Source organism: Suncus etruscus, chromosome 9 (genome assembly GCF_024139225.1).
Source record: "Suncus etruscus isolate mSunEtr1 chromosome 9, mSunEtr1.pri.cur, whole genome shotgun sequence".
In the NCBI taxonomy this organism is placed as follows: domain Eukaryota; kingdom Metazoa; phylum Chordata; class Mammalia; order Eulipotyphla; family Soricidae; genus Suncus; species Suncus etruscus.
In genome coordinates this window covers 74,517,740-74,589,828 of record NC_064856.1, presented here as the reverse complement: position 1 = coordinate 74,589,828, position 72,089 = coordinate 74,517,740, and the positions used below count along the sequence as shown (strand labels likewise).

Genomic DNA, 72,089 nt, shown 5'->3' with positions numbered 1-72,089 from the left:
ATAAATTTGATAACTTCTTGGCAGCAAACAATAGAAATCATAGAAATTTATTTCCAATGGGAAAGAACTTATTTTATTGACTCTGACATTATATGTAAGCTTCATAAGACAATAACCCATATATTTGAAAAGTGAAATATGTGATAATACTTGTTTCTAAAGGATGTTAAGAGAATATTTGGGATTGACATTTACTTTGGCATCTTTTCATACTGTATGTCAATAGTATTTGTTAAGGAATATATACATCAAATTTAATATATTTTCCCTTTGCTTTATTTACATTCCCTATTTACTGCTCATATATTCATCTACTTAAATAATGGAATAAAATCGGCTCTAACGGTTTGCTTGTATTTCATTTCCTCTGGATTTGGGTAATATGTACACAAATTGGAACACAATTAATCCTCAGATCATGTAATAGTATTTACACAAAATAATTATTTCATTATTAATTTTTACACTACTTTTATTTTGCTCTTGATGTTGTTGTTGTCGCTTGTTTGCTTACTTTAAGGCAACACCTGGTAATGTTCAAAGTAATTTCTTGTCTGTTTCAGGAATCATTCTTTTTTTTTTTTTTGGTTTTTGGTTTTTGGGCCACACCCGTTTGATGCTCAGGGGTTACTCCTGGCTAAGCGCTCAGAAATGGCCCCTGGCTTGGGGGGATTATATGGGACGCTGGGGGATCGAACTGCGGTCCTTCCTTGGCTAGCGCTTGCAAGGCAGACACCTTACCTCTAGCACCACCTCACTGGCCCCAGGAATCATTCTTGACAATTCTCAAGGGACCATATGATGCCACAGATCAAACATAGTTTTCCATGTACAGGCAAAGCTTTACTCAGTATTTTTCTAGTCCTACATATTTTATTAACAGTTTTAATACTTTAATAGTTTAAAATAAATTATTTTATTGTAGGATGCATTTTGAGTTTTTGTTCTTTAGGATTATACCCAGAGTTATTCATAATTCATTTATGACTCTACATTTAGATATCATTTCTTGTAGGACTCATGGGTTCTTTTGTGATGTGGGTTATTGAGTTCTGGTCAGTCATGTTCAAGGCAAGCTCCCTATTTACTAGATTATCAATTTGGCATTATATGATGCTGTTTTAATACATCACTTTACAATTCTGTTTTTTTTTGTTTATATAATATCTTTTATTAAACACCATGGTTACAAACTTGGATATCAGTTTTAAAAAAGAACACACCCTTCACCATTGCCACATTCCCACCAACTATGTCCCCAATCTTTCTCCTCCTCCACCCTCTGCCTGTAGTTGAAATAGGTATTTTATTTTTCTAACTCACTACCATTGTCATGGTAATTGTGAGTGTAGTTATTTTTCCAACTGAACTCGCCATTCTTTGTGGCAAGCTTCATATTATGGACTGGACCTTTCAGCCTTCATCTCTATTGTCTCTGAATGTAATTACCACACTCTTTACTTTTCTTAAATACCACATATGAGTGTGGTAATTCTATGTCTATCTCTCTTCCTATGATTTATTTTTTTCAGCATAATAATTTCAATGGTCATCCAAGTATAGGGAAATTTTATGACCATTTTTCCTGATGGCTGCATAGTATTCCAATGCCAATATGTACCACAGTTTCTTTAGCCACTCATCCGTTATTGGGCATCTTGGTTGTTTCCAGATTCTGGCTTTTGTAAATAGCACTTCAATGATTATATCTGTACAGAAAGCAAATTTTTATTGTGGTTTTGTGTTATTAAGGTATATCCCTAGGAGTGGTATTGCTGGATCATATGGAAGTTCCTTTTCAATTTTTTGAGGAATTTCCATATTGTTTTCCAGAAAGGCTGGATTAAACAGCATTCCACCAGCAGTGATTGAGAGTTCCTTTCTCCCCACATCCACTCCCCACATCTCCCCACATCCTTTCTCTGTCACATCCCCACATCAGTGCTGGCGGTGATTGTTCTTGCACTTTGTGATGTATGCAAGTTTCTGTGGAGTGAGATGGTACCTCATTGTTGTTTTGATTTGCATTTCCCTGATGATTAGTGATGTGGAGCATTTTTATCTGCCTTTTGACCAATTGTATTTCTTCATTGAGGAAGTGTCTGTTCATTTCTTCTCATTTTGTTTGTTTGTTTGTTTGCTTGTTTTGGGATCACTCCCAATGGCGATCAAGGGTTATTACTGGTTCTGTGCACAGAAATCGCCCCTGATTTGGGAGACCAGAAGGGATGCCGTGGATCGAACATGCATCAGTCCTGGGTCAGCCACGTGCAAGGCAAATGCCCTACCACTGCACTACCACTCCGGTCCCTCTTCTCCTATTTTTTTGATGAGGTTAGATTTTTTTTTCTTGTTAAGTTCTGTCAGTACCTTGTATATCAAATATTAGCCCCTTTTCTGATGGGTACTGGATGAATAGTATCTCCCTTTTTGTGAGTGGCCTTTATAAACTATTCACTATATCCTTTGAGGTGCAGAAACTTCTCAGCTTAATATAATTTCATCTGTTTATCTCTGTTTCCACTTGATTGGACAGTGATGTTTTCTCCTTGAAGATGCCTTTAGTTTTAATATCTTGAAGTATTTTTCCTACATGTTCTTCTATATACATTATTGTTTTGAGTCTGATATCAAGGTCTTTAATCCATTTGGTTTGGACCTTCGTGCATGTGTTATATGGAAGTCTGAATTCACTTTTTTGTATGTGGCTGCTCAGTTGTCCTAACATCACCTGAAAAGACTTTTCCTACTCTATCTTGTGTTTCTTGCCCCTTAATCTAAGATTAATTGCGACCATGTACATCTATCTCCTAGTCAATGATCCCAGCACAACATGCAGAAAACATCACACTACACGTGTAACAATGAGGCAACAATGCAGGCCAAAACCATGCATAAGAATGAAGATGGGATCTGATGACCCAAAAAGTGCCAATCACTTATCTAGCCTCTCATGAATAGAACTTAATGAACCACAAATAAAAAAAAGGATATGAAAATAGAAGTGAGAAAACTCCAAGCTGAAATAACAGGACTGAAAACTTGGTAGGAGAAATGAGAACAGAGTCCCAGCAGGTGAGGATCTAATCAATGAGCTGGAAGATGAGATATATAAAAACTCCATACAACAGAGGAGATTGGAAAGAGCCTTAAATCAAACAGACAATGAAAAAAATTCTCAAAGAATATGAATATATGAAAATAGAATTCTTTGACAAACTAAATAGAAACAACATCAGAATCATTGGAGTCCCATAGACCTAGGAAGAAAATCCCCATGAAGAATCAATAGTTATCATTGCAGAGAAACTCCTGGAGCTAAATTGTTCATGCAACAAAATCTTACATACCTGAAGAATACCAGCTAAAAGAGTTCCATAGAAAAACACCCTAAGATACATATTAGTCACAATGATGAACCCACAGATACGGATAGACTACTTAACCCAGCAGTATCAAAAATGAAATTACTTTCAATGGAACATCCTTAAGATATACAGCATATATGTCACAAGAGATCCTCAAGACCTCAAGGCAGTGGTGGGATATTGTGACAAAAACTCAATGAAATGAATGTTCAGCCTAGAATACTGCATTCAGCCAAACTCAAGTTCAGTTTTAAAAGAAGCATACATAGTTTTATGAATGAACAACAGCTCAGAAACTTTATAGACTCAAACCAGTCTTAAAAGGCAAACTGAATATCTACTTGAAGACAAGACAGACCAACAGGCACACCAAAATCAATTTATAATTCTAAGAAAAATATTTAAATGTTTTATCAAAAATGACTCATAAAGTATTATATTTCTCATAAAACATTGGATAGCATATTGATAAAATATTGATAACATCATTTGAAAATTATTCTTTGGAAAAATTGAGAGCATGCATGTTCAAAATTTTATTATATTTCAAAGCCAGAAAATATGGGCTCGAATGCAGATCCCAATTTAGGCATCTCTGAGTGGGCAAAGTGATTTCTGAATTCATTCTTAGTTATGTTGTCTCTAATGAGTTTGAAATAATATGCTCATGGGTAAAAATTTATATGGCAAAAATATCATTTTGATTCTTGTTTTGTCATTAAATTCCCTTCACATTTTGTCCTTCATGTTGGGACCTGAATTCTGAACATGGAGGTATGCCATTTTGTAAAAACCACATGGCAGAATTCTTCTTAGGTTTTGAGCAGGGAGAAACAGCATTTTGTAAAAACTACATGGTGTGAGTCACATGCTGGGGCTTTTTCCATAGATCCCGCCTTAATCTACCTGGCCATACCAGGTAGCCTATCAAGAAAAGACAAGGAAAAGTAACCCTAGAGAAGATCCAATCATTTTAAGAATCATTAGAAATATGGAACCTCCCTATATCCCTTCCCTATATAATCTTCCTCATGACCTTGAGTGGGGCTCATCTCCTTCAGGGTATGCCCATGGCTGGCCATGCTGGGGAATCTTGTTGGCAGATAGATTAAAGTAATAAACTTTATTCCAGTTAGGTGGTCTCTTCCTTCTACTCTGGAACCTTACACTTTATATTTTACACTGACTATATCTATCAGTAAACTAAGGAAATAAATTAGGGAAAAGTAAATAGATCGAGGAGTGCAGGCATAGGTAGATAACAGATATCTATGGGTCTATAGAAAACTGTAAGCAAATAAATATTCTCTCATTTCGCATGCCATTTTAATAACAAAAATTATTTTCAGTTTGTAGATACTTTCCTCCCTTTCATGTTTTATGCTTCTGCAAAAAAGTTCTTTACCTTTTGCCATAGTTCTAGATATAACGTACAATTAACAATTTCTCTCAATAATTCTTGCCCAAATTTTTACTTTACAGAAGATAGTGTAGGAATTTACTTTATCTGTGCAAAAATATTTTTGAGTTAGTCATTTTCCTAACTCACCTGAGTGTTATGTATTGGGATGTGTTTCATTATCCTTGCTAGATTTGTTTAATTTAATATATCTCCACTTTTCAACCATAGTATCACTACAAGACCTTGATTTCTGTATGTGTTATGAATTTTCAATGTATTGTTTTAATATACAGACTATTAACAATTAAAATAGAACACAGAAAAGTTACATTTTCTTTGCTGAGGTAATAAGACCAAGCAATAAAAGAGTCCCAGGGGGTTTCTTTCTTACTAGTGAAATGCTTTTAAAGCAGTTTAACAGCTTCTATGCATTTTTCTAAGCTAACATTCACTGAACTATTCAGTAGTTAAATATGACTAAAGCTCTGCAGAAACTTTTCTGCCAAAAGAGTTATTTTTAGCACATATATTATCTCCTCATTTCAAGATACCCTTAGAGGAAAGTGAATCAACAAATATTATAGATTAGCATTTCTCAGAATGTCATTGCCAGATCAGTAATATATGCAATGCATAAGAAATGCCATTCATGCCCCTGCCCAAATTTACTGGAAATACTGCAGGGTAAAAGCCAGAAATTATGTTTAATAATTGTATTACTAAGAAAATATGAGATATATATATCCTTCCTGATACCTCTAATTCCCATTTTAGCATTGGTTTATCAGAGTACCCTATTTCATGAAGTGCCAGCAATTATAGAAAAACAGGGAGTCTAGATGGAATTTGAGAATACTCAAATTTTGAGAATACTCGGTGTCTTTAGGAGTCCTTTTGCAGTCAATTTTAATAACAGTGCTAAAAAGTATTCTTACAGTGTACTAAGAGGATCACAGTAATCATCTTGAAGGAATTACAAAGTTTTCTATTTGAGAGTACTGATGATTAGAGTTTGAGTATAATCAGGGAGAGTCAACAGAGGAATGAATATTCAGCTATATTCATTAAGGTTTGAATCGAATGGAAGGGGCAAAGAACTTAATATCTATCTATTTATCTATATAGCACATACTTCTACAAAATCTTGGACCTGGTAAAGAGAACAAACTCTTGTATAAATAAAACATTTTAGAATAAATACGTTTTATTACTATCTTATATAGTGAAAACATAGCTCAATGAACTGAGTACATGCCTTGTATATAGAAAGTCTGGGTTCAATCCCTGGCACCACAAAGTTTCCTGAAAAACTCTGGTTATTATATTCACAATTCATAAATTGTATTCACGAATTCATGAATAATTGTGAATTATATTCACAACTTGTGAATATAATAGATATAGAATATAATAAATAGAATATAATAGATACCAGCCCTAGGTGATATTCTAGATGAGATCGCTGTCCTGCAAAGTATCAAATACTATGTGAAAACTTGAAATGTTATATTTTTGCCATACAAATCTTGCCTGACCTGGAGATAGCTTCATAATAAATTGTTTACCTTCTAAGAGTGGGGAGGGTAAGATATTGACCTAGATCCTAAATACTGCTCATCATATGTGATTGTGATCTTAAAAACTTTGCTGTTCCTTGTCCACAGTGCATTTAATAACAATGTGTGACCTATGACCAAGTGAGTGACAACAAATGAAAAGCAATAACAACAAAATCTGAAGGGATCATGCAGGAGTATGTTCAGAAGGGAAAAAATCCTTTGGTAAATGCAAATGTTACTAAAATTTTTGAGATTTTTAATATCATAACACATAGAAGATGGAAAATATATTTACATTGACAAGCTTGTCATTTTAATTATATCACTGAAGAGTAACTGTTACAAAAATAAGGGATTTTAAGTGCATATACAGATAAGATCAAAGTAAACTCAAATGCAAATGAATGATTTGATTTGAATGATGTTTCGATGTTCCTTTATAGTCAACATCTGCTTGACATATTATTTAAGGAAAACATTCTGTGAATAAATAGTATAGAAAAACTGTTTTGGATAATTATGATTTTTACATGTCTTTCATTCCTATTTGATTTATGATCAAATATAACATTTTGGGAACATCTCTGATTTAATGAAAATTTAAAAAGTAGAGCGTTTTTATTTGGGAAAACCAACTTATTTAACTTTAGCTTATATTTATAATTTTCATAAAATTAATAAATATTATACATATAGTTTGATATGATTTCTCATTTGTATATACCTTTGTAATTTAGCCAACTCAAGAAATATAGCTTTTTTTATTTTTGTTCATTAAACTTTCCAAAGGCTTTTCTTTCTTCCTTTCTTTTTATTTTGTTAGGGAGGGGGGCACACCTAGTGGTGCTCAGGTGTTATTCCTAGTTCTGTGCTCAGAAATTGCTCCTGGCAGGCTCTGGGGACTATAAGGGATGCCAGGGCTTGAACTCGGTCTGCCCCAGAATGGCTAGGTGTAAGGAAAAAGCCCTATCCTATCGCTATGCTATTTCTCTGTTCCCTAAAGGCTTTCTATTAGCTTCCCTTCTATGTCTTTGACATTGGCACTACTAAATGCTATTATTTTGATTTGTATTGCCATAAATAGGTAACAGTTGACACTTTCAAACTTCATATCAATGTAATTTTATACTAAATGCTCTTCTATATCTAGCATTTTATGTAATTATTGTTAGAAATACATTTCTCTTTTGGGGCTGCAGAATTTGAGTCTTAATCAGTAGTACTTAGGGAGTTAGCCCAGCTCTGTGTACAAGGGTTATTCTGGTGGTGCTTAGCAGACCACATGGTACCAAGAATTGAATTGAGTTCAGCCACAGCAAATTGTCATTCAGTTTTTACTATATAATTCTTATACTTAATAGGACAATATTAGGAAAATTAGATCTGTTGTCAAAATGAAACATACTGAAAAGTATTATAGGCATAATTACTAAAATAATTATACTTAGAAATTTTGTATTTATATTTTGAGTACACATTCCTAAATTAGTCCTGGAACAAAGAGTTTTTTGTGAAAATATAGAAGATGCATTTTTCATAAATTACAGCTGTGACTTCTAGGGATTTCAGAATGAGGTCTTTACCAGATATAAAAAGCCTTTCAAAACTTTTCTACTCAGGGGCTGAGAGATAGCATGGAGGTATAGCATTTGCCTTGCATGCAGAAGGATGGTGGTTCAATTCTCCGCATCCGATATGGTCCCCCGAGCCTGCCAGGAGAGATTTCTGAGCATAGAGCCAGAAGTAATTCCTGAGTGCTGCCGGGTGTGACCAAAAAAAAAAACAAAACAAAAACAAAAACAAAAACAAAAAACAAAACAAGCAAACAAAGTTTTCTACTCAAAACCTCAAATTGTAACTCTATGTGGAAATAATATCTTTGTAGGTAGCATCAAGTTAGTCAAATTAATAAGTGTAGGTGCTAAGCACAGTATAATTAGCAATTTTTGTAAATAAAAAGACACCTATATAGAAGCAAAAATTAGTCTCTTAAAGACATAGCTTGGACAATTTGCCAAATTATGCCAACAAATTATATGTACTATTAGAAACTAGAAAGAGAAACAGTGTCCCTCCTAGAACTATTATGGGATTACAACATTATGGGAGTTATGTTCTTAGATATATAGTATCCAAACCTGAGAAAACAAATTTTTCTCACTAGTATGAGTGTTTTTACTTTTTCTCTATGGTATTCCTAAGAACCAAAGCAGCATATATTATTAATGCTATTTTTGCTCTTAATTTTTGAAAATTGATTACTCATATGGATTCTATTTCAGTACATGTAAAATCCTCAACAATGTGTCTCCCTGAAAAAACAGATTTATGCAGACACATTTTTAACTTCTGATAAGTCCAGTTCTTACAGGTCTGCTGACCATATCCTTTATTTAAAAATAATGTCTTTTAAACTCAGAATCCTCTAGCATATTAGCCTCAATTATAGGGGATTGCTTCCTACTTTTACTAAACACTTGCCTTTTTCCCTCTCATTGGTTTGCTTCTTTCTCCTCTCTGCCTGTGCTCATGCTGATTATTTGTTGAATGCCTGTCTCATTATCCTATCCTAATGCCCAATGTCAAAGCCCCTAAAACTTGAAAGTTTCTCTATACCAAACAATTGGATTTAATCTCATTGATCTTTCTGATATGGGCTATAAATGCTATTTTAGCAAATAGCATATTGTATTTTAATTTTTTGAAGAGCAAATATCTTTTCTATCTCCTCATCCCCAGCCTACTTGATTCTGATTCCTACTGAGGTTGACACAACTTAAGGGGTCTATATGGTTGGACTCTAAACATTTTTGCTCTCTCATTTAAATCATAACATTTAACAACTAGCTCTGCTACTAAGGTAAAAAGTTCTGGGTGCATTTTATATGGCTTCCCTCAGGCATATTCACTCACTATGAGGCTTTCTCATTTTCTCTTTTTGAGCTTTACATCCAGAAAGTCACCCTGCTTTCCCTTATCTGTCCTCCCTCTGACATACAGAATATGAATGTCTGTAGCATCTACAATTCCCTCAGTTGTCATATATTTACTCATCCTCCAAATTCTTCCCTAACAATGGCAACCTGATAAAAATACTTCTGCATAAATTTTACTAATATCATACTCAAGCATAATTTTATTCCAATGTCTTCTAGCACAATCCTCACATATGAATTAATAAATGATAATATTGACAGCAAAGTTGATCAATTTGATTAATTTTTACTTCTTTGCTTTAGGGAATTTTCAATTAACTCTCACTTCTAACCTAATAAGGGTTTTCCTGTTCTCTGGATGTTCTTTTGCTCTTCTAATAAGAGTCCTTGTTGATATTTTCAGCTTATTAAAAAATTCCATACAATAAGCCAAGCACTTTAAATGTATCATTTCATTTAATTTGCATAGAGCAATCCTATATAGGGATTTAAAATATTACCTATATGTACTGTTGTAAAATAAGTCCAATAACTGTTACTTCATCCCCCATCTTCTACAGAACTTTGCCTTAAGGAAGACCTGCCCATTTCTGGGAGGGATTTTTGGGAAGGATGAAGAAGATCACCTGAGGGGTGAAGAGGGGATTTGGAGGATTGATTGAGAGGAGATTTGGAGGAGATTTACGGGGAGATGGATGGAGAGAGAGTCAGCGAGAGAGCTGAGAGGATGGAAGTAGAAGAAACATGTTAAGATGACAGGGCAGTGGAATAGGTTGCTTAAATGGTTAGCCTAGGTGGCTAGGGCCATGAATAAAACTGATGTCTCCTGAAGCCTGACTGCCTGTGAGTTTTCTCCCAGCCACTATCCTGAACGTGCAGTCCTGCCAGCTGGAGGGGCTGCAGACACATAGCCTGGGCTGGAGGAGAAAGGCCCCTCCAACTATCCCATCACCATCCAGCCCCATCCAAGGGCTGTTATGCAACAAACGATCTTTAATATTTCCAGACTTCGGTCCTCTTGCCATGAGGACTTATCATGGGTTCATAAATTTTGCAATTTCTTTGCCACATATGAAGCACTTGGACCTTCCCAGGAGTTACTGGATTCTTCTGTTGAAGCTGTAAATGTATGTGATGTTGATCTGAGTGGTCAGGGATAGCAGCAACTTTCTTGACCTTCAAAGGCTAATTGATTTTTTATATATATTTTATTTAAACACCTTGATTACATACATGATTGTTGATTTAATCTTCCTAGCCAGAGGAAGTTCCCAGCAGTGTAACACCCCTTATCTAATAAAGATGTCCAGTGCCTGTTCTCTCATGGAAGCCTCTTCCCACTCTCCTCTCCCCACAACTAGGTCCAATATTGCAAACTCTTTTTTACAAGAACAGAACAAACCTGACACTGGGCCAAGGCCTAAGCATGTTCAAAAGTATCCAAAGTTTCATTATTTTTTCAGTTTCTCATTGCAAAGGTCTTGCTAGTTTGCCTTAATTAAGGAGTCAAAAATCATTCCTACTCTAGGCTTCTAAATATGCTATTGGGCACACAGTCTTTTCAGCTCAAAGATTTAACTCTTCTAGTATGGTAGAAAAATTAATACTTTTACCATAGTCCTACAAATAATTTTTCCTGAGGCTGCATAACTACAATGGTTGTATTTAAGTTCCTGTCCAATTGAGTGAAATTTAATATTAACCTTTAAGAATAACAAAATGTCTTTTTATATGCTTATAATTTCTTAGGTTTATTTTTACATTTATTTTCAGTTGTATCACAATGGCAAGTTAACTATCTATTGCAAAAGGTACCATAGGTATAAAGAAACTTTGGCATGGAATCAAGTACAGTAGTGAATGTAGCTCTTCTTCCAGGAGTTAATATAGGATATCTAGAAAAATATTGAGTAACTGAGTAGAACAGCATATTCTAGCTCTTTTGCTAATAAACTTAAAAGACATTTTTAAGCTTAATTAACAATTTTTAATTTATATTGTATGTGAAAAAATATTATTGCTTTCATAATGAAAATCGCATGTCTATAGAATAATCGTTTTCTTATTGAGCAAAATATATTTGAGTGAATTCATTATTGATGTTAAAACTGAAACATTGCACTTATATGAAAGAGCACCATATATTTTCACTAAAGATCTATATAGTTTTGTTTTAAATTGAAGGTGTGAAATTTCTTCAGACAAACAAATATATAAAAAGTGATACATTATTAAGCTGTAGTTTGCTTAGTAATATAGGTCCTTTATAATAAAATAAGTGACAAATATACTAGAAAAGTTAAAAATTTTTATAAACCTATTATGTAAATAGAAGTCACAATTTTTGACTTTCTTCATCTTACCACTGTCACTCAAAAAATTGAAAATTATATTCATATGTGAGGGTTAGCAGCATGCAAGCCAAGTGCCTCAGTTCCTAGATTTCATTATTTTATATGTTTTGACAAAACATATTCCTGGCCCTGTGTTCAAGGATTATTCCTGATGATATGGGCACTCCTGACATAGAGGACTTCAACTTATCTTTATGTTATCAGCAGAAAAGGAACTCCTCACAGCTTTTCCAAGAGTCTGCTATAATTACTAACAAGTACATCCTATAAACAAACTTCCAGAATCACCAGCCCGAATTATGATTATTCCTCATATTTTCAACCCAATTGTTCTCATGATCACAAAGAAACTTAACCATTAACTAACTTATTTTGCTTCTATAAATAAATCTGCCAATTATAACACCTGTGGTCCTTTATCTTTTAAATCCATTGCCTGGCTAGGATGTTATTTTTGCTTTTATAAACTCATCATTGACTATATTCAGGCACTAGACGTTGTGGATTTTATAATAAAACTCCCATTTTGACCTCTCCAAGTGGTTTCTATTTGTTTCTAGCCAAACTTCCTTCTAACACTGATTGACAGTGTTTGACGAACCCTGGATTAAAACCTGGTCAATTCGTGAAAGGCAAGTACGTTACCCACTTTACCTCACTCACCCAACCATTTCATTCTTTGATTTGTTTGATTGGAGGAGAGGGACAAGACCACACCAAACTTTGGTCATTTACTTCTGGCTCTGCATTCAATGATTATTTCTTGTGGACTCAGAGAACCAAATGGTATGCAGGAGATCAAATTTAGGTCAGCCTTGTGCACATGTGCCAAGCAATCTTCCTACTGCTATTTTTATTGTCCCTCATCCTCACTCTTATATCAACAAGTTGAGTGGGCTACATCATTTTAACTTTCCCAGCATAGTCTCCCTCAGTGCTCAATCTTACTTTTGCAGATAAGATTAATTTGTACTACAAGAAAAGACAAAGAGGGAAATTACTAGGGCAAAAGTAATTTATAAACTATGTAATCCTGAGTTAGGAAGAATCTCTGTTAATTCCTGGGTTGTGGATCTCTTCTATTAACATAGGATGATGGTTTCCACACTGAAGACAGTAAAGCAGAAAGATAACATTAAGAATTCCGTATGCATAGTATTCAAAATAACCCAGTCTTATACTACTATAAAAATGCAAGTAAGGATTAAGACCGTAACTTTTACTGTGAATGACTGCTCTGCTATTTTTAGTTGTTACATTGTGATGCAGTACAGTATATTAAGCAGTATGTCAAACTGAGAATTGGACTAACTGAATTTATAAATTCAATTTGTCATGTTCTATTTGATGTTGAGAAAAAATAAAATAAAAATATCCCTGTGGTGTTATCTTCTCATATATTGTAAAACTGGATAATATTATCATCTTGCTTATAAGTAGTTCTAAAATTTTCATGAGAAAGAGCATATAAATTCATGCTGCATTGAAGAAAGTGCCCAATATTTTGCACTGTAAATTTCTATCTTTGTTGGCTTATACAGTACTAAAATGGAAATGATATAGTATTAATGCAGTGAAATACATTGCAACTAGTTCTTAAATTTTGATGAATAGTAACATATTAAGTGCATGTTACATTCAAATAAGTGCCCACAGATTTAGAATTTTAAATACCCATATATGTCTACTATTTTAAAATTTCATGTGCATTATCAAAGTAACTCAATCAAAATAGTATCTAAATTTTCTTCAAAATAGTATCTAAATTTTCTTCAAAATAGTATTTGAATTTTCACAAAAATATAGCCTTTTCAAGTATTCATGTATTTGTGTATTCATGTATTTCTAAAAATTACTGGATATATATTGGACCCCACATTAAATCATGGATTGTATTTTGAAAGCTACAAAAGTAGATCAGTATATCAATGACGAGACAAAATTGAATTTCATTGATTTTTATTAATCTATTAAAATGCATTTAAGGAACCAAGCAATAACACAGTGGTAAGGCATTTGCCTTGCACCTGGATGACCCTGAAAAAACCTGGGTTTGATCCTTGGCATTCCATATGACACCCCTGAGCCTGCCAGGAGCAATTTTTGAGTAAAGAGCCAGGAGTAACAGCTGAGCACTGGTGGGTGTGGCCCCAAAACATAAAAAATTAAAATAAAGTCTGTAATTTTTTTCTAAAATATAAATGCATTTTAGGTTCTGAGTGTTAATATAGCAAGTAGGTCACTTGCCTTGCAGTCAGTGGACACAGGTTTGATCCTCAGCATCCCACTGGGTCTGCTGAACAGCCAGGAGAAATTTCTGAGTGTAGAAACAGGACAAAAAACAATGCATTTTAATTTTAAAGTACCCATAATAAATAGAATAAGGTTAATTGAGTTGTTTTACATAGTCAGTAATAGAGAATGGAAACATTCTGTTGTATATACCAAGGTGTAATTATTTTAGCATAGTTAATACATGGAACATTGGGGGTCCATGATAGCAAAGTGGATAGGGTGTTTGCCTTGCACATGGCCAACCTGGATTTGATCTCTAGCATCCTAAATGATTTCTGAACTTGAAGCCAAGAGTAACCTGAGTGCTGTTGGGTGTAGCCCCAAAACCAAAACAAACAGGAAAACAGATTACTGGAGCATATGAATATCATTTAAATCGAGCAAGAATATCTTTTGTTCTATATCACTTAATCAAGTATATATTTATATATTAATTGATGTATATCAATATATATTAAGCAACTATCTAATTTCTATTTGCCTTAGTTGTTCTAAAATGAAAGCAGCTATCAAATGCATTATATTAATTTGATAAACAGATCAAAAGAATAATAAATTTTATTTATATACCATATTTGACAGCATATAAGATGACCCTTCAACCCATGAAAAACTTCCTAAAAGTCGGGAGTCATATTATATGCTGGTATACGGCATGCTGAAACTTGTTCCAGCTTCAGGGACGAGTGATCCGCACCCCTCTTACTTTTGAGAAGTAACTTACTTTTAAGACTTTTAGGAAGTTTTTCATGGGTTGAAGGGTCGTCTTATACGCTGGCAAATATGATAAAATGAAGCATAAATTATATCTATTTGCCATGTTGACTCTCTACAATTGTGTTAGCCAAAAGGTAATGATTAATTTTATATTTTAATCGGTACCTTTTTTACTGTTTATCAATAAAGAGTTTCATATTCTTATTGGTTTACCTAATCTTTACAGAAAAGTAGTTGTCCCCTTAATCTCTTTATTGAAGTTCATAGTCTGCTGTCTTGAAGATTTTTCAGGAAGAAGGTATAACTTCCTAAAGTAAACTAGTACAAATTAGAAGCAGCCTCAATATTTTTGTGTTAAAGTAAAAAAACTGTAAAACCATATTATCTGTTGAATAGAAATAATATTTTATATGAAGCAAAATTTAGCACATTGTTACCAATCTGAAATTTATTCTTTGAAAGTTTTGTTTTCATTATTTAAAAAAAAATAAAAAATTTAGTCTGAGTTGTCTTTTTATCTAGTGATTCAAATGACTTATAGAAATACTATTTTATTATATTAAAGCAAAATTTAGTGCATTGTGATCAATCTGAAATTTACTCTTTGAAAGTTTTTGTTTTTATTATTTAAAAAAATAGAAAATTTAGTCTGAGTTGTCTCTCTAGTGATTCAAATGATTTATCCTGGTATGTCACCCCTTTTAATTTTAACTGTCTTCTTTTATTATTCACTTATTCATTCACCCACTCATTCATTCATTTATATTAGCACCTTGGTTTATAATACTGGAATATTGGTTTATAATACTGGAATGTTGCCTATAATATTCCAACACAACATGCTGCACCAGAGACTGATTCTCTACGTTGTCTCAAGATCTGCCTCTGAATCTCTTCCAACTTCCCCCTGACAAAATTAACTCAGTTCTGCATATCAGTTCTTAGGTTAAATTCCCTTAGGCCTCTTGTTATTTCCTTGCTTACATTTTTATACCCCATACATGAGAAGGATCATTCTATATATGCCCTTTCTTTCTGTCTGACTTTGTTCAGTATGGTACCTGCTAGTTTTGTTCATATAGAAATAAATTGTATGATTTTGTCTTTTCTTATACTGATCCAAATTTTTACTCATAATGCTTATAAACCAGATCTATTTTTTATGTAGAGTCTTTGTAAATGTAATAATGCTAAAATTTTTGAGAAGAAATCATTCTGGCTTTAGAGTGAGCACTAAATATTTTTATTTTAATAGTACCTTTATTTAAGCACCATGATTACAAACATGTTTATAGTTGGGTTTCAGTCATAGAAAAGACACATATTAGAAGCATATGGATGCCAATTTAAAACTTATGTAAAAATGGAGGTGAAAACCTAGGGATGGCTCTACAAATCAAATAATTTTAGGGTAAACAAGAATACTATTAGCAGTAGTTCACATAAATATGTGACTTATACTATCTCAGAGTTTTCTGAAAGAAGCAACACAATTGACAACTCAATAATCACTGTTGGCTTACTGAAATGTGAAAAAATATATTAATCTTTTTTGTAAGTACAACTTTGCAGTAATTTTCTCTGGCATACAAGGGTACAGACATGTATTTTTAACATACCTTTTTGATTATAATAATTTAAATCAGCAGTGCTTACCTCAACCCCCACTAAAATGGAGTCTGTACTTCAATGTGAGAAGAAGTGATATAGGTAGTTGAACAGTACTAAAAACTATGAGCTGAAACATACTGATTAGAAGTAGAAAAGGGGCCAGTGAGGTGGTGCTAGAGGTAAGGTGTCTGCCATGCAAGCACTAGCCAAGGAAGGACCGCGGTTTGATCCCCAGTGTCCCATATGGTCCCCCCAAGCCAGGGGCAATTTCTGAGCACTTAGGCAGGAGTAACCCCTGAGCAACAAATGGGTGTAAAAAAAAAAAGACGTGTCTTCTAAACTTTTCCTTTTATAACTAAAGCAGTATTTAAGTTTGACTATAATTGAGTTTCTCCTCACTTATTCACTTAGTCTTCCATTGCTTCCAGGTAATGAAAAATTTTAAAGTGAAGGTATCAAATGAATACATAATTTATAAACTAAATATTAACTCCTCAGTATAAAAGTAACATATAAAATATATGTTTATAATTTCCTCAAAATCTCTTTGTGGTACTTTTTATTTTTTCATTAGTTTTGCATTACACCTAGTGGTAGTCAGTATTTACTACTGTAACTGCACTCAGAATTTACTCCTGGCAGGTTTGGGGGAGCAAATGAGTTGCCGGGGATCAAACACAGGTCAGCCACATGCAAGGCAACTACCCGCCCCCTGCTAGCTCTGTTATTGCTCTGCCCACCCCCAAATTTTTTTGTTTTAAAAGAAGGAAAACTTTAATAAAAAAAAAACACGAAGAAGCAATATAAAAAGAGATAAGATAAAGATTTGTCTTTCAAGGTTTTGTACACATGTATTTCTGCAAGAAAGGATAAAGGAAAAATATTTTACAAGAGATTTGTCTTTTAACATCTGAATATTCTTTCACTCCCTTAGGGTGCATCACAAATGTTTTTTTCATTTTAGGTTTTAGTTCCAACAGTCTCCTTGCTATTGGGACTGATGTATTTAGGTAACTGTAGCCTGGTGAATGGAAGTTGCTAGGCAACCTCACAAGTAATGGCAAGGTTTCTAGGCCTTTTACCTTTGAGCACTTGTTTGGAGTGAATCTAAGGAAAACATAACCCCTAACATTGCTTTGGGAATTAAAAAGAGATAATTTTTAACTAATGCGTAAAGCACTTTAAGAAAGACTTTCATGAATTGAAATAACTCTGTGTGTCAAATTTTTTTCTCTTGTTTTACATAAATTATTTAAAATGCCTTTAAAATATTCTAAACATCAAATATAAAGTTTTAGTAAGATATTTGAATAAAATATGATAAATAAATAGTCATCCTACCATAGAAAAAATATAATTTTAGTTTTTGGGTCACACCTGGCAGTGCTCAGGATTTAGTCCTAGCTCTGTGCTCAGAAATTGCCCCAGGTAGGCTCAAGGGACCATATGGGATGCTGGGATTTGAACCAGGATCGGTAGAGGGTTGGCTTTGTGCAAGGCAAATTTTGCCCTACCGCTGTGCTATTGTATTGCTCTGGCTCCCATGAAAATAATTATTAACTACAACTTCACTTTTACTTATGCAAGTATTTAATTGCACAAGTATGACAGTTAAAGTGTGATCCTAATTTTTTTTTTAAAAGCCATTGTTGTAAGAGTTCCTATCACAGAAACATTGGGTTGTTGTAGTATTGGGAAACTGTGTTTTATGGCTATGTATGCTTGAGTGGTATTGATTACTATCCAGTTACAGGAAAGAGATGTAGGCTAAAAAAAGACAGTTGGATCTAATTTTTGGAAGTAGTAACTAATTGTACTTTGTTAGTAGCCAAATATTAACTGATGAGACAATTTCTGTGGAGTTAAAGTAGGGTAGGCTTTTCTGTACCTATGTATCCCCTACTCTGCACTCACCTGAATGCAAGGTTAGGGCACACTTAATTCAGAATTAAAGAAATTTGCTGTTCTATGTTCTAAGAATTTTATTCTTAGTTTGCTTTATATCAGAACCTAAGGAACATTCGTGAGTATTCTCCATAGTAGTAAAGGATCAGTAAACATGTAATCATTAATTTTAAGGATTTTCACAGCAAAATATGGGTAGAAATGGCAAAATAATTTTGCTAATTTATATTACAAAGACTTCTTGCTATACTCGTTTTAAATATTACATGTTTTATGGTGTCATTTACATTGATAAAATACTTGAGTAGTGAAATATCAGGGTCATTTTCGTATACTGAAAAGTTAACATGGTGAATTATGAAGAAAAATATTTGAGAGAAAATATGAAGTTAGGTATAAAATTAAGAAAATAGTTTATAAATTTAACCTAACGATTCTACTGATTTTTAAGAAAGAAATTTGGGGGCCAGAGAGATAGCATAGAGGTAAAGCACTTGCCTTGCATGCAGAAGGACAGTGGTTAGAATCCCGGCATCCCATATGGTCCCCTGAGCCTGCCAGGAGCAATTTCTGAGCGTCAAGCCAGGAGGAACCCTGAGTGCTGCGGGGTGTGACCCAAAGACCAAAAACCAAAAAATAAATAAATAAAAATAAAAAAGGAAATTTGATCATTAAATCTGTTAAATGACAAAGGTTTATAGAATGATGTGATTATTTAAACAAGTAATACCAGCAAAATTTTCAGCCATGATTTTCATCCTCTTCTGATATAAACCTTCTGTAGGGGGTAATGGTAATTAAATGAATCAAAATTATTTAAGTATAATAAATGGCCATATACCTAATACTATTGTACAGTGTGTTTTGCAGCATAGTAAATATTTTATAATTATTTGCTGATCACCTAAAATATCATGTGTTTTTTACTCATAAAATATAAATTAGATCACTTAAAGTGAGTTTGGGACTAATTCAAATTAGTATAGCAATAATTTTAATTTGAAACTATTAGCAAACATATATGCAAATTTATGAACAAACTAAATAATACACATTAATAAGTATATGAGTTTCTGTGAATATACATTTAAAACAAATTATGGGTGCAGGAGCAATAGCACAGTGGAAAGGGTATTTGCCGGGCACTTGGCCAACCAGGGTTTGATCACTAGCATGTCATATGTTTCTTAAAGCCTGCAAGGAACATTTTCTGAGTGTAGAGTTAAAAGTAACCCCTGAGAACTTCTGTGTGTGGCCTCAACACAAACAAAAAAACAATACATAAATTATGTAAGTTAACATATGTAAGAATGAATTATATATCTTATGATATATTTTAAATTTAATAACAAAGATATAATGCTAAATCACGCAAATATATTCTTATATATTTATTACTGTTATTGGCAACACTCCTTACCAAAGAAAAATAATTCTGGCTGGATATGTATTTTTGTTTAAGCTTTATGAGAGGTATAAAAAGAATGTTATCAAAATATAAGATTTTGATTAAAATCTGTAAGACTGTTTATTTTATTTAAATCTTCCTTATATATTAATTGAAATTCTCAAGATAAACCTTGATTAAATTCAAATGATACTTTTTTGGGGGGCTTGGGTCACATCCAGTGGCATTATTACTCCTGGCTCTGCACTCAGAAATTGTTCCTGGCAGGCTCAGGTACCGGATGAATGCCAGAATAGAACCTGGGTCTGTCTCAGGTAGGCCACATGCTTAGCAAATGCCTTACTGCTGTGCTATCTCTTCCACCCCAGAATATTACATTATTAAATAATTAAAACAAAATTCAACTATTGATGGCATTATCTCCAGTTCTTTTTTTTTTTTTTTCTAATACCTCATGGTGGACTTTATAAAATTGAAAGAATATTTTCTATTATATATTATGACAATTTCTTTTTTTTTCCAGTTAATCCTAAATTGTAGTGCATCTTTTATACTTTTTTTTTTTAACACCACCCATCACCAGTGCAACATTCCCATCACCAATGTCCCAAGTCTCCCTCCTCCCCACCCGACCCCCGCCTGTACTCTAAACAGGTTCTCAATTTCCCTCATACATTCTCATTATTAGGACAGTTCAAAATGTAGTTATTTATCCAACTAAACTCATCACTCTTTGTGATGAGCTTCCTGAGGTGAGCTGGAACTTCCAGCTCTTTTCTCTTTTGTGTCTGAAAGTTATTATTGCAAGAATGTCTTTCATTTTTCTTAAAACCCATAAATGTGTGAGACCATTCTGCGTTTTTCTCTCTCTCTCTGACTTATTTCACTCAGCATAATAGATTCCATGTACATCCATGTATAGGAAAATTTCATGACTTCATCTCTCCTGACAGCTGCATAATATTCCATTGTGTATATGTACCACAGTTTCTTTAGCCATTCGTCTGTTGAAGGGCATCTTGGTTGTTTCCAGAGTCTTGCTATGGTAAATAGTGCTGCAATGAATATAGGTGTAAGGAAGGGGTTTTTGTATTGTATTTTTGTGTTCCTAGGGTATATTCCTAGGAGTGGTATAGCTGGATCGTATGGGAGCTCGATTTCCAGTTTTTGGAGGAATCTCCATATCGCTTTCCATAAAGGTTGAACTAGAGGGCATTCCCACCAGCAGTGGATAAGAGTTCCTTTCTCCCCACATCCCCGCCAACACTGTTTATTCTCATTCTTTGTGATGTGTGCCATTCTCTGTGCTGTGAGGTGGTACCTCATCGTTGTTTTGATTTGCATCTCCCTGATGATTAGTGATGTGGAGCACTTTTTCATGTGTCTTTTGGCCATCTGTATTTCTTCTTTGTCAAAGTGTCTGTTCATTTCTTCTCCCCATTTTTTGATGGGATTAGATGTTTTTTTCTTGTAAAGTTCTGTCAGTGCCTTGTATATTTTGGAGATTAGCCCCTTATCTGATGGGTATTGGGTGAATAGTTTCTCCCACTCAGTGGGTGGCTCTTGTATCTTGGGCACTATTTCCTTTGAGGTGCAGAAGCTTCTCAGCTTAATATATTCCCATCTGTTAATTTCTGCTTTCACTTGCTTGGAGAGTGCAGTTTCTTCCTTGAAGATGCCTTTAGCCTCAATGTCCTGGAGTGTTTTACCTACGTATTGTTCTATATATCTTATGGTTTTGGGGCTGATATCGAGGTCTTTAATCCATTTGGATTTTACCTTCGTACATGATGTTAGCTGGGGGTCTAAGTTCAATTTTTTGCAAGTGGCTACCCAGTTTTGCCAACACCACATGTTGAAGAGGCTTTCTTTGTTCCATTTAGGATTTTTTGCTCCTTTATCAAAAATTAGATGATTGTATGTCTGGGGAACATTCTCTGAGTATTCAAGCTTATTCCACTGATCTGAGGGCCTGTCTTTATTCCAATACCATGCTGTTTTGATAACTATTGCTTTGTAGTAAAGTTTAAAGTTGGGGAAAGTAATTCCTCCCATATTCTTTTTCCCAATGATTGCTTTAGCTATTCGAGGGTGTTTATTGTTCCAAATAAATTTCAAAAGTGCCTGGTCCACTTCTTTGAAGAATGTCATGGGTATCTTTAGGGGGATCGCATTAAAACAGTACAGTGCTTTGGGGAGTATTGCCATTTTAATGATGTTAATCCTGCCAATCCATGAGCAGGGTATATGCTTCCATTTCCGCGTGTCCTCTCTTATTTCTTGGAGCAGAGTTTTATAGTTTTCCTTGTATAGGTCCTTCACATTTTTAGTCAAGTTGATTCCAAGATATTTGAGTTTGTGTGACACTATAGTGAATGGAGTTGTTTTCTTAATGTCCATTTCTTCCTTATTAGTATTGGTGTATAGGAAGGCCATTGATTTTTGTGTGTTAATTTTGTAGCCTGCCACCTTGCTATATGAGTCTATTGTTTCTAGAAGCTTTTTGATAGAGTCTTTGGGGTTTTCTAAGTAGAGTATCATGTCATCTGCAAACAGTGAGAGCTTGACTTCTTCCTTTCCTATCTGGATTCCCTTGATATCCTTTTCTTGCCTAATCGCTATAGCAAGTACTTCAAGTGCTATGTTGAATAGAAGTGGTGAGAGAGGACAGCCTTGTCTTGTGCCAGAATTTAGAGGAAAGGCTTTCAGTTTTTCTCCATTGAGGACAATATTTGCCTCTGGCTTGTGGTAGATGGCCTTAACTATATTGAGAAAGGTTCCCTCCATTCCCATCTTGCTGAGAGTTTTGATCAAGAATGGGTGTTAGACCTTGTCAAATGCTTTCTCTGCGTCGATTGATATGATCATGTGATTTTTATTTTTCTTGCTGTTGATGTTGTGTATTATGTTGATAGATTTACGGATGTTAAACCAGCCTTGCATTCCTGGAATGAAACCTACTTGATCGTAGTGGATGATCTTCTTAATGAGGCATTGAATCCTATTTGCCAGGATTTTGTTGAAGATCTTTGCATCTGCATTCATCAGCGATATTGGTCTGTAATTTTCTTTTTTCGTAGCATCTCTGTCTGGTTTAGGTATCAAGGTAATGTTGGCTTCATAAAAGCTATTTGGAAGTTTTCCTGTTTTTTCAATTTCATGAAAGAGTCTTGCCAGGATTGGTAGTAGTTCCTCTTGAAAGGTTTGAAAGAATTCATTAGTAAATCCATCTGGGCCTGGGCTTTTGTTTTTGGGCAGACATTTGATTACTTTCTTAATTTCCTCAATAGTAATGGGTGTGTTTAGATATGCTACATCCTCTTCATTCAATCGTGGAAGATTATAAGATTCCAAAAATTTATCCATTTCTTCCAGGTTTTCATTTTTAGTGGCATAGAGTTTCTCAAAGTAGTTTCTGATTACCCTTTGAATCTCTACCATATCAGTAGTGATCTCTCCTTTTTCATTCCTAATACGAGTTATCAAGTTTCTCTCTCTTTCTTTCTTTGTTAGTTTTGCCAGTGGTCTATCAATCTTGTTTATTTTTTCAAAGAACCAACTTTTGCTTTCGTTGATCTTTTGGATGGTTTTTCTGGTTTCCACTTCATTGATTTCTGCTCTCAGCTTTGTTATTTCCTTCTGCCTCCCTATTTTTGGATCCTTTTGTTGAGCACTTTCTAATTCTATGAGCTGCGTCATTAAGCTATTCAGGTATGCCCCTTCTTCTTTCCTGATGTGTGCTTGCAAAGCTATAAATTTTCCTCTCAGTACTGCTTTTGCTGTGTCCCATAGGTTCTGATAAATTGTGTCTCCATTGTCATTTGTTTTCAGGAAGGTTTTGATTTCCTCTTTGATTTCATCTCGGACCCACTGATTATTCAGTATGAGGCTATTTAACTTCCAGGTGTTAAAATTTTTCTTCTGTGTCCCTTTGTAGTTTATATATAATTTCAGGGCTTTGTGGTCAGCAAAGGCATCCTGCAAAATTTCTATCCTCTTGATATTATGGAGATATGTTTTGTGTGCTAACATGTAGTCTATCCTAGAGAATGTCCCATGTACATTAGAGAAAAATGTGTATCCAGGCTTCTGGGGGTGGAGTGTCCTGTATATATCTACTAGGCCTCTTACTTCCATTTCTCTCCTCAGGTCTAGTATATTCTTGTTGGGTTTCAGTCTGGTTGACCTGTCTAGTGTTGACAATGCCGTGTTGAGGTCTCCCACAATTATTGTGTTGTTATTGATATTATTTTTCAGATCTGTCAACAGTTGTATTAAATATTTTGCTGGCCCCTCATTCGGTGCATATATGTTTAGGAGGGTGATTTCTTCCTGCTGTACATATCCCTTGATTAATACAAAATGTCCATCTTTGTCCCTTACTACTTTCCTAAGTATAAAGTTTGCATCATCTGATATTAATATGGCCACTCCTGCTTTTTTTTGGGTGTTGTTTGCTTGGATGATTTTCCTCCAGCCTTTTATTTTGAGTCTATGATTGTTCTGACTATTCAGGTGCGTTTCTTGTAGGCAGCAGAAGGTTGGATTGAGTTTTTTGATCCATTTAGCCACTCTGTGTCTCTTAACTGGTGCATTTAGTCCATTGACATTGAGAGAAAGAATTGTCCTGGGAGTTAGTGCCATCTTTATATTAAAGTTTGGTGTGTTTGTTGGTAAGCCTTGTCTTAAAGTATGCCGTTCAGTTTTTCTTTTAAGAATGGTTTTGAGTCTGTGAAGTTTTTGAGCTGTTGTTTGTCTGTGAAACTATGTATTGTTCCTTCAAACCTAAAAGTGAGTTTTGCTGGGTACAGTATTCTAGGCGAAGCATTTATTTCATTGAGTTTTGTCACTATGTCCCACCACTGCCTTCTGGCCTTGAGTGTTTCTGGTGACAGGTCTGCAGTAAATCTCAAGGATGTTCCCTTAAATGTAATTTCTCTTTTCGATCTTGCTGCTTTCAGAATTCTGTCTCTATCTATGGGATTCGTCATTGTGACTAGAATGTGTCTTGGGGTGTTTTTTCTGGGGTCTCTTTTAGTTGGCACTTTTCGGGCATGCAGGATTTGATCACATGTATTCATTATCTCTGGTAGTTTCTCTTTAATGATGTTCTTGACTGTTGATTCTTCCCGGAGATTTTCTTCCTGAGTCTCTGGGACTCCAATGATTCTTAAGTTGTTTCTGTTGAGCTTATCATAGACTTCTATTTTCATCTGTTCCCATTCTTTGAGTAATTTTTCCATTGTTTGATCATTTGCTTTGAGGCTTTTTTCCAATTTCTTCTGCTGTATGTAATTGTTATGTATCTCATCTTCCAGTGTACTGATTCTATCCTCAGCTGCTGTTAACCTGTGGGAAATCTCAAACATGTTTTTCTTCAATTCATCTACTGAGTTTCTCAGACCTGTTATTTGATCTGAAATTTCCGTTTGGAGTTTTCTCATTTCTATCTTCATATTCTCCTGATTCTTTTTAGTTTTCTCTTCTATACTTTGTTTGAGTTCTTTGAACATGTTCCATATTGCAACTCTAAACTCCTTATCTGAGAGACTGACTAGGTGGTTGATCATGTTCAAGTCATCAGAGTTGCCATCTTCATTCTCTATGTCTGGCACTGGCCCATGTTGTTTCCCCATTGTCACACTAGTACTGCGTGTTTTTCTACGTGTTGTGATTGTATTCATTGGCTAAATGCTGTGCACCGTCGCGAAGGGGAGCGCAGCAACCGTGCTCCTCTGGCTTCTCCCTTTCTAGGCGTGTCGACTCACCTCCACGGAAGGCTCACAGGAAGGCAGGCTGGCAGATGGGCTGCACCCAGGATGAAATCAGGCCAAAAATGCAGGACAGCAGAGTAGAGAGGCAGAAGGGTGCTGGCATCTGAGATCCAGCGAAGTTCAGTGGCTCCTCCCTTTCTGGGCGTGTCGACTCACCTCCATGGAAGGCTCAGGGGAAGGCAGACTCCCCGGAAAGTTCACAGGAAGGCAGGCTGGCTGATGAGCCGCACCAAGGGTGAAATCAGGCCGAAAATGCAGGACAGCAGAGTCTTGATGGCATTATCATTGATAAGAATTTCATAGCCAAGGAAAGGACCATGGTTCGATCCCCTGGCGTCCCATATGGTCCCCCCAAGCCAGGGGCAATTTCTGAGTGCGTAGCCAGGAGTAACCAATGAGCATCTAACGGGTGTGGCCCGAAAACCAAAACAAAACAAAACAAAAAGAATTTCATTCTTTAAGACTTACAGTCTCTAGGTGTTTGATGATAAACAATGAATTATTCTGTAGCTTAAAAATTTAAACTTAGTTTTATATAGAATTTTGGTTGTGATATGAAAACATTAGAGTCGTTTCTACACATGTAAATTTCTCATCTTCTTTATTAGAGACCTGTTAGATTATTATAGCAATATGAAAAATTTGGAGTTAGATTGTAGAAATAGGAATGAAAATAAGCATATAGTAAGTGAAAAAATGTTCCAAGGTTGTTGATACATTTGATGGAACAATAAAGGAAAGTTGTGATACATAAATATATATACAATATTATTATGTACTATTATGTTGTATTAACTATTGCCCATTTCTCTTTTCTTATACCCTATCTTTTCTACTTTTATTATATAGTATTCTTATTTATTTGTAAAATTTAACATTTGAAAAGTTTTTTTTCCTCTGTAACTTCTATTACTCATGAAGACCATAATATTTTCTGCTCATCAAACTATCTTTGAATATATATAAAATTTGAGAAAATTTTGATCCAGATTTAATCTAAATCTTTTGTTTGTTTGTTTGTTTGTTTTTTGTTTGTTTTTGGGCCACACTCAGTGATCCTCAGGGTTTACACTTAGCTATGCACTCAGAAGCTCCTGGCTCGGGGAACTATATGAGATGCCAGGGGACTGGATTGAACAGCGGTCCGTCCTAGGCTAGCATGTGCAAGGCAGATGCCTACCTTACCACTTGTGCCACTGCTCTAGCCAAAGATTTAATCTAAATTTTTAATATTTCCTTTCAAATATTAAAAACATAACTATAATTAGATTATTTTAAATATTTTCTTGATTATTTACTTCAGATAAATCTAAATTGTTCAGAATTCATATGCACATATCAAATTATATATTCTTTTCCTACCTGATTATTGTTTGGGGAATGAAGTTTATTTATTCAGAATTATTTAAATAAACTTATTCTAGAATAGTGTCTTGTCTAGAATTTGAAAGAATTTCTGGGACAATTTGTGACAAACAAAAAAAATGGCTAATATCTATTACTAGGAACATTAGTTTCTAGTATTAAGAATTATTTGAATAAGAAATAGTTTGATTTGATTTACGTTTAGAATTTATGTATTAAACACATTTATGACGATCAGAATGTATTTCTCAGATAAGCATGTGCTTATTCTTTATTTTTATTTAATGCATTTTGTTTGTTTTTGGAGCACATAAGTAGTGCTCAAGCATTCTTACACTGCACTGGGCTCAATCCTAGGGTTACCATATCTTATGGGATGTTAGGAAAGGTACAGAAAAATAATGTATTATTTTCATATTCATGTTTCTCTGTAATTGCAATTTAAATCAATAATGAATATTTTAAGGATTATTCTACCTTTACAACTACTTGGTTTAAGAAATAAAAGCTTATTACATAATTTTAAAAATGCTACTCCAATCATGTTATTTCAAAAATTATATATTCAGATATGCACAGAACAATGAAAAGAGCAATAACTGAGGTGAAGCAATTAGAGGTGTACATTTTTATTTTCAGATTTTGCTGACTATTAAACTATTCTCTATGTGCTTTCTGCTGTGTGCCGACTTTCAGTGACTTTATTTAAAATCCAAGAGAGCAGACTGAACGAAGGTAACTTATGCATTTGTCTGTAATAGACATTCGCTTGTATATTTAAGTGTGCTTCAAATATACAAATTAAACATACTAAAAAATGAGTAATAAAAAAGAAACTGCTTAATCACTTTATTATCTATTTGCTTATATAAACATACTTATATGGTTTTCTATATTGAGAGAAAATTTTGGCGTGTTCCTAGAATATAGTTTTTATCTTATACTTTAAGTTTATATTTTAATGTATTGTTTTTGGTGTCACACATAACAGTGCTCAGATTTTACTGGTGGTTCTGCACTCAGAGATCACTCCAGGCTGGGCTTGGGGAACCATATCAGGTGTTGGTGATCAATCTAGATTGACAATTACATGTCTAGCATCTTTCCTGATGTACTATTGCTATAGTCCATACTCATCATATTTTTATTAGCTTATATTAATGATGCTTTCTTCTCATTTCCCTGTGAGGGGTTAATCAAGACACTAAAAGTTTATGATTTTACAAGGTTGCAGTTTTTCTTTTCTTTTCTTTTATTATTATTATTTTATTTATTTATTTATTTATTTATTTTTTGGTTTTTGGGCCACATCTGGTGATGCTCAGGGGTTACTCCTGCTATGAGCTCAGAAATTGTGCCTGGCTTGGGGTACCATATGGGATGCCAGGGGTTTGAAGCATGGTTCATCCTAGGTTAGCACATGCAAGGCAAATACTCTACCACTTGTGCCACCGCTTTGGCCCCTACATGGTTGAAGTTTTCTAAAAAAAGAAAAAAAATTTAGTGAATTGATTTCAATTGATTCATTTTAATATAACATGCATGTTCTAATATGCTTATTTAAGGATTGAATATTTTCTTGTATTAAAATTTTCTCTTAATTCATAAATACACAGTAAAATATTTTAAATGATTCATTTTATTTTTAAATGTGTTACTATTTGACTATTAAAAAGATATAAACTTGAAAAGTTATTTTAAATGCACATTCTCTCAGTAAAATTTTAACCAGATAAAGTAAATCTTACTTCTATTTTATTCTGAATTTTAAAATGTTAGACAATATTTTTTATTTTTGTACTTGGTGCTTAAATGCTTTTTTAAAAATATATTATTAAACACCAAATTTTAAAGTTTAAAGTTTAAAATGTTGAAGTTTTAAATAAATATACTTTTACAAATATATCTGTTGGAAAATGTATAGTCTTTGAGATTGTTATATTTTATAATCTGATATATGAATATATTTTCATAAAATTACATTGAAATATATAATAGCTAAATGTAATTTATATATTAATATAAAATCAAAAGAAAATATGATTAAATCTTGTGAAGTGAATCATTAGATCCTGGAGTAACTCTAATATAATATACTTACCACTCTTCTTGACTACAAATAAATTAAAACATAACTGCTTTAGTGCCGGAAGCGAGTAAAGATGCAGATGCTTTTCTTCAATGCAGCAGACTAAGGTTCTATTCCAAGAACTCATTATTCCAAGAACCCTTGCTCCAGGAAAGATCCCTACGCACAGAACAAGGCATAAACCTTGAGAATTACCTGATTATTATCCTATCCTTAAGAAAAAAGAAAATAAATAAAGTATATTAATTTATATTAATGTTTAAATAAGAAATACAACTATGGCTTAGAAGAAATGCTAAAAGCATCTAAACTACAGAATTAACCCTGACTCACAGAATTCTTAGTTATACTACATATGTATTTGTGAACATTGTCAATTGTGTCTACTCTGCCAAATTTGTTAAATATATATAATTAATTAATCAGTCTGTTTGAACTTGAAAAATAACTCATGTAATTTGGTGCCTCCCAACTAGAGACATGCCTAGCTATATCTAAGAGAGTTACATACATTTTTGGGGGGTGGGGCACACCATATGATGCTCAGGGGTTACTCCTGGTTATGCACTCAGTAATCGCTCCTGTCTCCCAGGACCATATGTGACCCTGGGGGATTGAAACAAGGTCCATCCTAGGTTGACTGAGTGGATGCCAAAGGCCCTACCTCTGTAAAAGATAAGAAGCCATTCTTTTTTACTAAGTTAGTAAAGATTTACATTGAGCCTCTGATTCACTCATGCTTTTATCGGGGAACTTTGTTGTCAGTCATCTTCCTCAATGGACTATTATGTCTATTTTTATTACCTTTCATCAAGGTTAAATGAAAGTTATGTTTAGTGAATATACTGGTAAAACCATGCTTTACTTTCATCAACATACAATATGAGTGCTATGAGATGGCTTCTGACTTTTTCCTTTGTCAGAAAATATGATAAAATTGTTTCTTCTTACATTATTTTCTCTCAAGCATTTGATAGCATGTTTCAGATGCAATTTTGAATCTCTTTCAACATCACATGCTATGGTGAATTTAAGGAAAATTATTGATCTCAAAGAAGGGACCCCATCTGTTAGAGTTTCATAAAAAATTTCAAAGATGAAAATCACAAGTGGATATATCACTCGTGTAAAATAGAATACTAAAATTTTGAATTAAGTTATATATAACTTAAGACTAAAATACCACACCAGACCTTACCTGGTGAAGCAGGTAAAAATAAGTGAAGCAGCTGAAAATAAGTAATGTTGTGGCTTTTTATATTTATAATAAATGTTAAGTAACAGCAATAGCATTCTAGAAATATATGTCAAGTTGCCTAACTTGGAAAAGAAAGCGGCTGAAATCTAAAATTTTCCAAATTATATTATCAAAGCATCAAATAGGATTCATTATAATATCTTAAAAAGTATTAAAATTAAAGGAAAAGTACTACTTATAGTATTCTCTTTTGAATCATTTTTCATAGAAAAAGAGAAATCACCTGAATTTTTAAATAAATTTGAACTTCAGTTTTAGTTTGTTTTCTTGCTTTAGAGGCCATTCCTAGAGGTGCTTAGCATATTCTTGGTTCTATGCTCAAGAATCACTTCTGTCAGTGTTGGAATCCATATGTGACGCTGGGTTCAAATTCAGTTGGTTGCATCAAGGTTGCCTTGCTCTCTGTATTATCTCTCAGCCTTCAAAAATTTACTATTCAACATGATAACACATTATGAAACTAAAATAAAACCTCTCTTAACAGTACAGACTCTGTTAGATTTAATATACAGCATCATATACAGAATTCTCTTTCTTTTGTTCTTCATTTCTGTTTCGTTTCCTTTTTCTTTCACTTACCAAGTTACTCATGATTGAATTTCTGTCATACAATGTTCCAACACCAATGTTTACTTTACTTCCACCATTGTCCCCTGTTCCCTATCCACCTCCAGCTTGATTCGTTTTATTCTTTTTAGACACTTTGTTTTATAATACTATATAACTGATAGGGTTCTCTGCATATCACTTTTACACTTTCCTGTACCTCCTCATCAAGTTGAATAATCACCTCTCTCCACCATTGTCTTAAAGTCCTAATGTTCTAACTACTCCATCTTCCTCTTACTTATGACCAGTTCTTCTATTCTTCGTTGCTATTTACTGTATTCATTTTATGAATTATTTCTTGAAAAGATTATGAAAAAAGATGATGCACTTGTGTAATAAGCACTAACATCAGACATAAATTAATGAGCAGCAAAGTGTATCGTCTTTATATATTTTTGAGGAGAATTTAACCATTATTATGTCCTCTCTTTGGTGTACATTACACAGAATTACAGAAGAAGGGATTTGACTTCAGAGTTGATATATCTACTCTAAACAGCAATTTTTGCAGTAATTATTTGAATACTCAAATTTAAAACCACTGTTGTTTTCTTTATTCATGGCACATCAATCCTGTGTCAGATCATCCGTATTAAACAATTTCATGAAACTCTTATTTCTGTCTCCCTCAGGGTTGTTTTGATTGATAGTATATTCCTTTAACATGCTCCAAAAGCTTCTACATTTCCCTAAACACACACTCATTAGAGTGGTTAATCCCTCTCAATGTCCTTGGATACTTCCCCTGGGCCCCAGAGTGCATGCCATTTAATCTATGTTCTATGTCAGAGTATCTTAAATACACTCAGAGTTAATGAAAAAAAATGAATAGAAACACTTGTTTGCCCATCATTTAATCTGATTATGTACAAAACAATTCTCATGCAGACAGAAGCCATAAATGTACTTTTTTCAACTGAGTGATTACAGAAAGTTCTAGAGTAATAAATAGGAAATAATGTATGTGGAATATAAATTTTAAGCTTTATGGGCTCCAAAATAAGAAAAAAATATTCTTCTTATCATGAGCTTGAATTTTAAACTAATATTATCATTGATGACCAACTCACTGTAGCATATAATACAGCATAGTGGTTCAGTGAAAAATTATAACTGTTTAAAATAAAATGAAATAAAAATGCTTATCAATAAATCAAATAATTTATTTTAAAATATTCAGTTGGGAAACACATTTAGGTTATGTGAAGTGTTAATAATATTCCGGACTCACATAACTATATCATCAGTAAAGAAACAATAGTTTTACGTATGGTTCTTTTTATTTGGAAACAAGGTATATATGAGAAATAGAAAGTTTCTTTTTTTTTGTTTGTTTGGTTTTTTTGTTTTGTTTTGTTTTGTTTTGGTTTTGGATCACACCTGGCAGCGCTCAAGGATTACTCCTGGCTCTATGATCAGAAATTGCTCCCAGCAGGCTAAGGGTGAGGGGGGGGGCATACGGGATGTCTGGATTTGAACCACTATCCTTCTGCATGCAAGGCAAAACACCCTACCTCCATGCTATCTCTCTGGCCCAAGACACAGAAATATTTTAAAATAAATACATGCAATATGATTTTTTTATTTTGTTCACATTTTAATTGATTTTTATTGAATATCATAGTTTATATTAGTTCTTTTTGTAAAATTTTAGTGTTAAGTACGAATTTCTCCACCAATATTTCAAAACCTTTCCACTATTATCCCCTGATCTCAGCCCTCTTCCCTCATCCTTAACCTCTTTTTTCCAGTTCCATTGAGGAAGTGTAAGGAGTTGTTTGCATTGGGCTTTATCTAATGTCTTTATTTGTTTCGTTATACTCCACATTAGAAAGAGATCAGTTGGGATTTATCTTTCAAATTCTGCCTTGCTTCATTCAGCCTGATAAACCTCCAATTCTATCCATGTTGCAAGTGCTTGACCATAGAGGAGGCTTTGATGATGTTTTTAGACATGGGAAAGATGACTCACACCAGAAGAAACAGAGTTTCCAGGAGCTTATGAATGTGTTACAGGTCTGATGCCTTCTGACTATCTCACTAGATTTGCAAGTATTTTAGTAACTTGGGTTAAATGCTAAGGATGGGAAGCAGCCTTAAAAAAATAGTACTTCCCCATTTACAAATTTATGCTCAATCCACCTTTGCCATCCAGGTAAGGTCTGGTGTGGTATTTTAGTCTTTGTATTTGGTTCTTTTTCCCTAATGAGTCAAAATTGAAAGCAAGGGACTAGACACTTAATAAATAGATTTTTATTTAAGAGAAGGGATGGAAGGGAAAAGGCTGGGAAACTTGCCAATAATTGAAGCATTTTCCTTAAACAGGTTTGCAGAGAAAGGAAGAAAATGTTCACCTTTTATACTTTTTTTTTTAACAGAAGGGGAAGGAAGCTATTTGTGTATTTATTTTTAATTTTATCTTATATTTGAGTGTGAAATTGACCAATATAGAGAGTTAGAGATAATATTTTTCTGGCAATTCAAATAGCCATATAATCTGGCATTGCCTGGGTCATCCAGGTTTAAGCTTTGTGACATTTTATACTGGTAATTTCTTTTCTTAGAGCCAGATTCCTAGTCTTTCCCTGCTTATTCCTTTTTCTTTTTAAATCATTATCTGTGACTTTTTTTGCTCCCTTCTTAAAAGCTGGCAAAATTGGTTACAAGCACCTAAGAAGAATGTAAATTAGCATCTCACCAGTCCCCATGGCAGCTATCAAACTTCACCTAAGCCTGAAGCCCACTTACCCTGAACAGCATCTGCTCTTCACAACATCTGTTCTTGGGAGTTAAGAAGATTCAGACAGAATGTTCAAATTACTTTACACAAAAGCAAGGACTTACTTTTAGAGGTATTTAGTTTCGCATACAAGTTCCTGGAAAATTTCCTTCCTTCATCAGGAACTTTAGCTTCCCCAAACATTTTTTTTTTTTTTTCCTGAGATTGCCTACACTTCTCTGGGTGGGTGGGGGACTTCAATTCTGCCTCTGGGTACTAACTCATTACCTCTAAGGAGCTCAGGATTTGCATATCAAAGGGTGGGGCCGACACCTTTCAGCTACTTCAGAGGTAAGCAGTTTTTTCTTAATTTTATTATTTCTGGAAAATTATTACTAGTATACTCTCTACCCTTTGAAACCCCATTGACAAAGAAAATAATTACAGACATAAACAAATATCATTACAGCAAGATAAGAGCCAAAGACATGAAGCCTAAAATAAAGACAGTGTATTGATTGGCAGATAATAATGTATGCAAAACATATATCATACAAAGGAATAATTCCCAAGATATATAAATCACTCTCAGCATTTGAAAAAAACAATAACAAAGAATCCCATTCAGAAAAGGAGAAGAGGAGGTGAATAGACACTTCCTAAAAGAAGACATAAAAATGGCCAATAGGCTGCATTTTTTTTCCTCAAATTCTGTTTATTCAAGTCTATTTAGAGCAGATTTAAAAGCTCTTTGTGAGCCAGTGGTTTCATTACCACTCTGAACCAATTTGGCCTGAACCTAGGAAAACAAAAGGGAGATCAAGCCTGCCCAGTAACCTGAAAGAGATGAGGAAAATACCCTATGGTCTCTCTGGGAGAACAGGGACAAAATGAGAATCAAACTGGGCTCATAAAAAAGATGCATGTCTTAAACCTAACATCTGCATTGTTTATTTGTGCCTTGAAGGATTATGAATATTATGGATATTAAAAAATAGATGAAAATCTATAAATTGTGTACCTACCTGTGATCAGAGCTCCAAATCTCTGACTTGCAGACCCTTAGCACTCCAAGTCCCTTTGACTTGTGGGCCTCAGTGCTGAATCTTAATAAACCTATCTCTGTCCTTTTCACTCATCCACAGTTCTACCCAGCAACTGGCCACCTAACAGTCTTGTGTCTTAGATTTTAATGAAGAATGCTTTCAAATCTATGGCTTCAGGTTCTGCTAAATTTACATGCCCTATTAATACCAATTTTCAATAATTAAATATTCACTTAATTCAGAGTAAAAACAACATCTTTTTCTTTTTTCTCATTGCTGGTAAATATTTTCCCAATATAGTACCTATTTTTATTTAATAAAAATTTTCATTGGTCTTTGAACATAATTTCATCGATATTAAATATTTTGTTATGCAGGACAATTGAAAACACTACACCATTTCAATATTTCCCAAAGTGTTCAAATTATTACTATTCCGAAAAGTTATATTTGAAAGGTGGTGGAAGAGAAAGGTCAGAGGCAGAGACATATTGGACCAAATGAAGTCATTATGGAGGAGAAAGTGGTGCTCTTCTGGGAGAGGTCTGAGTATCTGCAGAGGCTGCCAGAGTTGTACCTGTCCTTCAGTGGCGGCAGGATTATATAGCTTGCTTTGACGTGTCCTTGATTAAGTCATAAATTCTCTGTTGACCCTGCTGTTAAGTCCGAAACTCAGGATACACCATCCCAAAAGATCATGAGGGAGACAGGTAGTGATGTAAATGCAAGGGAGTTTATTCCAGCATGCTGAGATCAAACATCTCCTAACAAATGAGGGACCCAAGATGACTCACAAGCCAAATTGAAAGGGTACCTCGGGCTCAGTCTAGGGGATTCCCACCTATGCTTAGTGTATTTTTAAAATTATTGGTCCTTAGTACAAGGTTGGGCTAGGATTGGTTGTATTTCAAAGATAGCATCAGGCAAATGGCTAGGTAGGCTGCCTAGATTCAGGGTGCGGTCAACTGGCTATATGTCCATTGCTTGAGACCCAGGTTAGGGTTGTCACTTGGCCATTTGTTAGCTGCTGTTTAAAATTGTATGGATGTACTTCCTGGCATTTACCTTTAGGGTCTGGTTCCAGGAGCTGAATGTTCTTCTGGGCCTAGTCTTTATACTTTATATCTAGAGCCTGTCATAGCTGTTCTTTGGCTCACAGCAAAGCCAGGTTTACAGGTAGTAACTTCCTTAAGCAAGCAGAGTACAGAAGCCAAAGCGATATTATCTCTAAAGACACACCATACTCTAACATTAACATTTAGGTTACTGTTAATTTTAAATCTTAAATACTAACACTGCAAACAGGTTAGAGTCTCACTGTGGTCAGTCTCTATGGCTTATGCTATGGGCCAATACCCTGCTATTATCCTGCAGTTAGTCCTCATGTCTCTGGTATGGGCAAATGTCCTGTTTTTCTTTCTTGGCTCTAACACTTATCTGATCTCTTCAACCATCACCAGGCTTTATCCTAGAGGAAGTTGGACTACCTAATTTTTTGGTTTGTTTTTGGGTCACACCTGGCGCACTCAGGGGTTACTCCTGGCTCTACGCTCAGAAATCGCTCCTGGTAGGCTCCAGGGACTATATGGGATGCCAGGATCTGAATCACCGTCCTTCTGCATGCAAGGTAAATGCCTTGCATCCATGCTCTCTCCCTCGTCCCAAGGACTGCCTAATTTTTAACCTCTGCAAACCTTACAGTATACTTTAAAGATATTTGGGTACATCTATAAAAACTCTTGAACATAATTACTTACATATAATTTAAATTCCATTATAAAATGATATTAGGGATAGTGTTAGATACTAAATTTACATAAAATGTCAGTTTAAAATCTTTTCATTTTTAAAAGGATAGGACATATAATACAGTGGAAGTAGAAGGGTAGAGTACAGGTGAATTTAGTCATTCACTTTAAGTATCACTGGAGAAGGTAGCTAATCAAAATAAATAATTGGGTTACTGGGGATAGGAAATAAAAGAAAAAAGCCCTCAGCCTTTCTTTTACTCTGCATATGGGGTTTAATTATGTCTGAACAGCTGACACTGGTTTGATCTCTGTCACCACATATGATTCTTTGAAACCTGTCAGAATTGATGATTCCTTAATGCAGATCCAGGATAAACACAAAGCAAAAATAGAAGAAGCAACACAAATTGTTGAAATATTCTTAAAGAAAATATCAACAAGAGTAATTTATAAATATTCTTTGCAAGAGGATATTAGATGATTTGGACAAAGAGTTTTGTTTTTAATATATAACAGAAGTAATATGTTTTTGCAAATATATATTACATCAATTGTTTTGTACTTAGCACAAGTCATTATTTATTTAGGGAAACTGGCAAAGAAGTGGATTATTTGATATGAAAGTAAGCATCTAAATACCCAGGACACTATTTTATAGGTAACGTTTGATGGTGTCAAGTATCAAGAAAAATATAAAAAAACTAAGAAAAATCTTTTTCATTCAGGATGCATAGTATAAAGGTAAGTTACTACATTTAAGGTGCTAATTAACATAAAATCCAATTTGGTGATTTTTATCTAGTAAAGAATTCTGTTATCTTTGTTGGCAAATGTAAAGTACTTAAAGGACAGGTCAGACACAATATTTATTAAAGTAATGGAAGAACAAATAGAAAAGAAATAAAGAAACAAGAAACAAACTTGTTAGTATAAGCAGTAAAAAAAAAGTTTAAAAGACAAAAGAAGTACAAAATTGTAACCAAATTAGTTAACCCAGACAGCAACACTTGCAAAAATTATTTTTGGTATGAGCAAACCCAGTCATTGATGAAAGTGGGGGCTGTTGATTTTAAATTTTATTATCAGTTGACTTACTTATTTAATGCTTTATTTATCACAGGACATAGTCAATTTAATTGTGATTCATTTGTGATATTTGCCCATTTTTCTGTATCTCTAAAAAGTTTCATGGGGTTGGAGGGGTAACACAGTGGATAGGGCAATTGCCTTGCACACGATGTACCCGGATTGGATCCTGGGCCTCCCATTTGGTCCCCTGAGTCTGGCAGGAGTCATTTCTGAGCACAGAGCCAAAAGTAACCCCTTAGTGCTTCCAGATGTGGCCCAAGAATAAAAACAAAAACAAACAAAAACTACAAGTTTTCAATACCTACTCTCAATGAAGGAAGCACTCGCCATAATAAGTTGATATATTACCTTAAAAATAATGTCCCAGATTAATTATTTGCTTCTATTGAATGGTATTTGTTATTTATAAAAGGTTGGATTAGACCAGATTAATTATTTGCATCTACCCAAAGGAATTTATTATTTATGAAAGGTTAGGTTAGACAGCCCACACATAGTGACAACATTTGCTGTGACTTATCTGGAGGTGAGTAGGTTAAGTGAGCACAGAAGAAGCAACTTCGTACCTTTATTTATTTTTTTAAGGTAAAATTTTTTTCTGTTACAGTAAGATTACAAATCTTCAAATTATAGTCCTTCAAGTGGGGAGAAAAACAATCTGCAGTTCTTCGAGGTCACAAGAAAGAGCCACAGAGGCAATCACAAATCCAAAAATTCAGCCAATGTGATGTTTGAGGGATGATATTTGGAAGCCTTTCTTTTAAAAGTGCACAACTCAGTGACCTTTTCATCTCTTTTCATGCTGCCTTCTATTTTCTTGCAACTGAGAATTATAAACTGCCTTAAATGTTTGTAGCGGCTGAGGAAATAGCAGTAAGCAAAGTCACTCTACTCAGTAACCAGCGGTTTCACCATTCCTTCCTATGGGATTTGTTGTTAATTCTCAGCATTTAGTGCTCTTCTTTCCCAATAATACAGTAAAACTGAAAATATGAACTATGACACATACAGTAATCCCCTCCATATCATGCAAACTTTATATGGAATTTGCTTTTATGTTTTGGTTTGTTTTTGGAACATATCCAACAGTTGTCGAGGTTTACTTCTAACTCTGTGCTCAGGGATCACTCCTGATGAGGCTCAAGAAGTTATATGGGGCTCCAGGGACAAAATGCAATAAGAAGCATGCAAGACAAATATCCCTATGCACTAGTCCCCAAGGGCAATTTATTAAACATTCAGGCAAATTCAAACCCAATAGAAATGTGAACCCAAATTTACTTAAGACAATTTAGGTAAGAATAGCTGATTCTACTTAAACACTTCAAAGTGAAAATCATAGTAAATATAATTCAAGGACAGGAAGACCACCTTACTTACAATAGAGTGACTGTAGGGACCAGACTAGGTAGTAAATCCTAGAACTCTGCTTCATAGACTATGTGACTTTACATTCAAAAACACCATTATTAAAGAAGACAGAGTTATTTTTCATAGTTTACTATGTCTCAGAAAAACTTTATTAATTCATACAAATGAACCTGATTTTCATGATATTTTAGTGTATTTTTATATAGAAGTATACACATATATTTTAATTAGAAGGTCTTTAGTATGCATTGTCCTTTGTACTTGACTGCCCATTTTTTACTCCTTGATTCACAAGTTTTTGTTTGAGTTAGGTCTCAACTAAAATTATATTTTATTTCTTTACAAAAATCTTTCTTTTTCATTCATCTCTTTCTTCATAACCCATATACTTTTTCAAGATTACCACTTTAGAAAATATAATTGTTGTAGCATTTTATAAATCATTGTGGAACATTTACCAAGACTATTTTTTCAATAATGTTCACTTTTATGCTCCTAGTTATTTTAACAGTATGCTTTTAGCTTCTTGCTTAAGAGATTTGTTTTAACTCAGTATCCAGGACAATAATTTGGACTGAGTACACTCATTAAATACCCATTAAATTACTGAGTGATCATGAGGTTTCCAAACAAAAATTAATAGGGTCTTGAAAAAAATTTGATTGATCTGAGCGGTCTGATTTCTGTGGTAAAATCTGATATTCCACAACTATGGAAAACCTTGATTCTAAGACCTAAACAGGCCTATGAAATGTCAAAATTCAAATAGCCTACTAATTAACTATTTGAACAACCTATGATAAAGTTATTTTAGCGCTAATTTAACTGTTATTTTAGCACTCATTTTGAAAATTGAGTGAATATTTTTTGTAGCTATATTTTCCAGGTTCTACCTGAACTCTGAATGTAATTAATCCTTCAGGACATTCAGTCCCACATCATTTTATACTTTGTCATTACCAATTTCAAAACAAATCGGTGTTTTCTGCCCAGATGTCAATTGTGCTTAAATCTGTTCTCTCTAATTCCTTCCATGATTGCGACATCTTTGCCATTTTAACAATTCTTCACACTTTTTTCCATAGCCTTAGCTCACTATATGTATTCTACATATCTTATCTACACAAAGTAACAGTCTCTAACAATTTACCTCAATTGCAACTAGATATTTTCTGAAAGTATTATATTATAGATGTCCCTTTTAAATAAGAACTTATCTCTCTCATATCATGGACATAAGGATTTAGGAATATAATCTACAATTTGCCAGCTCTGTATCACTGCTTTCAAGGCTACACTTTATTTGCTTAAACAAATACTAGCAAAAATCTTCTGTAAGTTCCTTAAACCTTCAGTCTATAATTAAATTTTCTTTTTTTGTGGTCATTGATAAAATAAAATTCTGTTACCCCTTACCACTAACTGAAAGTTTGGACAAGTCCTTCATTATTTTTCTGTCCTACATCCTTTTCTCTGTCACCATCAAGATTATTTACTATCACTGAGCTTGACTTTTATTAATTACTTATAATTTATGAATCTCTTCAACTTATTGTAACCTGTTCCCTACTTACATTGTTAAATTCACAGTTACACAAACTGGAGTAAACTAAGAACTGGAGTAAAAACTGGAGTAAAAAACTAAACACTAAAGCATTTTAACTAGCATTATATGCATAATATTAATGGGCAAATTCTTGTTCATTATTGAGTTAGTAATATACATATGGAAAAAAATTAAATGTCCAAATAAAAACGAATGACCAACAAATTGTAATATATAAAGTCAAAATAAGAAACTACACACAATATAATAACCACAAACATTCAATATATAAAACAGAAATATTACAACAGCAGGGAAGAGGGGAGAAAATAGAAGAGCAAATTGAAGACAGCAAATTAAAGACAGTGCTGAAAGATGGAACAGATGGTAGATATTTGGTGGTGATGAGGAAGATAGTAAGCTAGTGCATCAATACCACAAATCTTTATTCTATTCTAACTTTTAAGCTATATCAAATAAAACAAAAATATAATGATGACTACTTTAAAATCATGAAATAAAAGTAGTTTGGGCCTGGAGAGATAGCACAGCGGCGTTTCCCTTGCAAACAGCCAATCCAGGACCAAAGGTGGTTGGTTCTAATCCCGGTGTCCCATATGGTCCCCCGTGCCTGCCAGGAGCTATTTCTGAGCAGACAGCCAGGAGTAACCACCGAGCACCACCGGTGTGGCCCAAAAACCAAAAAAAAAAAAAAAAGAAAGAAATAAAAGTAGTTTGCAATATTAAACTGACCATTTTTTCTAGCTCGATATTTAGTAGAATGTTTAAAATAGTGTTGCTATAAGGAACAGATGAGCAGTAAAACCAAAATATTGAGAGTTTCTTACCCTTTTATCATCTGGAGTTATTTATTTTTCTCACTCTGACGCAAGTAAACTAATGATAGTATAGACTAGATTTTATTTAGTTTTTTTTAATTTTTGGTTATAAACTTGTTTGTAACTGGGTTTCAACCATAAAATGCACACCCACCTTCATCAGTGCAACTTCCTCACCATCAATGTCCCTTATTTTCTTTATCATTGTCATGGTATTTGTTAGTGTAGTTATTTTTTTTAACGGCACATATCACTCTTTGTAATAAGATTTATATCATGGTGTGGTCCTTCCAGCCCTCGTCTCTATTTCTCTATTAGTACATATCTATTAGTACATACAAGCTTGTATGGTCACAAAGTATTAATGGAACATTAGACTTATTTATGAAAATAATTAAATTTTAAGTCAGATTAGAATTGAATTTAAGTTTATGTAGCTAACATGTGTTAAGGACTACATAATTGAACTCCATAGTCTAGAACTTTACTTTTTTACAGATTTCTCTGTTTTTTTTTTTTACTCCAAGACCATTATACTCCACTGACAAATTATGAGTCTTTCCTTTTTACTACTTCACTCACACAATATAAAATTTGTGTCCTTTAATTTTCTCAATAATTAACATACATTGTAGTTCATGTACTCTAAAATTCCTATGGAATAGTTATTAATAAATACAAAGCTTAAAATTTAATTCCAAATTTTTAGAAGCAGTTTTAGCCTATTTAAAATTATCATAGAAATGCTGAATGAACATGTTAAGACTGGACGTCTTACTACTTGCTCAAAGAGATATAATATTATATCTGCTATATTTGAAATTATACAGTTTACTGTGAGTGGCTGGAACTGGATGGCTACTTATTAAACAAAAATAGTCATAGGTAAAGTACAAATAAAGGAAGATCTAAATCATCTTTACGTTATAAAAAGTCAAAATAAGAACATACACAGAACAGAATATAGTCATTTCATTAAACATTCTAAACATTTTATTATTATTTTTTGTTAAGAGAGGATTATTTTGCACAATAGCACATATTTTATGTGTACAGTTTTTGGACTCTTGAAAAAATTTATTACCACATTATACTCAAAACTAAAATATCAACATATCCTGAATGTATTTTATTGTATTGCACTAAAGTTCATTGTATCTCTTCTTTCTACACATTTTCCTCTCTTCTTATTTTCTTAACGATATAGTTTGAGTACATCACTTTGTTCTATAGCACTCTGGTAACTTAATTTTTTGTCATTGAGTAATAATATTATAGCAGCATTAATATTTTTAATGAGCCAATGTGATAGTATAGTGGGTAAGGAACATACATTGCATATTTGCATTCTGAGTTCCACCTCTGGCCCCACATAGATGTCTCTTACAAGCACCCAAAGTGGGTCCTGAGCATAGAGACAGGAGAATTTCTGAGAAGTTCCGGGGATGACCAAAAACAAAAATGGGAATCTGTTAAAAAGAAAAAGATATATTTTATTGTGTAAATAATATTGTATAAATAAGGAAAAGATATAATTTTATTGTATAAATGTATTTTACCTTCACTAACATTAAAATGTCAAAGATTCTCAACCACGACCTGTATGCCATTTTTAGTCTTTTTTTCACCTCTTTACTAACTCCCTCCAAATTTGGTATTTGTTTATTTTTAAAAGATACTGAAATATATTTACATATTGCAATATTTTCAGTATATAATATATTTTGCAAGAAGAAACAATGTGCAAGATTTTTTTGGTTGGATCAAAATTATAAAATACTGACTTGACAAAACTGGATGTTACATTATACCAGATAGAAATATTCAGGACTTATAATTATTCCATTAGAATAAAATCTATTCATTACTTTTATAAATAGGAGACAGGTTCTTCAAATGAATCATCAATAATAAAAGTAGTATATATGTTTATATTATATATATACAGAGAGAGAGAGAAAGAGAGAGAGAGAGAATGTGTGTGAGTGTGTATTTGAGTGTAACACCTGGCTCTATACTCAGTGCTCTGAGTAAAATTGCTATTGGTGATGCTTGGGGTACAATCATAGTGCTAGAGTTGAAATTTGGGTCATCTGCCTTATTTGTTTTACTTTCCATCCCAAATTTTGTACCGAACATTTCTTTCATTCATCTTAACAATTTTATGCGAAATTTTCTATTGTACATTTCATCCTTTCCTTAACTTCTCTGTGACCTTACACATGCTTACAATACACACAATAAGTTTAGCTTTGTGAAAACACATAAACATACTTTATTTTATTTAGAACTGGCAGGGTGTCTAACAGTGCTCTATTAATGTGTTGAATAAATTAAATATGGAGAGAATACAAATTTAAACACTTAAATAATTGTGAGAAAGCACTTAAAGTTAAAATAATTAGCATCAGCACCTACTCTAGAAGATACTTTGGGCTTATATTCATAACTTTATTTGTTCACATTCTTTAACAATTGATCTTGTAATCAGACCTTGACCCTGCTTATTTCACTTACTATTCTCTATGCAGTGCTAATTTAGAACTTCCTTACATTCCATTTATTGTTTTGATTTTATTGATATAAATATATATCCATATATATTAAACTAAGACTTATCATATAGCATATAGTTTAATCAATTGTTCAGAAAATATAGATTCGTTCTTTCTAGAATAGAATCTCTTATGGTGTCAGCTGAATAATTTTCTTGTTCTAAATTTTGTTTCACCTATAAATATAAATTTTTATTTTTATGTTCATTTTGTTTTGTTTTTAGTCCACACCCTATAGTTTCAAGGGTTTACTCCTGGTCACAGATGTGTTTAGGGGTGTTTAGGCTGATGTTTATGGGATTATTAGAGTGTCATTGATTGGTCTTATGATTTTAAGAAAATTACCTTTGCTTTTAAATTTATTAAGAGTTAAAGTTGTTATTTTCATCATGTTATCTGTGTACATATGAAAAATATATAGAAGCCCACATATTGATTTCTAAGGAAGCAAAGGAATTAAAAGATAAGTCAGTGTATCTTGTGCTAGAATATTAGAAACTCTAGTGATAAACATCAAGGCACAAGCTTTAATTACCAACCACAGAGGTCTCCTTCTCCAGGTGAGCTAGGCAAGAAGTTGGGGGAAGGAGTATCTACGAAATCAAATATTCAAAGTTGACATCACCAACAATGAGAATAAACTCATGTTTCTCTGGATAACATGTTAAATTAAAAAGTAAAAATAAACTAAATTTTATATTAAGAAAGGTTTGTACATAGGACAGAAAGATAGCATTTTGCATACAATTACCTAGTTTTGCTGCCTGGCATCACATATGATCACCTGAGCATCACTATATGTGAACCCTAAGGACAGAGCCAGGAGAAAGTACTGAGCGCTGGCCCAAACACTACTCCCTCCAAGCAAAAAAAAAAAAAAAATTAGTACTCAATATCACTTTTCTGATACTCTTTCTAAAAATGAAAAAAGATTCAACTATATAATTTATCTTATTATCATTTGGATTGTTGTTTTACCATGTGTGTTTGTGAATTATTTACATCAATTAATTCCACTTAAATGTCATGAAAACATGTTATTCAGACTTTTTGTGGAAATACATTTGTCTAAAAACTCAAGATGCTACTTTTCTAGATTTATCATCATATTAACTTGAGTATGATTTACATACTGTTCCTAAATAATAAACAGTGAGTAAGTAGTAATAGAGGTGCATCCCTACAAAATGATAAACTAGTTTGACAGGATATTCTTTTTGAACTGCATTTTACCTTTGAAGAAACTTTCTTTCAGTAACATTGAGATGGAGAGATTTGTCCTAATCAAAACACATTTATCACCTCATTTGTTGTCTCTAAATGTTGTCTGTACTTCCTCTTTCACATAGTTAATTAACATCATTTTTGATATGGCTTTTAGATGAATTTTAGTAATAATGTACTTCTAGCATATATTATTCTAGCTTGCAATAAGTTTTATAAGAACTAAGTTAAAGCAGATGGAGCCAAGAGTGGCACAAAATAGACAATAAAAATTAGTTGATGACTGAATCATTTACCATTTGACAAACATAAAAGTCACCACCCTGAGTCAGAGATTAAGGTACTAATAGCCTTTAGCATAAAGTGGCAGCACAATACTAGTCACTACTGCTGACCTGGAGAAAATATCCATTATACATTTGATGATTCAGGAGTTGAAATATCTGAGGAGAGAAATGTAGGAAAAGCCAGCAAACTGAATGGTTACCTCTAAATAGTATTGATTTGAGACTGAGGTCATTAAAAAGCCATTAAGGTCTAATTGGGAGAGCCAGTGAGATGCTTGGTATCTTGAAAGCAATCTTTGTCTCAAGTGGAAAAACCAAAACAACTAAACTGCAGAATCCTAGGGATGGAGAGACATTTAGGTAAATTATGTCTTTTGTTATAAGTCTTCAAGCTTGATAGAGAAAACTTGGGACTTTTGAAACATGGAGCAGGATTTCTGGGATATGATCAGAATCCTAGAATATATTAATTTAACTTATCTCTTTCTACCCTCAGAGTTTAGAGAAACTAACTATCCATGCCTAACATAAGCTAGCATTTCCTTTCATTTTCAGAATCTTCTTAATTGTATTGCAGGTATTCCCTGCAGAAGCCATCTTTCTAACCATTGAATATGATGGTCATGGATACTCTGAACCAAAAAGAGGAGATTTGTTAAACAATAAATATTCTAAAGGAAGTAATTTTCTTGGTGGGACAGAACTGAAGAATGGTTGAGAACTAGATTTGAGAGCACTAGCCAAGTGTGGCAGATGAAGTAAAAAATCACTGAGTGTGCATTTCTTAGTGTACACATTTAAACTTTCTGACAAATGAACCAATCAGCCAACCAACCAAATATACAAACAAGCTAACAAAAATGTCCTTCACTGGCTCTTAATAACCTAGTGTTACAGCCCACCTCATGAAGCTCACCACAAACAGAGATGAGTTTAGTTAGACAAATAACTACATTGTGAACTATCCTAACAATGAGAATGTATGAGGGAAATAGAAAGCCTGTCTAGAGTACAGGTGGGGGTAGGATGGGGAGGAGGGAGATTTGGGACATTGGAGATGGGAATGTTGCACTGGTGATGGGTGGTGTTCTTTACATTGCTGAAACCTAAACACAATCATGTATGTAATCAAGTTGTTTAAATAAAATATATATTAAAAAAAGAACCTAGAGAGTTAGAAACAAAGAGTTTATGAAACAAGATTCAAATGACAACTAAAGGAAGAAGAAATTAAGAAGTTCAAATCATGCTGGAATAAGGATAGATATCTGCCAGATATTTAAATGTTTTATCCCTTTTATAACTTGGAAGTACCCATTTAAAATGTCTTCCACCAAAGTTACTAGAAGTACTCTATTAATATGGAAATTAATACCCTAGACACTTTTAAAAGGGGTCAATGTAGGGGACTGATGAGATAGTACAATGTATAGGGTGCTTGCTTTATAAGCAGCCCACCAAGGTTGAATATCCAGCATAACATATGGTCATCCAACATTACCAGGATTAAGTTATAAATACAGACTCAAAATAATCTTGTACTGCCTCATGTTGATCCAAAACAAAATAACAAAAAATGGTCAAAGCTGAAAGCAGGAGTGGATGGAGCTGATCCCAGGTCATAGAATATGGAACTCCAGGTCATAGATGGGAAGTGACAATTCTTGACAGATACAAGATGCCTCAGTGATCAGCAACATTTGATGTTAGAATAGAAGCTATTGGATGAGGGCTTGATCTACAGGTAATAGTGGGAATTATTAGTGAAGTATGTTTCATAGAAACAAATAGAAGAGCAGCTAAAAATAAAATCCAGTTCCCCAGAACTTCTAAAATTAGTTTTGCTTATTTTAATAATGAGAATGTTTCCATTACCATTTGAATTGAATGAATCATATCACACTTCCCATTGTGGGCAGGAGTGATCCAATGATGATCACCTCAATAGAACAAAATACCAAGCTCCCCATCTTCTCTGGGACTTTTGCATTTAGACTAGGACTTATTTAATAGTACCTCAATTCTCTTGCCTTTTAACTTGGATTGAATTGTATTATATACCTCCCGCCATTCATGTTCTTTAAACCGGCAGACAATAGCTCATCAGCTATTCACCTGCCTTCATCACATATAATTGAATTTTTATAATAAATTTCATTGGTCTACTTATCCTGTGAACTCAATAAAAGTCTATAATCAGAAGAAATGGTGAAGATTATGGAACAAGAGGTATTAAACGATGTAAAAGAATAAAAAGCTATAATCATTTGCCAATTTTTATTCTAGAATTCATTGACTATAGATTGAGTAGCAATTTATCCTCCAAACCAACTTTAGTGATAAAAGTGAATTTTTATATTCACTTTTTAGAGAATATTATTATTTTTTTTTTGGTTTTTGGGTCACACCCGGCAGTGCTCAGGGGTCACTCCTGGCTCTATGCTCAGAAATCACTCCTGGCAGGCTCAGGGGACCATATGGGATGCTGGGATTTGAACCACTGTCCTTTTGCATGAGAGGCAAATGCCTTTCCTCCATTCTACCTCTCCGGCCCTCTTTACAGATTTTTTAATAAAACTGGCTAATAGAATTGATGTCAGAGGTATATCTGATCTACAGGGAGATGATGATCTATATTATACATATGGTGAAATGTAGTATGAATAAAATAAGATGTTTAATCATAATATGAGATTCATTTTGATAGATAACTAGCAGACTTCATATAAAATTATTATGTCATTTGCAATTTTAGTGAATGAACTTGTGAATGCATTTATAGACAATTCTATGAGATATGAAAAATTTTCAAAATTAAATTCTAACTCATGACATGCCCATTTGTCTAATAAAAAGTTACTAGAACACTTTAGCTGTCTTAAACTCTATCTGTCCAATCTCCCTTCTCTCACATCTTCAAATATCTCAGGCATATGCATGGGCCTAAAAGCCCTCCCTGACTTTTCATGAATTTTTCTCATTTGTTCCTCAAAAGTACATTCCATAATTTTAATAAATCTCTGGCATATTTAATTCTATATTAATTTTTCCTTATTTGAACACTTAAATAATATATAATTATTATATAATAATAGGTGGTAATAATAATATAACAGATGGCAAAATTAATAAGATATTAAGACTCTTTAAATTAAAATCCAATGAATACATAAAGCATGTGTTTAAACGTTGCATGTTTAGTACAGAAGGTATGGTGCTAACCTGCATGAGTCAACCAGGGTTTGATACTCAACCACACATAATACCCTCTTTCACCTTTATTTCCAGGAGTGATCCCTTAGTGCAGCCAGGAGTATTTCCTGATCATGTCCAAGAATGCCCCCACAAAGAAAATAGATAATATAGGTATTTTTCTAAATCATGATAAATAATTAGATTTATTTTGAATGGTTTATTTGCTTTTTATATTTGTGGTCATGTGATTAAATAAGGTAGCTAATTTAAATAAAAATGAAAATAATTACATATCTACTGTGTTCTGTAATTTAGTCTTAAAAGGAATTAAATGAATATTCTATTTTTGTTAACTTTGAGAGTGAGTGTAATGTTAGCTTTATAGTGGTATTATGGAGGGTTCCCATCTCTTTGATATTTTGGAAGAGTCTAAGGATCAATGGAAATACTTCACTGAATGTTTAATAAAAATCACACATAAACCCTAGAAATTTATTATTGTGGAGATCCTGTAATACTTTTTCAATTATCTTACTTTTTGTTAGTATATGTAGGCTATCTACTTCCCCTTATTCCATTTTGGGAGATTATTTGTTTCCTACAATCTGTCCATTTTCTAGGTTCTCTAGCTTAACAGATCATAGTTGTTAATAAAAGTATATCATGATGATATCTTATATATATTTTTTAATATAGAACACATGTTACCCTTGCACAGGGGCCATGCTAATCTCTGTATCATTCCAATTTTAGTAAATGTGCTGCTGAAGTGAACACGATATCTTATAATTCTAAGGTTTCTAGATTTTCTAAAAATTTCTAGAATTTTTCCCCATTAATCTCTGATCAGATTGTTTGAGCACTTCCTGGTTTTTCCCTTGTGAATCTTGCAATGGTTTGTCTATATTGTTTATTTTTTAAAAATTTAGCTCCTTGTTTCATTAATTCTTTGCATTATTTTCTTCATTTCTACTTTGTAGATATTTAGCCCCATGACCTTCTACCAAAGTCTTTTTCTTTAACTCAGGGGTCTCAAACTCAATTTACCTGGAGGCTGCAGGAGGCAAAGTCGGGGTGAGGCAGGGCCACATAAAGGATTTCACACACACACAAAAAATTCCTCAAACGTCATTATTAACAGTTTTGATTATTTCTTCTGAACATGAATAGAACATTGAGTGAAGATCATGAACAGTTCTTCTGAACATGGCATTTTTGCCTATTCCTTGCTGCCAGAGACTTGACAGAGCTTCATCTCACAAACTTGAACCACATTTGGCTTTAGAGAGGAAGCAGTTGAGACACTCAGTGTGGCTTGAAGATGATCATCATTAAGTCTAGACCTGTACTTTGACTTATTGAAGTTCAATGTGGAGAATAACTTTTCACACAAGTATGTGCTCCCAAAAAGGCACATAGTGTGCTTGAACAATTGGGAAAGCTCAGGGAAGCGGGGGGGGGGGGGGCAATTCTCTCAAAAATTGCCCATGCATGTCTGCTTTTCCACTAATCTCCCTGAACTTGGCTTTGAGATCAGAGTTGCATTGCAGGCCAATGAGCTCCATTTGAAGCACAGAAAGGGCATCTTGCACATCAAAGGAAAAGGGGTCCACAAAAATTTGGAAAGTGGCTCTGTGCTTTTTGAAGTCTGCAAATCTGTGATCAAATTCCTTCTCTAGCTTAAAAATAGCATCAACATATTTCTCACCACGGAATGGTATGCCTGCACCCACAAATTCCTTGCATGCTGGGAAATGGCAAAGGTTTGTCTGAGAGAGCTGGGATTTCCGTAACACAAGTTTTGTGAAGAATGCTTTCACTTTGTCATAGGCAGCACTGATAAGCTGTCCTGGGCCTTATAACATCTTTTTTAGTACATTCAGCTTATGTGTGATGTCAACAAGAAAAGCTAAGTCCATGAGCCATTTGTGATCACTCAACTCAGAAACAGCATTCCCATCCTTCTCCATGAAGGCTTTCATTCTTCTCTCAACTCAAAAAATCTTTTCAGGACATTTCCCCTGCTAAGCCAACTTACCTCGGTGAAATAGAGCACATCTCCATATTGTGACTCCATTTCTTCTAAAAAAGCATGGAACCTCCTGTGCTTTAAGCCCCTGGATCTGATTTAGTTGATGCATTTCACAACAGACATCCCATTGTCACACGACAGGCATTTACTTCAAAGGAGCTGCTGATGGATAATGCAGTGAAGAGCAATGGCCTTCTCTACACCCTCCTCTTCAAGTTTTTTTGAACAAGTGCCACCAGTCCATTTTTGCTCCCTGTCATCTCTGTCAATTATTATTCCAAAAAATCCTCTTCCATGGCAAACCTGCACTCTCAATGGCATCACACAGATGCCAAAATTTCTTATTAGCGGTGGTCTGGCCATGCACTGGAATTATTGTGAGCAGCTCCTCTGTCAATTCAAAATTGCAATCAACACCATGGACATAAATTGTGAGCTGCACAGTGTCTGTTTTATCTGTGCCCTCGTCAAGAGGAACTGAGTATGCATCAAAACATTTGGCTTTCTCACACAGTTGATGATAAATGTCACTTGACATGTCAGAAATGCACTCTGCCACATTGTTGTTGGCAGAAAGGCTGATTTTGCTAAACTGACCTTTCTTTTCCAGACAGATAATACTTGCAGCCTGTAACATGCATTATTCAACAAAGTCTCCTTCTGTGAATGGTTTCCCTGCCTTAGCAATCATCTCACTAACCATGTAACAAGCTTTAACTGATGCAACATTCTCTTTGGTTCTTTCTTGAAGAAATCTTGTTGACTCATTAGACATGCTTTAAGACTGGCAACCTGCTTGGCTCTCTCATTTCCTTGATATTTTGCACATTCCTCAGCATGTTTAATTGAATAATGGCATTTCAAGTTGTATTCCTTGTGCACTGCAACTTTCTCTGAGGAAATAAGATATGTGGGGATGCCCCTGTGCTCAACAAAGAAATACTGTGTCTCCCACTTTTCCTGAAATTGTGCTGTTCATCAATCTTTCTCTTCACTGCAGGCTTTGATGAAGTCATGATGAAGGTATGACAAAATCTAATTCTGTAATAAACTTCTCTCCCTTCTGTCCCTTAGGCCTCTGATAATGCAAGGGACAGCGGGCAGGAGCTGCAGAAATGACATCTGGGCTAGGCGCAAAGTATTCGTGATTATTCACTTACCGAATATTCGCTATAAAAATTGCATTAGTAAGAAAAATATCGCAAAAAATCGCATCAAACATTTGCATACCCTGAATGGAACTGCTCGGGGTATGCGAATGTTTAATGCGATTTTTTTCTTACTAATGTGATTTTTATTGTGATTATTTGGTAAGCGAATAATCGTGAACACTGCGATATTTGAAGGCTGGCCATGGGCCACAATATGTTGTACAGAGGGCCGCAAATGGCCCACGGGCCACGAGTTTGAGACCCCTGCTTTAAATGAATCTGTCAGTTAGTTAATGGACTTCCCTTAGCTGTGAGCTGCTACTTTGAGGCAGTTGGGATAAGTGTATGTAAAGCCAGGGGGGGATATTTCTAAAGAAAGCCTGACTGGTCTGGGGGAGCTTGCTGGCTTAACTGTCCAGGGGGTCTGGCCAAACTGGCAGGCATTCTGGCCAGCCTATTTGCCAACGTGCCAGCATGATGCCACAGTGAATCAAGTCCAGAGAGAGCTTCTCTCTGTGTTTGCCTGACTGTCTGCTTAGCTATGCTCCTTCTGTTCTGTTACTCCAGTGCCTAAAATCTGTGTGGTATATTGTTTGCTCTCATTGGCTCTCTGTGTGTCTTGCTCCAGACTCTTTCTCTCTCCTCTCTCGCTCTCATTAAATGTTTATATGTGGATAACCCTGTCTCTGACCCTTTTACCTGGGAATAGCTTAGCCCAACATTTGTTGAGGGTACGCTCAGCTCCCTGGCATTATATCCTTGATTTCTGCCCTGGGTTTTATTATTTTTTCTTTTACTTGTGATATTTAAGGTGTGCCTTTAGATAGTTGATCTTTTTCTTCTTTCATCATATAAGCCTTTATTACTATGAGTTTCCCCTTAATTACTGATTTAGTCATGTCCCAAAGATTTTGACAACTTGTTTCTTCATTATCATTAATTTCAAATAATCTCTTTATGCCTTCCTTGCTTTTTTATTTTATATATCTGTTATTAAGTAGCATGTTGTTCAGTATTCAGTAAAGTTTCTAAACAATATTTTCCATCAATCTATTTTCCATGGATTTGTGATCTAATCAGTTTCTTGTTTTGACACTTACATTTGGAAATTTTTGTCTATGGATTTAACTCATGTTACTGCATGCCAGGCAAATACCGTATCATTTGTTCAATTGTTTTGCCAAACAGATATTATTAATTGTGACAAACTGAAAAATACCCATAAAATCAGGCATAAGGCAAGGATACCCATTATCTCTGTCTTTATTTTAATATAGTAAAGTCCTAGCAATAGAAATCAGGCAAGAGAAGGAAATTAACTGAATCCAAATTGTAAAAGAGAAAGTAAGTCTGTATTTTCAAATGAGATGATCTCTCTCTCTCTTTCTCTTTCTCTCTCTCTCTCTCTCTCCTCTCTCTCTCTCTCTCTCTCTCTCATCTCGTCTCTCATCTCCCAAACTCCAACCCCTCTCTCTCTCTCTCTCTAGACCCAAAAGAAACTACACATACATACACACACAAATCTCCTAGAAAGAAACAAATACAGATATTAGGCTGGCTACAAAGACTATATATAAATATCAGTTGTGTTCCTTTATTTAATTTATATTTTAGTTTGGGGCCACACCCATCCATGTACAGGGGTTACTCCTGGCTTTGCACTCAGAAATTTACTCCTGGCAGGTTTTGTGGACAATATAGGATGCTGGGGATCAGACCCTGATAGGTCCCAGGTCAGCTGCATGCAAAGCAAAACACTTATCACTGTGTTATTGCTCTAGCTCCCAGATGCATTCCTTTATACAATAATGACTCAAATGGAAAGAGATCAAAGAATCTATCTAATTTAAAATAGTGTCAAACTAATCAAGTACCTATGAATTCACTGAACAAATGTGTTTAGGGACTGGAGAAGTGGAGCAGTGGTAGGGTACTTGCCTTGCATGTAGCTGACCTAGGACGAACCTTGGATCAATTCCTTGTCATTCCATATGGTCCCCCAAGCCAGGAGCGATTTCTGAGCATATAGCCAGGAGTAACTCATGAGCATCATTGGGTCTGGCCCAAAAACCATAAATAAAACAAACAAACAAAAAAACCAAAACAAAACCAAAACAAGAAACAAAATGTGTTTAGCATGAAAACTTCAATACAATGACAGGAAAAAAAATGAAGAATTAAAAAATAGAAAATACATCCCATATTCATGGGTCTAAAGAATATACATGATCAAAATACCATTTTACCTAAAGTACTATATAAATTCAATGTAATACCTATCCCAATTCAGACAGCATTCTTCAAAAACTTACATTAGTTAATTGTAAAGTACTTGTGGGGCTGAAGAAATAGCATAGAGGTAGGGCATTTGCCTTGTATGCAGAAGGTCAGTGGTTTGAATCCAGCATCCCATATGGTCGTCTGAGCCTGCCAGGAGTGATTTCTGAGCATAGAGCCAGGAGAAACCCCTGAGCCCTGCCGGGTGTGAGCCCCCAAAAATTATGAAGTATGTGTAACCATAAAAGACCACAAATAGCCAAAAACATACTGAAAAACAAAACAAAAAAAATGGGAACATCTTATTACCTAAATTGAAACTGTACTACAAAGATATAGTGATCAAAACAGCATGGTATTTATTAGAACAAAGACAGACTTTCAGGCCAATGAGAAAGATAAGAATATTGAGTGATAAATACCCAAGTATATGGTCAATTAATCTTTGCTAAAGTAGTTGATAACATAGAATCTAATAAAGATAGCTTCTTTAATAAATAGGGTTGGGATAATTGGATAGCCATGTGTAAGAAATTATAGCTAAATCCATATCTCTCACCTTACCTAAGCCAGTTCAAAGTGAATCAAAGACCTTGAAATTATACCTGAATCCATAAAATACACTAAGGAAAACAGGCAGAACATTCCAATGCTTAGACCTCAAAGGAGCGTCAAAGATAGTATTCCCATAACAAGAACTATAGAATCAAATCTGAATAAATGAGACTATATCAAACTAAGAGTTTCTTTATAACAAAAGAATCAAGGATATTAAGATATGCAATGGTTTAAATGGGGTTGTTGAGAACACTCTAGCCCCAGGGTATATTAAAGAGAAGGAAAGAAATTTAGTGAAAGAAAAGAATAACACATATGAAAAGATGAGGGATAGAGACCAAGGGGTCTAAGTGCATTGGTGGTGTAAAGAAAAAATTTGAACTAAATATACAAGCCAGAGTTAACAACAATAAAATCATGATACCCAAACTTTAACAAACAAAATTTTAAAAGGGGCTGTTATGTTGATAGATTTGGGTGGGTGTTAGTGGCATGGGCTGCAATCTAGGAAAATTTGTGGAGGTACATAGACTTTGGTGGTGGGATTAGTGCTGAAATATTGTATGTCAAAAAACTAACTGTGAAAAACTTACGAATCACAATTGTTTAACTGTATTTTTTCATAGAACAATAGGACCAAAAAAACAGGAGAGATTATTTGTAAGAAAGTGCTTTAAACATTCAGAATGGTTTAGAACTCACTATCATTTGAACAAGAAGAATTCAACAATTTCTTTTTTCATCTAAGTGAATTTTATTTCTATTAATTTCGTTGAGATATTAGACATTTTATTTAGTTATTTAGGTGGGTCCAAGAGAATGATAGTATCATAAGTGAAGAAATAAAAAGATATATTTTATCTAAAATATTTGAAATTAAAATAAAGCAGATCAATTTTAAATGACATGCTCAGCTGCTTTTTACAGAATAACGTTCAATGCTACAAAAATTGTCCTCTAGACACCCTCTCAGCTTCTCATATCTTGTACCAGCAAGAAGCTGTAGCTACAGCTCCTATTGATTCATTCCATGTCATCTTTTCTCCCACTCCCCTCAGTAGAGACTGTTGTTGATTCAGTTTCAAAGAGACCCCCAGCTCGAGGACATTACCTGATCCCTGACTGTTACGAACCATTTCTCAGTTCCACAAGAACAGGATGTGAGATGAAAATGTCCCCTATATTTTATTCCCCTCAGACTATCTCAAAAGATTTAAAGTGCATATCTATATTTTCTTCATAGTTTTCTGTAGACACATTTCCTTAATAGTTAAAATTATTAGTATTTATCTGTATATATAGATATAGCCTCTCCCTCCACTGTTTTTATCTGTTTAGTAGGAAATTCTAGTAGAAAAGTCTTCCTTGACTTCCTTGACTTGTATCTCAAGGTTTACTAAATTATAGCATAGAGACTGGATAGCTTGTTCTTTTTAGCTACAAATGCAACAATAATATAATATGGCATTGTTCCTTTTTGCATAGGCACACTAAAATGGGGGAAATATCATGTATATAAAGAAGTTCTTAACCAATAGAAATAAGAGCCCATAAATTTTATAGTGTAGTAGTGCCTTCCACCCTGAACATTAGTCATAGGGTTTTTATTTAGGCCTCAATCCATTGGACATTGAATTCCACCACAAATTCAGGATCTAACATTAGAACTGGCACAGTTTCCTGCACCAGCATCAAGAAGCAAACTCCCCCAGGGAGCATTCAGTAAAAAAAAAAATAAATAAATAAAAATCAGATCTAAATATCCAAGCCATAGTCAACAAGAATAGAATCAAGAGACCTAAACAATAACAAACTAAACAGAAAATGGACCTGTTACACTAGTAGTCAAGGGGTCTATGAGATGCATGCTGGGATCCATGGTGGAGGGAGGTCAACACTGTTGGTGGGAATGGCCCTAATTCTCTGAATGTCTGAAATATAACTGTGAAAGAATTGTAATTCAGAATTGTCTCAATAAAATTTAATAAACAATTGTACTTCTACAGCTACAGGTCATTGTTAGGTGGATATGAAAAACTGCCTTGGAAATTAACAAGTATGCCTTAACATCATTAACTCTAGCATGCATAATTAGAATTACATAAATACCAATATATATATTTATAAATTTATAAGTTTATATTTAGAAGTTTACATTTAATTGTTACTTGGTATAACCATGCATATTTATGTACTTATCAATTATTATTTAGACCAGTGTCTGAATATTTTCTTTTCTATATTTTTTTCTGTTTTTTTTTTTTGTGATATAGTAATTATTTGAAATGAGTACTTTTCTTTTAAAAGGCAGCATGGGGACCAGAGTGATGGCACAGCTGTAGGGCTTTTGCTTTGCATGCAACTGACCTAGGTCGGCCCTCAGTTTGATCCCCGGAGTCCCATATGGTCCCCAAAGCCAAGGGTGATTTCTGAGCACATTGCCAGGAGTAACTCCTGAGCATCACCGAGTGTAGCTCCCAAACAAAACAAAACAAAAACCACACAAATAAAAGGCAGCATGATGTTTACTTCTCTCTTATCTTTTAAACTGAATCCAGTGGCCAGAGAGATAGCACAAATTGGATGGTGCATGCCTTGCATGTTGCTAATTCAGGTTTGATGCCAGCATCCCAAAATGTCCCCTGAGCCCACCAGAATTAATTTTTGAGCATGGTGCCAGGAGTAAACTCTGAGCACCACTGGGAGAGGCCAACAACAACAAAAAAGAAACTATCATCCATAGATTTATTTATTGATATTTTTTGCAGTAAGAACATTTATCAGGAGGTATCATATTTACAAGTACTTCTGTGCCTGAAACAGTATTAACTATAGATTCATTATTATGAAACAATCTCTATGAAAACAATCTATATTTATCTTGCACATTAATTTTTTATCTCAGTTAAACAAACAAAAACAAAATGTTTCTCCCTTTCCCTCAGATTCTGGAAACTGCTGTAATTTCTGGTTTTATAAACTTTGCAACTATATGATACTTTACATAAGTAAATTTGTTTATAGTTTTAATTTTGTGACTAGTTTCTTTCTTTAGCATAAAGACCTTCATATTCAGACATTCTGTAAATAATAGAAACATTTTCTTTATTTCATTTTGCATGTCTAATTCATTTTATTCATCTACTCATTTATGTTTTTTTTTTTTTGAGGGGGGGACGTTGAGAGAGTTTGGTTGACTCTCAATGATGCTTACGAATTAATCCTGGTTCTATACTCAGGGATTACTCCTGTCAGTGCTTGAGGGACCATACACGTTTGGGGATATAGAACCTGGGTTGGCAGTATGGAAGACAAATGTCCTAAAAACTGTACCTACATTGAAACAAAACACAGGGCACATATTTCTTCAAAATCATTCATTTGAATTCATTTTTATGTATGGATAAAATGACATTACTGAATTATGTAAAAATTCTTTAATAGTTTCTATGAATTTTACAACAGCTTTTCTAAATTATTGTGCTATTTAGCATATTCCTTTAATTGAGGGACCAAGAGGATCTGCTAAGACTGACAAAGCAGTCTGTGAGGAGCTGCAAAAAAAAAATCTTTCTGAAACTCAAGTTAATTTTAAGACTTGTAACAGGATGTAATAACTACAAAATGTGTTAATTGCTTCATGTCACTTTATATATCACTGTATATTAACTGTGTTAATGAGGCTGGGGGGTTCTCGCTTTTTGACATTAGACTGGTTAGTTCTGCATGCAAAATAATTAGGCTGTTCCCTTTACAGTTCCTTGCCAGTTTGTTTCTTGGTCAGTATTACATAATAGTAACAGTTGTTCCTATTTTATTTCTTTTTTACTGTAGGCAGTACAATCATTTGATAGTAGTTAAACAAATACCTCGAATAACTAGGTTTTTGATCTGTTATTTTAAAACAATGCACTTTCTGAATTAAACATGCACTACAATACAGTGTTACTGAAATTTTATCTTAGGCATAAAAAGTGGCATATAAATAAATTGAATGGCAAAGGGAACACCAAAATAATCCACACATATATTGTCAATCTTTTGTTGACATATATTGTCAACAATTGTCTTTGGCAAGGAAACCCCATAGTGCACAATGATAAATCGTAGTTTCTTCAGCACATTCTCTCAAATTCTGATTAATTCAGTTTTCATAAACAATTGTGTCAGGAACACAATATCATTTTGACCCCACACTTTCTATTTCAGCCACCTGATTATTCTACAAGTGTAGCAGGTTTTTGTTTAAGAAATTTATGTTATCACTTGGTCCATTTTGCTTATAGGAGTGCAAATTAAGACTTGAAGAATTACTCCTTGAGGGATACTGCTAAGCAATAATTGAAAGAAGTGAAGATATGTATATCAGCTACTTATCTGTTAGAGTGGAATGCCTTTAAGTCTTATGTTCTATAGTGTCTGGGCAAGTATGATGTGATGGAATTCCAGTTAGTAGAAACATTTTTACTAATTCCCTTTAGACTGTTTTTTTCCATTCTTGCTATATCATCTAGAATATTATAAGAAGGTGAACTTATTTGAATGACATAAAAACAGTACTTAATATAGAGATTAGACTATATAAAGAATAGAAATTGTTTTTTTTAAATCTTTTTTAAATTTGGAAAAAATGCATGCCATGAGCACACTAGTTACATTTGATTTCTTGCGCCACATAATGCCACCCTGAAACATCAATAAGTGGACTGCCTGTCCTCTACACACACACACACACACACACACACACACACACACACACACACACACACACACGAATTTGGAAGCATCTCAGTACCACTTGGGTGACTCTGATGTTTCCCAGTACTACAGGGAACACATATATCTGCATTCTCAGGTTCCATCAATCAGTCTAATTACCTGGCAGGACTTTTGGCAGAGGTGGACTCTTGAGTACCTTTAACAGTGGTTGAAGCCTTCAAAAATTCTTTTCTCTATGATTTATGAATTGCATGGATGAGTAGGGAATGGCATAAATTTGTAAAATATTTATAATATTTCTATCCATTTATCTGTCTATATATCAATATCCATAGCTATGTCTATAGACTTATGAGGAGACGATTCTGAAGGTGATTTAAAATATAGAAATCAGTGTATAGTAAGTAAATTTCCATACATTTCTCAAGAGTAGGATCAATGGAGTATATTTTCAGAAAATCTGGTTCAGTATATTTGTATAGTATGTATATAATATATGTTCACTCTATAATATGGTATAAATGAATTGTATTTCTAGCTTTAAATTATATGTAAGCTTATTTATTTCTATCTGTTTGGGAAAGAGATAAGAATATTTCTATAAAGAGATAAATATTTTACATTATCCTTCAAAAAACATTCAATTAAAATACTTTATAAGATAGGAAATTGCTTTAACTCATTTCTCAGTCTTCTTTGTATTCCCATTTTTCTGTTTCTTTGCTCATAAGGTTTCCTATCACCAGTGACCTTTAATCCTTATTCTCAGCACTATGAACTTGCTCCCAGAAGTTAGCATTCTCTAATTCCTTAATGCACTTGCTTTTCAATAGCTGCATATAATTCTTCCCATTTTTACACTTTGGAAGTCCAAATAAAAAAATTTAAATCTGGAATTACTTATTTTCTTTCTTTCTTTCTTTCTTTCTTTCTTTTTCTTTCTTTCTTTCTTTCTTCTTTCTTTTCTTTCTTTCTTTCTTTCTTCTTTCTTTCTTTCTTTCTTTCTTTCTTTCTTTCTTTCTTTCTTTCTTTCTTTCTTTCTTTCTTTCTTTCTTTCTCTTTCTTTTCTTTCTTTCTTTCTTTCTTTCTTTCTTTCTTTCTTCTTTCTTTCTTTCTTCTTTCTTTCTTTCTTTCTTTTCTTCTTTCTTTCTTTCTTTCTTTCTTTCTTTCTTTCTTTCTTTCTTTCTTTCTTTCTTTCTTTCTCTTTCTTTCTTTCCTTTTCCTTTCTTTCTTCCTTCTTTCTATCTTCCTTCCTTCCTTCCTTCCTTCCTTCCTTCCTTCCTTCCTCCTTCCTTCCTTCCTTCCTTCCTTCCTTCCTTCCTTCCTTCCTTCCTTCCTTCCTTCCTTCCTTCCTTCCTTCCTTCCTTCCTTCCTTCCTTTCTTTTTCTTTTTTTTTTTTTTGTGTTTGGGTCACACCTTAAAATGCTTAGGGGTTCCTTCTGGCTCTGAGCTCAGAAGTTGCTCCTGGCAGGCACAGGGGACCATACGGGATGCCTGGATTCGAACCACCTTCTGTTCTGTATCCTGGATGCAAGGCAAACGCCCTACTGCTGTGCTATCTCTCCGGCTCTCCCGGCAATACTTTCTATTGATCTTTCTACTCTCTGTAAACTGCTTCATATTCGTGTTCCTCTCATTTTATACTTAAAATCAAAGACTCATTTGCTATTCGCTTTAACTATATTATTTTCACCTCTGATGAGTCACTTCATCACACACAACTCTAGACTGAACTTAATACTACAGCAAGTTTTCTTTTCCCTCACATTATTTTATTTACTCATGAATATAAAGATACACAAAACTACCACAGATTTAATTTGTGAACATCTTAGTCTACAGTGGATATTCATCTATTGCATGATTTTTATGTTATTACTGTTTAGGGGTATTACCAATGGTTGGAAATAAATTTTAATAAATATACTTCATTGGTAAAGAATACAAGGGTATTCTCTCACTATGTATTTTTTCCTTGTTGGTATGTAGTTAGTACTAGTCTCCTTTTCTCATCATCATATTTTTAAACTATCTACCTGTTTGTCTTCAACACTTATCCAATTCTTACACTTATCCAATGTAATTTGTTTAAATTTCCCTATACCTACATTTCTTCTTGTCTACTTATTATCTTCTGTCTTAGATTTAATATCTAATGAAAACTTTTATATCTGTTTATAATTTAAACCTATATTATTTCTGTCAAGTACTATGCATTGTTGCATATATTCAACTTCATTAATATTAGTATATCTTGGCACTAGAATAATAGTGTATCAGATAAGTTGCTTGTAGAGTGTGGTCTTAACACTATGTATAATCCTCTGCAGTTATCTTTAGTGCAGAGCCAGGAATAAGCACTGAATACTGCCTGATATGGCACAAAAACAATAACAAAACAGAGAAAAACAAAAAATACATGAAAGTTCAAGATCTATGTTGTGTTCCTATCACACAATAACAAAAATACAAATATGATATATAAGTAACAGTAGTGGAAATAATGAAGCATATAAGGCAACATATTTAATTAAGCATTAAGGGCAAAGATTGTAGTGATGTTTCAAAAATGACTATATAGTTATATATAGAACATTAAATTTGTAGTATTTGCAAACACAAATTATAGCAAAGTGCTATAATATTATTATATGAATAAATTGATTATATGAAGATGCATTGTAATTAAGACAATAACTTTGGAGCTGATTTTTTTCAACTTTTCTCCTTTATTTTCCACATTTTACTCACCAAGAGATCATTTGAAGTTTTATTACATCTTCCATATCTTCCCAATTCAAACTATGTCATCTGCTTCAGAGATATTTATGATGTTTAGCATCTCTGCACTTTATTTCCTTACTGTTCCAACTTTATTACTTAGCTCATAAATTATTCCTTTCAAAATCCACTGATTGCTTTTCATCGAACTCAGAAACACTATTAGACTACAAAGCATGCATCACTTGGTTCCTCTGCTAGTTTTTTCATATGATTTATTTCTAGTTGAGTTTTCCATTCTGACCAATTTTTCGTCTTGATTTTTTTGATCATACCAAGAAAACTTCATTTGCATGATCTTTTTACTCATCACTTAATCTACATAGAAAGATTTGTCATTTATCAAATAACTCCTTTTGAGTAGAAGTCTAAAGGGTATAAAGTAAATTGTTTCATTCTTATAAAAAGGTAGTGGGTATCATGACAAAGTCAATAATGGGAAAAGAGAAAAAAAGTGGAAGGATTCTGGAAAACAATGATCAAAGTGATTCACTTTTGAAAAAGATGAAATTATTTTTTCTGCTTTGAACTGCTTGTGTTTTCTTTAAAAGTTTTACAACTTAGACATTTAGACAAGATGAAGATTTCTGTTTGCGATATATACACTATGACCATGCACATAGATTTAAAGTAAAATTTTGTCAAAACCAAATTTTAATAAAATCTAAACAGTGCTTTGTTGAAATAAAATATCTTAAGCTAAATTCAAATTGATTCATTAACACTATGTAGGAAGAAAACTTAATATATATTTAAGATAATTTTTTCAACTAAGTGTCTAATGCATTACTTATTAAATGCTTTTTATTAAATATGTTAGGATTTTGAAAGAGTTTGCTAAATTTTATTTATTTGAACTAAAATTTAAAAATTCTTGTATCTTAAATCATTTATTTAATTCCTTATTCAAAAGTCCTTTATATTCACAGAGATTTAGTAGAACCTATTTAAGATTTTACAGGCAAAATTTAGGAGCCGCAGCCAAGGATAGCAAACTATTTGCTGTTCTTTTAATCAGCCATTGTTTGTAACAAGCAATGCAATGAAGAACAAACAAAAAACTGTAATTGGAGGTCCACCTGCCAATGCTCAAGGAATCACTCATGGCTCTGTACTGAGGAGGAATATATGTGGTGTCAGAAGGAACTAGGCTCAGGCTCAAGCTACGAAAGTGATTTAATTTCTGTACTGCAGGGGTCTCAAACTCAATTTACCTGGGGGCTGCAGGAGGCAAAATCAAGGTGAAGCAGGGCCACATAAGGGATTTCAAAAAAAAAAAAAAGTCCTCAAATGTCATTATTAACAGTTTTAATTATTTCTTCTGAACATGATTAGAACATTGAGAGAAGATCATGAACATTTCTTCTGAACATGGCATCTTTTGCCTATTCCTTGCTGCCAGAGACTTGACAGTGCTTCTTCTCACAAATCTGAACGATATTTGGCTTTAGAGAGGAAGCAGTTGAGACCCTCAGTATGGCTTGAAGATGATCATCATTAAGTCTAGTCCTGTACTTTGACTTATTGAAGTTCAATGTGGAGAATAACTTTTCACACAATTATGTGCTCCCAAAAAGGCACATGGTGCACTTGAACATTCGGGAAAGCTCAGGGAAGCCAGGGGCAATTCTCTCAAAAATTGCCCATGCATGTCTGCTTTTCCACTAATCTCCCTGAACTTGGCTTTGAGATCAGAGTTGCATTGCAGGCCAATGAGCTCCATTTGAAGCACAGGAGGGGCATCTTGCACATCAAAGGAAAAGGGGTCCACAAAAATTTGGAAAGTGGCTCTGTGCTTTTTGAAGTCTGCAAATCTGTGATCAAATTCCTTCTTTAGCTTAAACATTGCATCAATATATTTCTCACCACTGAATGGTATGCCTGCACCCACAAGTTCCTTGCATGCTGGGAAATGGCAAAGGTTTGTCTGAGAGAGCTGGGATTTCCATAACACAAGTTTTTTTTTTTTTTTTTTTTTTTTTTTTTTTTGTGTGTGTGTGGTTTTTGGGTCACACCCGGCAGTGCTCAGAGGTTATTCCTGGCTCCACGCTCAGAAATTGCTCCTGGCAGGCACGGGGACCATATGGGACGCCGGGATTCGAACCGATGACCCCCTGCATGAAAGGCAAACGCCTTACCTCCATGCTATCTCTCCGGCCCACCATAACACAAGTTTTGTGGTGAATGCTTTCACGTTGTCATAGGCAGCACTGATAAGCTGCCCCAGGGCCTTGTAACATCTTGTTTAGTATATTCAGCTTATGGGTGATGTCAACAAGAAAAGCTAAGTCCATGAGCCATTTCTGAACACTCAACTCAGATACAGCATTCCCATCCTTCTCCATGAAAGCTTTCATTCTTCTCTCAACTCAAAAAATCTTTTCAGGACATTTCCCCTGCTGAGCCAACTTACCTCGGTGAAATAGAGCACATCTCCATATTCTGATTCCATTTCCTCTAAGAAAGCATGGAACCTCCTGTGCTTTAAGCCCCTGTATCTGATTTAGTTGATGCATTTCACAACAACAGAAATCACATTGTCACATGGAAGGCATTTACTTCAAAGGAGCTGCTGATGGATAATGCAGTGAAAACCAATAGCCTTCTCTACACCATCCTCTTCAAGTTTTTTTTTGAACAAGTGCCACCAGTCCATTTTTCCTCCCTGTCATCAATGGCGCTTCGTCAGTTATTATTCCAACAAACCTCTTCCATGGCAAACCTGCACTCTCAATGGCATCACACAGATGCCAAAATTTCTTCTTAGCGGTGGTCTGGCCATGCATTGGAATCATTGTGAGCAGCTTCTCTGTCAATTCAAAATTGCAATCAATACCACGGACATAAATTGTGAGCTGTGCAGTGTCTGTTATATTTGTTCCCTCGTCAAGAGCAACTGAGTGTGCATCAAAACATTTGGCTTTCTCACACAATTGATGATAAATGTCACTTGTCATGTCAGAAATGCACTCTGCCACAGTGTTGGCAGAAAGGCTGCTTTTGCTAAACTGACCTTTCTTTTCTGGACAGATAATACTTGCAGCCTGTAACATGCATTTTTCCACAAACTCTCCTTCTGTGAATGGCTTCCCTGCCTTAGCAATCATCTCACTAACCATGTAACTAGCTTCGACTGATGCAACATTCTCTTTGGTTCTTTCTTGAAGAAATCTTGTTCCCTCATTAGACATGCTTTAAGACTGGCACCCCGCTTGGCTCTCTCATTTCCTTGATATTTTGCACATTTCTCAGCATGTTTAGTTGAATAATGGCGTTTTAAGTTGTATTCCTTGTGCACTGGAACTTTCTTTGAGCAAATAAACATGTGGGGATGCCGCTGTGCTCAACAAAGAAATACTGTGTCTCCCACTTTTCCTGAAATTGTCTGTGCTGGTCATCAATCTTTCTCTTAACTGCAGGCTTTGATGAAGTCATGATGAAGGTATAACAAAATCTAATTCTGTAATAAACTTCTCTCCCTTAGGCCTACGATAATGCAAGGGACAGTGGGCAGGAGCAGCGGAAATGATGTCTGGGGTAGGCACAAAGTATTCGCGATTATTCGCTTACTGAATATTTGCAATAAAAAAATTGCATTAGTAAGAAAAATATCGCAAAAAATAGCATTAAACATTTGCACACCCCGAACAAAACTGCTTGTGGTATGCGAACGTTTAATGTGATTTTTTTCTTTCTAATGCGATTTTTATTGCAATTATTTGGTAAGCGAATAATCGCGAATACTGCGATATTTGAAGGTCAGCCACAGGCCACAAAATGTACGTAGGGCCACAAACGGCCTGTGGGCCTCGAGTTTGAGAACCCTGCTGTACTGTATCTCCAACCAACCAACCAACCAACCAACCAACCAACCAACCAACCAACCAACCAACCAACATTTTTAAGAATTTCAAAACCCTTGTTTACCTTTAAACTTTATTTATGTGTATAAATAGTAACATGCATATTTTGTATGAATATATTATTACATAAAATATTATTTTTATGAAGTACACTAATTTTCTTTTTATTAAATGTAATAATTAGCATGCATTGTTCACATTAATATATGTTTCAGAAGTAAAATATTATCACCCACAAACATCAAAGTGATATCTTTCCACCTGTGTTCACATGGCCCATTTTTAAAATTTGTCAAATCATTATTTTTATATTACTAATATTGATATATAATTACATAAATATTAATACCCTACATATACTTGTAAAGTGCTACAAATATACTTTAATATATGCTACTATATGTATATATTATATAATGTATATCTTCTATTCTTTGGTTTGTAACTTAATTTATGTTTTTAGTTAAAAGTCCGTTTTTATTGAACACTGTTTATTCCCTTGCTTTGATTATGTGTCATACAAATGTGATTATCTGGTATTTGTATTTCTCTTTTGATTTATTTCACTTAGCAAGATACCTTCATGTATCCAATGTATCTTATTGGGAACTTGGGTTTTTAGATTTTAGTACTGTAAACAATGTTTCAAGAAAGACATGTATATGGCAAAGGAACACATGAAAAATGCTTAACATCAAGGATTTTCAGGCAAATGTGAATTAAAAAAATCAGCATGATAACACCTCAATTATCATATAAAAAATTTGGAAACTCTAGTACAAAAAGGAATGCTTTAAAAACTTATTTACTGTTAGAATTTTTAAATGTCACTCTCTTGATGGGAACTAGTATAGAGGTTTTTTAATCTTTTAACATTACTGTGTAATGCAATCAAATTACTTATATTGTTAAAGTAATACAAATATTGTATTAAACTAAGAGCATAAATATGAGTTTCTTATTTTAGGTAAGTAATAAGCCATGCCATGTGGTCTTCAGAGTTTTTTCTTAGCTGTGCTCAGGTGCCAGGGATGTGGTGCCAGGGATTGAACCACGGTCAGCTGTGTGCATGTCAAATTAATACCTTAATCACCTCCCTAGTCCCTAAATGAAAAGATCTTTGTACACATATACTTACTATATATGTTTATGTTTTTAATTAGGTATTTTGTATATAATTTAATATGAATATTATATATAAAAATTACCATAAAATGAAAGTTACCAAAATGGAGGAAGGGACCATAATTGAAGAAGGAAGTTTTACAGACTATAATAATGAGGATGCTGACATTCTGATTTGAGTACAATATAGTGACAGTTTTCACTTATGACATAGTATTTTAAACTACTATAAACTGATACTTCATTTAAACAATAAAGAAAAGATTATTCTACTTGGTACTTACTCTTTGAAAATATAATCAAGCCCTATTACCCAAAATTTGGTCACAAGTAAAGACTGAAGATGGTATATAAACATTAAGGTACAAGAGAAAACTTTTTCTTAATCCCATAATGAACAATTTGTAAAGAAAACAGGCATCTAAGCTGATATTTATGGCTTTAATTGAGGCATAGAGCAAAGCTCTACCTTATAGTGTCATTTATTGGTGGAATTAGAATAAGAATTCTCACATGGCAGTTAGAATGTGCCAGATTCATAAACTCAGATTAGGGGCTATCTAAAAACAGAAGCTAAAAACAGAAGGTTAAAAAAGAGATTTAAAATTGAGTAGAAACTTGTTTTGAGAAAAGGAAACTATTAAATATATATGTTGTGAGTATAAATATACAACTTATAGCTGTGGCAATGAAAAATTCTAAAAGCCTTTAGAAAAAACTAGAATGGAATAAATATCAAGAAGAACTGATTGGCTGGAAAGAAAAGTTAATTCTTTGATTTTGATTTTTGCTCTTTTTATTATTTTTACTTTTAATATAAACATGGATGCACATAATGCCCTGTACCATTTTCCTACTCATTAAAATATGACAGACAAGAATCAAAAGATAAAATAAACTAGACACAGAGAAATAGAAGAAATTGGTTTTGAAGTACTGTTCATTGAGTTAAGCATTATGGGGTATATAAAATAATAGACATTAACAGTTAACAACCTGTACCATACAAGAAATATCTTATTTTATGACTTCCATTTCTTTTATATTTTTTCACAAATATCTAGTTTCAACCTTTCTCCACTTAAGTCACTGGAGCTTAAAAATGAATAAATATGCACAGAATGTTTGAAAGCAAGTTCATGTGGCAGAAAATGTAGTTTTCATTTGGTTTCTTAACTATAACTCTGAAATAGAAAGTAATCTAACTTTGTAGTGTTAACAGATTTGCTTCAAATATAATTTAACACAAAGTTTTGATCTTTTAACCACACATAATTAACAAGCTAACAAGTTGTTCATTTCTGGATTTTAAATAGGATGTATTCTACCAGAGACTCCTGCTTGAGGCAAATTTTAGTGTTCTTTTATAATTTGTAGCCTTGGGATTTGGCAATATAACACTTCCCACACATTGTCACTTTGTATTTGTGGTAAGATTAATTACAATATAGTCCATTAAATGCCAAACAGAGTTAGATATGTATCTCAGGGGAGTAATAATGACAAGATTTAAATTTGTGACTTCCAGAAAAAAGGAGGTATTATATTATGACCATCATGAACTTATATTTATTATTTAATGCCTGATAGAAAAGGTCTATAGAAAAAATTGTATACGGTCCATTTAAAAATATTTAGCTTAGACAGTTTATTACTATAAAGTTGACAAGCTGCCTATATTTATAGAGATTTTCTTTCCTGTTGGGAGATTATAATTTCATGCAGAAAAGCAATCAAGCTCATTTAAAAAAAAATCATGGTTAGACTGTAGAGAGCACATCCTTGAATGCAGCTGGCTCTGACTAGATAGATCCTCACTACTACAATCTTCATTGAACACTGCCATAAGTAATGCCTCTGCATAAAGTCTGAGCACTGATGGGTATAGCTTCCAAACCATATTTTAAAATATGATATTGTTGTATTACATAGATCTACTTGGTTTATGTCATGATTCACTCAGTGATGAATGAGTAGATAGCTTCCAATCATATATTACTGTAAACAATTCTAAAAAATTAACTTTTATTATCCTTTGATTATATCATAAAAAAGATGGAGACAACAAAATATGGCTCTAAAAACCCAATAACTCCCAAGTTATGCATTTATTTGTATTACCCAATAACATTTAGATGGCATCAGAAAAGACTATACATTCCGTAGCTCTCAGCCAGTGTGGAACTTGGGGAGGTCTTTTGCATTAGGAAATATAATGTCTATTATGAAAACTTACAGTGTGTGTCAATTTATCACTCACTCAATCTTGCAAAAGAGTCATTAGCTAGTAAAGCCTCACTTTGCTGATATTCAATATTTTTCACTTCTAAATATGCAATATCACGACTTACTTTTGTCAATGAATTGAAAAAGTGTTCTTTCTATTTTTCCGGTAGGAAACCTGAAGGTTTATTTACACTGCTTTCTTGCGCCACTCCTTTTTGAATAGAAGGAGGCTTCCCACCCTGAGATGCAGCATTTCTCCTGCCCCACACAGGAGTTTGTGAGCTTAATACAAGTGGAACCAACTGGAGGGTGAAGCACAGATCACTGGACACTCACTGCCTATCTTCCCAAGGAACGGATGCCCAACCACAAGCAAAGAGCTGGGTTAGTGGAAGAAAGGCAGGAGAAAGAGGTAGTCCCAGCAAGGCATTCTATGTAAAGAGAGCATTCCTGAGAAAGTTGGCAACTGATTCAGGTTAAGTTTAAGTCAAGCGATATAGGGGTACACTTATCTGCAAATGAGCACGCGGGGAAGCAGCCAGAAGCCTTTCCCTTCTGCACATATGTTTATGCAATGGCAGTGGCTCCAAGCCCCAACAGCATGCATGGAGGACCACATACCCCGAGTTATTTCTGGACACTGGAAGTGCATCTTCCTCTGAAGCTGGCCTTGATGCAAACAGCAGACATCTCTGCTTAGATGATTTTCCTGCTTGCTCTTTTCATTGGTATCTATAGGAGATAGATCTGCAGAAACAAGTGCATCCTATAGTTTCCCTTCTTGGGACCACCAGCTCTGATTCCATATAAAGTGACCCATGCTGTAAGGGAACCAAAGCCTGATCACACAGGGCCCGGGATGTAGCAGGATGGACAACGTCTTTAACAGAGCTCAGGAAGGGCCAGACTACAATAGAATCTATGAAAATGTCCTGCACAGGTGGACAGGGAGGAAAAGGCAGGATGATGATGAACCCACACAGCCTGTGCAGCACAGCACACCAGCACCAGCATGAACTCTGGTGCCCCACTCCTACAGTGGGCACCCCAGGCTGACATTCCCTGCTGCATCCTGGGCTCTAGTCACAATTGAATTGGCCTCTCTATTGTGTGACTCTGTCCTTGAGATTTTTTAAAGGCCTAGAAATGGGGGGTGGAGTTAGGAAGGTGGTTTTTGTTTCTGCTAAGAGCAGCATTGACTCGTCTTCTCTTTGAAGCTGCAAAGCCTGAATTTCAGGCCCACTCCTGTTTTCTATGGTTCAGGATGCCCTGGCAGTGAGGGTTAGTCAAACTGTATTTCTTGACCTAAGTATTTGGGTTTGTTTTAAATAGAAAGCAAATTGCTTTTATTTAGGAAAGCAAGAGAAGAAGAAATCCCATAAAGTAAAAAAAAAAAAAAATAGAATCCCATACCTAACTAATATGAAATGCAGGTGATTCTGAACTGAGTGTTATCTAGTAAGCTTCCCACATGTTGCCTGATAGAAATGTCAGTTCCTTTTACAAAAGCTCTGCCTGCTTTATATTCTTCAAGCTTTTATTAGAGTTTGACCAGTTATTTGACATTTGAAAATTCTTTGAGGATTGTCCTTTGTCTTGACTTTATTTATTTTGGGTTTTAGGTCACATGCTGCAGCTCTCAGGGGTTACTCCTGGCTATGCACTCAGAAATTGTTCCTGGCAGGCTGGTGGGACCATTTGGGATGCCAGAAATCAAACCCAGGTCCTTCCTAGGTTGGTTTCATGCAAGACAAATGCCCTACCATTGTGCTATATCTCTGGCCCCTTGACTTTATTTCTGACCTAAAAATACTGAGCTTTAGAATCTCTCAAAGAAAGCACTTGGAACTGTAAAACAGTTCTCAGCTTGGACTGTGTGTTGGAATCCTGAGGAGATTTCAGTAGTGTTGACTAGGTGAATCACCCAACTCAAATATTATTGGTGTGAGTGTGGCTCAGGTATCTAAATGCTTAAAGGACTTGCCAGGTGATAAACCTCAAATAAATACAAGACAAGTTCAGCTCCCATCGCCACATGGTGCCTCAGGTACCACCGTGTGTGCCCCATATCCAAATTAATATTTTAAATTTAACATAAAAAGCTCCTTGGGCATGCTATTGTAAAAGAGAGCCGTGCCCCCACACTTTTGGTCAGAAATAGAGAAAACAGATAGAAACAATGGCTAGGCTTGTTTGTCAGGTGCTGACAAGTCCAGTGTGAATGGCTATTTTCTTTTCCCCTGCTATCATATCTTTCTTTGGTGATAACCTTACAGGAACATACCTCCAGGATAGGAGCTCTTTTCCTTGGGACAGATGCTTAGGAAGACCTGTGTCTGTGTCATGGAGTCACAGCCATTGTCATATGCTGGGAAGTTTCAGCCAGGCTCATTTGGTGACAGGTGGGGGAGTCAAGCTGCTGCTGTGTGTTTGCTGATTTCAGGAATGGGGAGTGGAAGGACATGATTGGCTCAGTTCTTCCCATTGGAAACCCCTTTGCTAGCCATGCCCTATCTGGGGCTTTCTGATGCCAACAAAGATGAACCAGTGGCTAAGTCTCCAGGGTTTGGTAGCAACTGGAGACTGGGGACTTAGGATTGCCCCCAATGTATTGCTTTACTGAAGTTTTTGTTTGTTTTGTTTTGTTTTGTAGTTAAACATGGATATTATGACATTCGTGGAATAGGCCTGGTAAGTGTTTGAAGAGTTTTCTAGCATATTGTAAGTGACTTTCACAGAGGGATTTTGGCAGAGCCTTAGTGCTGTTATCTTCCACAATTTTCTCCTTAGGGATACTCTTGGGCTGTCCTCTCTAAGGCAAGCATCCTGTTGGTAGAGTGAGCCTTCTCAGGGGCCTCAGGTCAGAAAGACCACATGTCCCTTTCCTGCACTGAATTTTCAGACCTCAGGCCTCAGGGCCTGCTCTTAATGTGTGGTATGAACCAGTGGGACAGCCTGGGAAAATAGAAAATAGCTGACTTCTAGAAAGGGCTGTTTCTCAAAATGTGGTGCTCTAACCTCATAGGCAGTGCCTCTTTCCATTGTGAAAAACTTTTCTTGACATATGCATTATATTAGTCATGAT

General features: G+C 34.4%; 1 non-coding gene across 1 annotated transcript; it reads right to left on the bottom strand.

The window, feature by feature from the left end:
* Positions 1-48,944: 48,944 nt before the first annotated feature.
* On the bottom strand, positions 48,945-49,049 carry LOC126019177 (U6 spliceosomal RNA). Its single transcript, XR_007498933.1, has one exon. It is a non-coding gene; the product is annotated as a U6 spliceosomal RNA (small nuclear RNA).
* Positions 49,050-72,089: the final 23,040 nt, after the last annotated feature.